We start from the raw sequence: 72089 nt of genomic DNA, 5'->3' as shown, positions 1-72089 counted from the left end.
TCACTATAGCTGCCCAATTTCCCTGCTTTTTGAAGTTTGATAGAAATAGCTGTGGCTATAGCTACGTTCTTAAACTGCAAGGTGTTTTTAGCTACTAGTGAATTATAATTTTTAGCTGCTTGTCATTAGCTGGATTTAATGTTCTTGTGATGAAAGGCCCATTTAGGAAGCACAATGAACATCAACTGGTATCAAAGAACCAGTTTGCATACAACAACTGTATGTAATGTTCACAAAAGCCCTTGGGAATGGCTCCTTATCCAGAATTTGGCAGAATTTAAGTGAGATTTTCTTATATCGTCTAGTGCTTGATATGAGAGAACAGTCCTGATGACAGCAGTTCAGTTGTTTATAAAATCAAAACCGTGTCTATTCAGAAATGAAGCCTTATTTGGCAAAGATTCTCAGCCAAATAAATAGTAGAATCCTTTTAATTTCCTGTCACCCGGTAGCAAAGGCAAGTCTTATTAGTAAGGATTCTGAAGTTCTTTTAAAGACTCAGCATGTGGCAATATTATTGTCTGCAGAAAATCACAGATCAAATGATAAAACAGATGGATCAAATCACACAAATCCCCCGTATCAACAAAATAAACTATTTTGGATTCTCTTACAAACACTGTTTCATCATAGAAGCCACTAAGATCTGTGTGACAGATTGAACAAAGCATCTTTTATTACTACATCAGATAGCTGTGTATTTGTTTCTTAAAGGGCTCATCAGTGTAGGGGCCAATATGAATGACAAATACTTTAGTTTATTTAACTGATGTTGTAAATTGTTAGAGCTTTCCAAAGGTTATTTAAATTAATGCATCCAAAATGAAAGATCTCACGGGCTGGATTCAGACTTACTCATGCATAGAATAAACTCATTGATATAAATGGGACTTCAGTTAGTAATGAACAACTTGAGTCCCACTCCCATTGATTTCAGTGGGTCTACTCTCACCATTACTAAGTCTCGATCAAACCTCACAGGGGTGGGGAATGAAGGCATCTGAAGATTATTCAATCATTTGCATTGGTGTGTTTTAAACATTCTACCCTCAGGAAATCCTGCAAAGGAATATCTGCAAGGTGCTGATGATTCTGGAGACTATTCATCTACTGAAATTTAAAAAAAACTGGGCAAAGTAATATACTAACTCAAGTATTTAAAATATGTAGATTGATTTAAATTCATATTATTTAATAGTTTGTAGTTGTATTCTTTAATACCTTAATAGTTATCAGCATAAAACATGATTAAAAACAAAACTTCATCACATAACTTTTAGCATCATATGTGAAGATGGAAGGTTTGCATCACATCCACAATCTCTCATGTACATATATATCTTAACACACCAATTTCACAATAAATTCTTTACAGAAATAGGGCAAAAAGTCAACTTAGCAAAGGGCCATATGCTTTTCAGCCTGTATCAGGACTTCTTCACTGTTAAAAAAAAGTTGCTGTGTAATAGCAGGCTCCTTTTAGGTCCTAGTTGTAGTTACTATAACTTATATGATATATTGTCTGGGCATCTGTCTTAATCTGGAAATCTAAAGCTAGTCAATAGATGTGTTCATTCCTTTTTATGAGCCTTTCCAATTCAATCATTCATTTGTATGCCAGCCAAACTTTGGATCCATTGGTGGACTATTCAGCTACACACCATCAGTTTGAGTAGAATAGTGGCCATTATGAGACTAAACATGTCTCTGTGGTTACATGCTGCAGGGGATGGTAGAAGTGAACAAGCTGTCTTAATGGGAAGCTTGTCTGCCATTTTTATATTATTTATATATTACGGGTACATTCATAAGGTGGAGAGGGAGGAAAACAAAATCAGAAGGTGGTTCAATTGCCCTATTCAGAGCCCTGCTGGGCTCAAACTGGCAAGATGGAAATAAAGGTGGAGAATTGTCTGTGAGCTTTTTTCTGTATTTCTGGGTTTTATCTATTTATAACCAGTGGTATAGTGGCAAATTCAGAATTGCAGGATCCCTTCATGATAGTCACACCACACCGTCTCACAGCCATGCCTCCTTTTCCACTTTCCCTCAACTTCCTGTTGTCTTGCGAGTCCATACTCTACTACAATAGACATCCCTAGGAGCCAGTCAGCATGAAAGGGGAGTCTGTGTGTTAGCTACTGAGAAGACTCTTCTCAGTGGCTGACTCACCTCCTTTCACTCTGATTGGCTTCAATCAGCATGAAAAGATAATGACTCTTCTCAGTGGCTAACACATGACCTTTTCATGCTGATTGGCTCATACATGTATGGGTGTAAGACCCCACATGACCACACCCTTGTTTATAACATTTGCCTTCTCATTATTTCCAATGGGGGGGGAAGGGGAGTCACAAAGCCCCAAATAGTATTTAAAGGACCACCTTTCCCTGTTCTTGCCATCATATGCTTTAAGATTGGCAGAGTGGGTGCTGTTTGTGGTTTCACCATTTAGGATAGCCTGTGGGACAGTGGTGTATGGCAGGACCATCCCTGTGGTGTTGACCTGCATAAGAAACTAGGTGATTAACGGAATCCTTATAGGGATCTAGAGCAAGCTTGGGTAAAGTTCTGTTTGTTGCTTCCAAAACACACTCTCTCCCCCACACCCACACCCCCTCCCCCTCCCAGAAGATTACTTTTTAAAAGTAATAAATTACAGTCACAATTACATGGCCCAAAAGTAGTAATTACCATTACAATTACAGTTGCTCTGAAAGTAACTGATTACTTTTTCCCACAAGTAATCACTACAATCACATTTCAGTTACTTAAAAAAACACACGCCTACAAGGTGCTGGCCTTGGCTGCTGCACATCTAAGTAGCCTAAAACATTTAAAATAAACACACACATACAGAGGTAGTAGAATAATTCTTTTTATCCATAAGATAGCAATGGTGGTCTCTCCACTGGTAAGGGAGGTGGGGAGGGAGGCAGAGGCCACTACTCAGATCTTTGGATGTCAAACCAAGTGCAACACCCTCCCCCCCCCCCATTCAGCCAGCAAGCATAATCTGTCTCAACCACCTCCCGGACCCTGCCCTGCCACCCACTAAGGGACACTCACCCAAGCAAACATTTTCCCCTGAGATGCAAAACAGTTAAAATACTGCAAATGCAGCACAGTAGCCAGAGAGGGTGGTGGAGGCCACCTTGTGTGCCAAGTGCAAACACAGTATACACACACGCTGTCATCTTTCACCTCCACAGTTCTTTATTTCCATTCTGCTGCTGCCTCCTTGCCCTCCTTTATCCATGTTCTTGCCCTCCGGCTCCTTTTTCCCTCCACTCCATTCTTCACCATCACTATCCCTTTTTTTAAACAATTTTCTCCGCTTCACCCCATCTCACTCTCCACCTCCTCCCTTGTCACCTCCTACCCACCCACAGAGCATGAGGGAAGAGCGACGCTACACAGAAGCCCAGTCTGAGGCACATGATTTTCATCCACAAATCAGAGGAGTAGAAGATTTCCCCTGCTTCCCCCCCCCCAAGTAATGCCGGGGAAATTACAATTACTCAATAAAAGCAATAAAAGTACTCCTAGTTCTATTACAATCAAAATGTGAAGGAATTACCCACTCATTCCTCAAAAAAGTAATGAATTTGTCTTGCCAATGTGGATTGCATTTTGACATTCTGAACACTTTATGCTTGCACTCAGCAGGTATTCAGATCAGGTTCTGCTTGCTATAATAGTAGTCAGCATGTGCCTTACCATCACTGATGCAAAGCAGAGCCTGATATAACAACTTGAGGTGCCAAATGTGTTCTGTGAAAGTTCTATTTGCTTTTGACAATTATATGGTGATGCTAATTCAAGAAAGACTATAAACAGAGAGAGCATATATTTAACCATATATTTTATTTTGAAATTTTGTGCATGCTCTGGAGTGATATTGCTGCATTAGCTATGTAACATTTAGCATTTTTACATAAACTGTAGCCCATGCTCTGTCCTGAGCTGAGCTGAGATGTCGAGGGGGAAGCATGAACAATAATGGAGACAAGGTCAGCAAATGCATGTGGTTTTGTGAGTCTGCTTTGAAATTTAGCCTGAAGTATATACAGTAGGGCCCCACCCATAGCTGGGTTATGTTCCAGACCTCCGCCTGAAAGCGAAACCTGCCGAAGAGTGGAACTCCATCAATAAAATGATGCCTGACTCCCAAAAAACACCATAAAAGTGGAACAAGTGACATATAAGTGGGGCCTTACTCTAACTGAAAGCCACCGTATTAGCGGAACACCAAAAAGCGGGACACTGAAAAGCAGGGCCCTACTGTACATCTTACCCAGTTAGACATTTTGCCAACCTGTAGAAGCAGTTTCACATTATGCTTGGCTGAAAATGTCCCCCTTCTCCATTTTCACTTAAAAATGGAGGCAAATTCAGTTAGGGATGCTTCTCAAGCCACTTTTGGGAGCACCAAGTTCTGCTGCCACCTCTTCTGCCAAACACACCGTGGCAAAAAGCAGAGGAGAACACCAGAACTATTTCTGGTAAGTTTCTTCTATATTCCTCTCCAAAGCACTATGATTGGAAGCAAAAAATGAAAAATGAAAAAGTACTGGGAAAATCATTGCCTGGTTGGAAGAAAGAGCTGTCAGTCACAAAACTAAAGTCCTTTATTCACTCACCCCCTGGCATTTCTTTTATATGGAGAGCTTGGGGAAAAATGTATCAGGTTTTGTTTCACAGACATGTTTGTGTTTCTATTTACCTCTGAATCTCCAAATCACTAACAAAAATTCAGGAAAACTCAGATTCACCTCAGGCTGCTTGGGAGGACCTCTGCTTCGTTCCAGACAACTTCTGAATTTCTCTGAACCAGCCCAATTCAGCTCTGGATTTATTTATTTATTTTATTTATTATACTTGTGTACTGCCCCATAGCCGAAGCTCTCTGGGCGGTTTACAGTAACTAAAAACAAATACAATTTAAAATACATCTTTTTAAAAAAACAATTTGAATTTAAAACAATATAAACACATGCTAAAATGCCTGGGAGAAGAGGAAAGTCTTGACCTGGCGCCGAAAAGATAACAGTGTTGGCGCCAGGTGCACCTCATCAGTAAGATCATTCCATAATTTGGGGGCCACCACTGAGAAGGCCCTCTCCCTTGTTGCCATTCTCCGAGGATTTGGAACACATCAGAAAAAATATCTGATCTGTAATATGTAGAGGAAATTCACATTTCCCCATTCTGTACTTCTGAATAATGTGTACAACCTTACACATTTTCCCAGCTTTTAGAGCACAAGTATCTTCAATTTGAGGAGATGCACAAGTTTCATTTTCAGGTATTACGGTGGGCATTTGTGATGGGGTGGAGATGGGATGGGATGAACCTTGGATTGATGGAGTTTTCTTGGATCCATTTTGGTATGGAGTCTAACCCTTGAGAAGTTCAACAGAAAGTAGAAGCATTTCAGCTTCCCAAAGTTCATGGGAACTCTCACTTTTCTAAACTTACCAAGAGGTGTGTTTGGCAGCAAGCTAATAGAAGGGTTCTAAATATTCATTGCTGAATCTCTTGAATGGGGGAAAAGGGTGTACCCCCCTTGAATGGAAATATAGAGTGTACATCACCCTTGCCACTTCCTTGTAAGCTGTGAAGAAGCTCTAGGGTAGGAGGAGGAGGAGCAGCTCCCTCACAGGATCAGAGGGTCTCAACTTCCAAATTGCTTTCCCTTTCTTAATGGAGTGAAGCTGATAGAGTTGGTCAAAGCAGAATGATAGTCAAACATCAGACAAAGGACTTAGAGCTCAACAGTCTCTCAAAAAAAGTTTAATTCCATTGCTCTGTCACTATTTTTAACAGTGTTATTCCTGACAATTTTCAGGCTGTCAGTAAAACACTTGCTAAACCAAAATAATTGTTGTGTATAGTTTTTATTTTTGAATCAAGTAGTGATGTTCTAATTAACAAATGGAAATATGCAGAACTGACACATGTTAATTACCATCCTGCGCATGCTATAGATAGTTTAACAGGCATTTACTATTTCAGTAACAAGCCTGCATTTCCAGTAAGACATCAGGAAAGGAGAAGGGAAGATAAATATCATAACATACCAACAAAAACAGTTTCAGATTTACACCACCAAGTTATAATAAGGGTCTTCCTTACACTGTTAGACATGCATGAAAAATGCTGGCAAGAAGAGGGGGCATATGACAGATGTGTAAGATTATGCATGGCATGGAAAGAAGATTTAGAACAGATAATAAAAAGTACTACTTCATATAGCACAGGGGTGGGAAACCTTCCACCCCCTCCGAAAGGGCCCAATCTGTACCACTCATAGGCTGTCCACCTGTCAAATCACCTGACATCACAATGGTGTCAGGTGAAGAGCCTCTCTGAAGGTACACTCCCAACACACCTTCAAAAAGACTTGCCCCAGGAGCAGAAAGTGCTTCTGTTGAAACTGCTGCCATAACAGAGAGTCCCCCCCCTTCATTTTAGCAGTCACTTCAGTGCAAAGCACTTCCTGCCCCTGTAGCAAGGCATTCGGATGGGCAGTGAGAGCATGCCTTGCTTCAGCAAAGGAACAATTGGGAGCTTACTTTAACATCATGACTGTTCCTTTCGAAGCCACGTTGTTACCTCCCCCATCCTCATGTCACATATGACTTCAGACGTGAGGCAGGTGGGTATTGTTTCTCAGGAATGCCAGGCCAGAGGATCCTTACCTGATATAAATGTAAATGGACTGCCTTCAAATCGATTCCGACTATGGCGACCCTACAAATAGGGTTTTCATGGTAAGCGGTATTCAGATGTGGTTTTACCATTGCCTCCCTCTGATGCTGAGAGGCAGTGACTGGCCCAAGGTCACCCAGTGAGCTTCATGGCTATATGGGGATTTGAACCCTGGTCTCCCAGGTCATAGTCCAGCACCTTAACCACTACACCACACTGGCTCTCACTTACCTGATATAGCATATAGTTAAATTATGGAATTCAACTACCACAAGATGTAGTAATGCCTATCAATTTATGTCATGTATAACATATCCAGACACTGTATAGTGTCATATGCAATATATTGAAAACAAACTATGACAGCTGAACGTCAAGAAGACTAAAGTAATGACAACAATATTTATGTAACTTTAAAGTTGACAATAAGGACATTGAACTTGTCAAATATTACCAATACCTTGGCACAGTCATTAACCAAAATGGAGACCATAGTCAAGAAATCAGAAAAAGGCTAGGACTGGGGAGGGCAACTATGGAACAACTAGAAAAGGTCCTCTAATACAAATATGTATCACTGAACACCAAAGTCAGGATCGTTCAGACCATGGTATTCCCAATCTCTATGTATGGATGTGAAAGTTGGACAGTGAAAAAAGTGGATAAGAGAAGAATCAGCTCATTTGAAATGTGGTGTTGAAGGAGAGTTTTACGGATACCATGGACTGCAAAAAAAGACAAATAATTGGGTATTAGAACAAATTACACCAGAACTATCACTAGAAGCTAAAATGATGAAACTGAGGTTATCATACTTTGGACACATCATGAGAAGACATGATATACTAGAAAAGACAATGCTGGGAAAAACAGAAGGGAGTAGAAAAAGAGGAAGGCCAAACAATAGATGGATTCACTCCATAAAGGAAGCCACAGACTTGAACTTACAAGATGTGGTTTACAACAGAAGCTATGGACCATGAGTCATAATCGACTTGAAGGCACATAACACACACACACATTTGGGCCAAATGTTAATACTGGTTGGTTATTTTTGCTGTTATTGGGATTATGTTTTTGTATTTTATTGTTGGTTCTTATTATGGATTATAATGGTATTATTTCAATTTACTGTATATTTCTTAAGATGTTTTCTATAACTTACTTTTGACTATTTGGATTTTGTTTTGTAACAGTGAATCATGTAACTCATGTTGTGAGCTGCCTTGAGCATAGATTGCTATGGAAAAGTGGCTTACAAATATTTATTTATTTATTTATTTAATTACATTTTTATACCGCCCATAGCCTGGGCTCTCAGGGCGGTGTACAACAGGGAAAGCATTTCATATATAATTTAAAATCTAGTCATCATAATCAACAATATAGATATACATCAGTAAAAAAGTTAAAAAACATAATTAAACTCATAAAGAAATGCAAGTTAATAGATAATTACAAAAAAGTGTGGCATACAAACTGAGTTTTTTTAAAAAAAAAAATACCAATACTAAAAATACTAAAATGCCTGGGGAAAGAGGAAGGTTTTCATCTGGCGCCGAAAAGATAGTAATGTGGGCACCAGGCGTACCTCGTCAGGAAGGGTGTTCCATAGTTCGGGGGCCACTACCGAGAAGGCCCTCTTTCTTGTAGTCGCCTTCCGGGCGTCTTTCTGAGTAGGCACCCGGAGGAGGGCCTTCGATGTTGAGCGCAGTGTACGGGTAGGTTCATATCGGGAGAGACGTTTCATCAGGTATTGCGGGCCCGTGCCATGCAAGGCTTTATAGGTTAAAATCTATTTATTGCAGATTGCAGAGAAGCTAAATGAATTCTTTGGATCTGTCTTCACAGTGGAAGATATAGGGCAGATCCCTGAACCTGAACTAACATTTGCAGGAAGGGATTCTGAGGAACTGAGACAAATAGTGGTAACGAGAGAGGAAGTTCTAAGCTTAATGGACAATATAAAAACTGACAAATCACCGGGCCCGGATGGCATCCACCCAAAAGTTCTCAAAGAACTCAAAGGTGAAATTGCTGATCTGCTAACTAAAATATGTAACTTGTCCCTTGGGTCCGTGCCTGAGGACTGGAAAGTGGTAAATGTAACGCCAATCTTCAAAAAGGGATCCAGAGGGGATCCCGGAAATTACAGGCCAGTTAGCTTAACTTCTGTCCCTGGAAAACTGGTAGAAAGTATTATTAAAGCTAGATTAACTAAGCACATAGAAGAATAAGCCTTGCTGAAGCAGAGGCAGCATGGCTTCTGCAAGGGAAAGTCCTGTCTCAGTAACCTATTAGAATTCTTTGAGAGTGTCAACAAGCATATAGATAGAGGTGATCCAGTGGACATAGTGTACTTAGACTTTCAAAAAGCGTTTGACAAGGTACCTCACCAAAGGCTTCTGAGGAAGCTTAGCAGTCATGGAATAAGAGGAGAGGTCCTCTTGTGGATAAGAAATTGGTTAAGAAGCAGAAAGCAGAGAGTAGATAAACGGACAGTTCTCCCAATGGAGGGCTGTAGAAAGTGGAGTCCCTCAAGGATCGGTATTGGGACCTGTACTTTTCAACTTGTTCATTAATGACCTAGAATTAGGAGTGAGCAGTGAAGTGGCCAAGTTTGCTGATGACACTAAATTGTTCAGGGTTGTTAAAACAAAAAGGGATTGCGAAGAGCTCCAAAAAGACCTCTCCAAACTGAGTGAATGGGCAGAAAAATGGCAAATGCAATTCAATATAAACAAGTGTAAAATTATGCATATTGGAGCAAAAAATCTGAATTTCACATATATGCTCATGGGGTCTGAACTGGCGGTGACCGACCAGGAGAGAGACCTCGGGGTTGTAGTGGACAGCACGATAAAAATGTCGACCCAGTGTGCGGCAGCTGTGAAAAAGGCAAATTCCATGGTAGCGATAATTAGGAAAGGTATTGAAAATAAAACAGCCGATATCATAATGCCGTTGTATAAATCTATGGTGCGGCCGCATTTGGAATACTGTGTACAGTTCTGGTCGCCTCATCTCAAAAGGATATTATAGAGTTGGAAAAGGTTCAGAAGAGGGCAACCAGAATGATCAAGGGGATGGAGCGACTCCCTTACGAGGAAAGGTTGCAGCATTTGGGGCTTTTTAGTTTAGAGAAAAGGCGGGTCAGAGGAGACATGATAGAAGTGTATAAAATTATGCATGGCATTGAGAAAGTGGATAGACAAAAGTTCTTCTCCCTCTCTCATAATACTAGAACTCGTGGACATTCAAAGAAGCTGAATGTTGGAAGATTCAGGACAGACAAAAGGAAGTACTTCTTTACTCAGCGCATAGTTAAACTATGGAATTTGCTCCCACAAGATGCAGTAATGGCCACCAGCTTGGACGGCTTTAAAAGAAGATTAGACAAATTCATGGAGGACAGGGCTATCAATGGCTACTAGCCATGATGGCTGTGCTCTGCCACCCTAGTCAGAGGCACCATGCTTCTGAAAACCAGTTGCCGGAAGCCTCAGGAGGGGAAAGTGTTCTTGCACTCGGGTCCTGCTTGCGGGCTTCCTCCAGGCACCTGGTTGGCCACTGTGAGAACAGGATGCTGGACTAGATGGGCCACTGGCCTGATCCAGCAGGCTCTTCTTATGTTCTTATGTTCTTAACCAACACCTTGAATCGGGCCCGGAAACATATAGGCAGCCAGTGCAGGTGGGCCAGAATCGGTGTTACATGTTCTGACCGCTTGGTCCCAGTTATCAATCTGGCCGCTGTATTCTGCACGAGCTGCAGTTTCCGAACCGTCTTCAAGGGCAGCCCCACGTAGAGTGCATTGCAGTAGTCCAATTTTGAGGTTACCAGAGCATGAACGACTGAAGCAAGATGTTTCCTGTCCAGATATGGGCGTAGCTGGGCCACCAGTCTAAGTTGGTAAAAAGCACTCCATGCCACCGAGGCCACCTGCGCCTCAAGTGACAAGGACGGGTCCAAAAGGACTCCCAAGCTGCGCACTTGCTCCTTCAGGGGGAGTGTAACCCCATCCAGAGCAGGTCGAACATCCATCATCTGGTCAGGGGATCCATTTACTAACAGCATCTCAGTCTTGTCTGGATTGAGCTTCAATTTGTTCGCTCTCATCCAGTCCATTATCGCGGCCAGGCATTGGTTTAGCACCTTGACGGCCTCACCTGAAGAAGATGAAAAGGAGAAGTAGAGCTGCGTATCATCAGCATACTGATGAAAACACACTCCAAAACTTCTAATGACAGCACCCAGTGGCTTCATATAGATGTTAAAGAGCATGGGGACAGAACTGATCCCTGTGGAACTCCATATTGGAGAGCCCAGGGTGTTGAGTAGTGCTCCCCAAGCACTACTTTCTGGAGACGACCTGCCAGATAGGAGCGGAACCACTGCCAAGCAGTACCTCCAACTCCCAAATCCTCAAGCCTCCCCAGAAGGATACCATGGTCGATGGTATCAAAAGCCGCTGAGAGGTCGAGGAGAATCAACAGGGTTATACTCCCTCTGTCTTTCTCCTGACACAAGTCATCATACAGGGCGACCAAGGCCATCTCCGTGCCAAAACCAGGCCTGAAACCCGATTGAAATGGATCCAGATAATCGGTCTCATCCAAGAGTGCCTGGAGCTGGGATGCAACCACCCTTTCCAGAACTTTGCCCAGGAATGGAATATTTGCTACCGGCCTGTAGTTATTAAGATTTTCAGGGTCCAGGGAGGATTTCTTCAAAAGTGGTCTCACCACCACCGCCTTAAGGCAGTTCGGGACCACTCCCTCATATAATGAAGCATTAATCACTTCCCTAGCCCAGCCGGCAGTGCCATCTCTGCTAGCTTTTATTAGCTAAGAGGGACAAGGATCTAACACATAAGTGGTTGCACGCACCTGTCCAAGCACCTTGGCAACGTCCTCAAGCTGTACCGATTGAAATTCATCCAAAGAAACATGACTAGACTGCTCCAGAGACCTCATTTGATTCAACTGCTATAATATTGGAATCTAAGTCCTGACGGATGCAAGAAATTTTGTCCTGGAAGTGCCTAGCAAATTCATCACAGTGTACTTTAGAAAATTCAATCGCGTCCCTAGGGCCAGAGTGTAATAGCCCCTTGACGGTTCGAAAGTGCTCCGCTGGACGGCAGATAGAAGATTGAATAGAGGCAATGAAATGTTGTTTCTTTGCTGCCTGCACTGCCCCAAAATACATCTTATTATAGGCACTCACCAGTGCAAAGTTGCATTCATCAGGAGTCCGTCTCCATCTGCACTCAAGCCTTCTCCTATGTTGTTTCATCACCCTCAGCTCTGGAGTATACCATGGAGCTGTGTGAGCTCTACAAAGGAGAGGGCGCACAGGAGCGATCATGTCAGCTGCCCAGGTCATTTCCGTATTCCACAGATCGACCAGGGTGTCAACAGGAGCGCCAGCCTTATCAGCTGGAAAACTCCCCAGAGCCTTTTGAAAACCATCAGGATCCAGCAGCCTCCGGGGGCTGACCATCTTAATAGGTCCTCCACCCTTGCAGAGGGGGGAAGTTGTTGTGAGTCTAAACTTCAACAAGCAGTGATCTGTCCATGACAAAGGAGCTGATGTAAGGCTCCCTATATACAGATCACTATCACCATGTCCAGTTGCGAAAATCAGGTCCAGAGTGTGTCCTGCCACATGGGTTGGGCTGGTGGTATATTGGGACAGCCCCATGGTTGTCATGGAGACCATGAAGTCCTGAGCTGCCCCAGATAAGACGGCCTCGGCATGAATGTTGACATCGCCCAGTACTAGTAGTCTAGGGGATCTCAACAAAACCTCTGAGACCACCTCCGTCAGCTCAGTCAGGGAGTCCATTAGGCAGCGGGGTGGGCGGTACACCAACAGAATCCCCAATTTGTCCCTCTGGCCCAACTCAAGGTGCAAACACTCAAGGCCAGTAATTACATGGACATGGTGCCTGAAGAGACGGATAGAACTCCTATAGACCACAGCAAACCCCCCTCCCCGGCCCTCAGATCTACCGTGATGCTGAACTGAGTATCCCGGTGGGCACAGCTGGGAGAGTCCAACTCAAATAAACTAGTACAATGATGTGTTCCCAATTCCACCTACTTTGGCCACACCCATTTTTGCTATGGCCTTGCCTATTGCTGGCATGCAGCCCCCAGAAGATTAGTCCACAATAAAATGTAGCTATTCAGTGGAAAAAATTGACCCCATCCCTGCTTTAAATGTCTATATACAAGCACCAGGTATCATAGTGGAAGAATAAATTGTCTGTTCTCTAATTTCCAAAGCAAAAGAAGGCTGAAAAAGATAATCTTGGATCATCTACTTCTTACTTTGGAGAACCTCCATATGAATTTGAATATATTTTTCATTAAAAAAAACCCTATTTAAACATTTATACCCTCACTGCCAAATCTCAATGAGGAGCCAGTTCCAAGCCAGCCATCTCCTTCACTGTCATATTTTTCATTTTTTATTCCTTTACTACAATGATATCTATCTTAATATTGTGGGGGTTTTTTCAATACAGACAGAATATTTTTCCCTGATAACACAGCGGGCTAATGGATTTTGCAAGGAAAATATGTATAAAATGTCAACAATAGATAAATACTGGAAACAATCAAAGAGACAGTCTCACCAGAGCCCCTGATATACATCTGTTAATATCTTGCACTGGATATGAAAGGCTGTTACTTTTAGGAAGTCAGGTTATATGTGTGTTCAGTTGACAACACCACCCTGGCAGTTGGGTTCTTGCTTTGAATAGGTTCAATTCTCCCCACCACCCCCACTGTAAATACAAAATCTGAATCTGAATAAGATATTTTTGCTTGGTTGCGGTATTAATCGCTCAGACTGAACATCATCGTTCTTTTGTGTGGCATGTCTGCCTTGGGATTAGGGCAAAGGAAGGACCTGAAATTGTTAGGATGGATGTTGTGTGTGTGTCTGTGTGTGTACAGGCACATATACCTTGCACTCAAATACAAATGTTGGTTTTAGGCTTCATCGAGCAAAATCTTCTGGATTCACACTGGTCGCTGTCATATTTCCATAGAATCACAAAACTGGAACAAACTCAGCTAGTGCTCTACTGAAACCACACCCTCTGTCCAAACCCCTTTTGAAAGTGGGGTTATTTTTCTGCCACTTTCATGAGAGGGGGTTCAATGGCATTATATTGGAGGGTGCAAGGATTTATCCTACTTGCTCCGTCTTTAAATTTAGTATGAAGTAGTCCAGTGGTGCACATTCCTGCTTTTACCTTTTTTTTTTTTTTTACTTTCACAATGACTTCTCAGTCTCCTGAATTATTTTAAAGATTATGCCTGGCTAGAATTAGTAAGCAAAGTATTGTAATTTTCTTTTTTTGTGCAGCCTGCTAACACTTACCTTTTTCACTTGGACCATTAAATAAACTTTTTAAATTAGAAAAAGCAGTTGATTAATGGTCTATGCTGGGATGGTCTTGCCCACATCTGACTGCTCTGCCTTACACAGAAGTTGAGGATCATCTGATTTTCTCACATGTTCAGTCTCAGTACCATAACAGCATTGGTGGGGATGAGTTTGCCTCACACACCGTTACTTGGGAGAAGACTCAAGTTGGTCTTTCCCAGGGGTAGAGGATCTGGTGATCTCATGGGCAGGAGTGCCCAATAAGAGTGGGTTATCAGGCCACTATTTAGGCCTGGTACACCTCTTCCCCTCCCTTTCTCTCATTGCAGTGTCCACCCTCCCTCTCTCTACAGTGTGGCTTTGGCTAGTCACCTTTCTGGGGTCTGAGTAGAAATGTGGGGGAAAACCCCTGATTGGCACTTCAGGACTCCTCTTTTTCACCTACTGCACGCTGTAGGGTTATTTGTTTATTGATGTGTCAGTTAATTCAGTCAGTTTGGCATGCAGTGCAGGCAGGTAAGGGAAATTAAGACCTTAGTTGGCAATCCTTTGGGAGAAGTGGGTTGACAGTGGGATCTACATGCTAGATCAGTTGGTAGGGACAGATGGAGAATATGTAAGGTTTCCTATATTGCAGTTTAGATAAATCATTTACCAGCAAGTGCTGAATGGCAATATTTACAATTTCAACACTGTTGGAATCAATCGGTGACCCGTCTGCTTTCAGTAGTGATGGAATCTTCTCTCTTTTTAAGTTCCATTTTTAAATGTGTCCCCCTGGTAGTCACTAATGATCCGATTCCTTTTTCCTCCTATATCTTTTCATTTTTCTGATCTTTTCCTATATATAGATATATTTGCTTTCCATAGAATTATCAATTTTATCATCACTATTTATGCACAAGTCTCCACTGGTATCGATCTTTATTCTGAACTCTGTAATTATTGCCTGTTTACATTCCTTTTCAAGTGCATTGCACAACAAATTAAGGCAGATAATCAAGTCAGTGTCTTCTCCCTGCTGCTTACAATCAACACCTCATTCCTGTTTGCTGCTGTCAATTACAATCAATACGTCATTGACATCAGTGAAAAGGAATACACATTTGAAGAGCTCACATAGAAAATAGATTGAAATAAATAGTGTGAGTGATATTTTTATCAAAGCAAATCTTTAAAAAAAGGAATTGGAAAAGAAGAAGAATGAATTGGAAACCAGGCGTGGAGAGTTGCTACTTCAAAATTCTCTTCAAAAAGATAGAGAATATCAGAAATAATAATTAATAATCCGATGGCAAATCCGATTATGCAGAAACAGAGACCATTGCTAGCTTAGAGCAGCCTTTCCCAACCAGTGTGCCTTCAGATGTTGTTGGACCACAAGTTCCATGTTTCCTGACCATTGGCAATGCTGGCTGAGGATGGGAGTTGTGGTCCAACAACATCTGGAGGCACACTGATTGGGAAAGGCTGGCTTAGAGTGTCTCAGCATCCCCTAAATTATTGGACAGAATAATTGGATCTCTACAGAAAACCAAACCTACAAGTGTTGTTTATAATAAAATTGAGATTGATTCAGGGAAAAAAATGATATTCTGGGTATATTGACCTTTCCACCACTATTCTGTCTCTTGAGTCTTTGCTCAGGGTCTGTTGGCAAAACATAGATGGTAGAAGCACTGCCCATTTACAAATAAAATGCAGGATGCCTCCTAGTTATTCTAGTAAGAAAGAAAGGCATGAGTGTTTGCCTGTCTGTTAAAAGGCCAATTGGGCTCTCCAAGGAAATGAGTTCTATGATTTGAGTGCCCAACCTGAAAAGGCTGCATTTCTTACCCCACCAACTGAACCTTCAGTGACAACAAAGCAAGGAAGAAAGCTCAAGAACAGAGCAGGGAAGCAGCCTCATGTGGAAAAGACAGTTCCTCAATTACCCTTGTCCAAAACAACTTAGCTTCACAGGTAATAATCAGAACTTTAGGAAATACACACTTTGGATTCAGTGAGGGAAGTTGGTTAGTCAAGGCCAGTCTTGACATAATTGCATGTATATACAAAAAGAAAGTTCCAAGATTCCAAGTCTTTGTCACACTTCACATTGTAGCATGATTTGAATAGGCCTGCTGGATCAGACCAAACACCCATCTAGTCCAGCTTCTTGTTCTTACAGTGGTCAACCAGATGCCCATGGGAAACTTATAAACAGAACCCGAGTGCAGCAACAATCTCCCCACATCTGATTCCTGCAAAAGGTATTCAGAGCCCTATTGCCTCCAACAGCATCACAGCTAGTAACCATTGAGAACCTTCCCTTAAAATAAAAAAAACCTCATTATTTTGAACTTTAGCTTTCATTTGTTCTGCCTGCCTGTACGGGGTGATATCCAACTAATTCATACTTAGGGTAGACCCATTGACATCTATAACTAAGTAACAAGCTCATTGGTTTCAATAGGTCTGCTCTTAGTGGGAATCGGATAGTGCTTATTTTGTTTTGTTCAATATTGTGGTTTTATTATGCTATTGGTTTCCATTGTGGTAAGCCACTTTTCGTAAGCCACTGGTTAAGGAATGGATACATTCCCGTTTAAATAAATGAATTTTTCAGATTTAAAAAAAAGTTATTTTTTGATATAGGGGAGGAAGAAGCTTAGATATGTTAAAGTGAGACCAAACTGTTTTAGGGAGCAATTGACATCCCACTGAATGGCATATCTCCCACATATTTTAATGTTTGTGGATGGCCCCATTAACCTTAGTACTGCCTTAGTGCTCAACTCTTAACCTTAGTACTCTTCTAATGGTTGTCTTCATTAACCTTAGCCCTCAACTCAGTTGTAATCCTTGGCTTAAGTAATCAGAAAACTGAAAGTGGACATATCTCCTCTGGCATCTAAAACACCCCCACAGTTTGTTAACTGAGGCAACAAGAGTAATGATATTTAAAATGAACTTTGAATGTTTGGTATGTGTCTTTTTCTTTTTCATTTTTTTAAAAAGCAGGGGCTAACTGCCTTGGGTAATAAACATACATCTGGCAAAGAAAAGGAAACAAGTGTTCTATTCTGAAATTGTTTCTCCCTTTTAGATCTTGCTTTGCAACCTATCTATGGCAAAGGCAGAGGAGGAGTATACAGAAACTGTGAATATCAATTCAAGATATCAAATATGCTGATATTTGTCCTCTAGTTTCTCAAAGGTTTTCTCCCACCAAAAAAAAGAGACTTCAATTTAGCTGCCATTTGCAGGGCACTTAACAATTTATTTAGAATTTTGCAAGTTTGGAGACTTGGGCTTACCTTATTGTTGTGATTAGTTAAAAGCAGCCTGTGTGTTGCCCTCAATTTCTCCAACACTCTGCAACCTCCACAGCTGCTCACACTTACTGATCAGAAAAATGTTCAATGGGAGGAGTTACCTCATGACATCTTCCCAACATCTTGAAGTGTTGGACGCCAGGGAAGCTGATGATGAAGAACCTGAGATTGGTGTCCTCACAAATTTTCTTTTTAAAGGAAATATTTCTTTTTAACTTTTTTTTAAATTGCACTGATTTCTTTAAAAGTAAAAAAAAAACCTTCACTAAAATCAGTCAGTCAGTCATCACAATCTGTGAGGAGCATAAGGGCATTAAGGGTTTTTCAGGAAGCCTAAGTACCCAGGAAGGCTGCAGAATGCATATCCTTGGAGATACGATTTGTAGAATTAAACAAAGGATTCACTAAACCCCTTCACAAGGTAAGCACATAACAAAACCTTATCCCTCTCATAACATGATATACATGTATAATGATATTAGAACTTTGAGCCATCAACTGAAACTGAATATTGGAAGATTCAGGGCAGACAAAAGAAAGTATTAATTCACCAAACACGTAGTTAAACTATTGAAGTTGCTCTCACAAAATGTAGTGAGGAACCACCAACATTTTCACACAGGGCCCATCTACTTCTCCTCCTGTCTCACACCCAGGGAGGGCCAGCCTTCTGCCAGTTACAGACGCTGACTCTGAAGGCATCTGGCAACTTTCTCCTATCATTCAGTTCATTGCACAGGCTCTCACCCTGTGCAGGAACTATACATGCACCACATACCCTCCCCACCACCAATCTCCTCTAGATTAGTTTAACAAGAAACAAATTAAAAAGAAAAGGTAATAGAAGCAGAGTAGCACCCTTGCCCTTGGGGTTGCCCCTTTGGTGGCAACCCCACTGGCGGCAAACCCACAGCCCATGGGCAGCTGGGCTTTTATGCCTCCTGCCCCAGCCAGCAGCTGATGCAAGAAGCTGCAAGATTGACTGCAGCCTCTCTCTGGAACCAGGGTAAGGCAGGGGGTCCCAGTCCTTGCAGCACTTTAGAAAAATGTTTAAAATAGATTCTATTATCATCTCTAGTTTCTTTTTTAGATGTTATGGCAAGAAACGGATGAAAATAAGAGAATGAAGTCCTGGTAACGTGTATATTCCCTCATTTACAACATTATATTGAGCCCTTCTATTTTTTTATTTTTTTTTAGTTTTCATTTATGATTTTCCAAACACATAACAAGGACTCAGTGCACACTCTGGATTCCAAAGCACTTGAAAAACAATAACAAGAAAATATTAACTCTCCCCCCTAAACAGTTTCATGTATTATATCAAATTTTTTTTTTATTTCATAAACGATAAAACCATAACTGGTCATGTAAGAACATAAGAAGACCCTGCTGGATCAGGCCAGTGGCTCATCTAGTCCAGCATCCTGCTCTTACAGTGGCCAACTGGATGCCCATGGGAAGCCCTCACACAGGACCTGAGTACAAAAGCTGTCTCCCCTTCTGTGGTTTCCAGCAACAGGTATTCAGAAACATATTGCCTCCGACTGTGGAGACAAAGTATAGCCTTTGATACCGTTATCCTCCATGAATTTGTCTAATCCTCTTTTAAAGCTGTCCAAGTTGGTGGCCATCACTGCCTCCTCTGGGAGAGAGTTCCATAGCTTAACTATATGCTGCATGAAGAAGTACTTTCTTTTGTCTGTCCTGAATCTTCCAGCATTCAGCTTCATTCACATCCATGAGTTCTAGTGTTATGAGAGTGGGAGAAAAACCTCTCTGTCTACTCTCTTTGTGCCATGCATAATTTTCTCCACTTCTATCATGTCACTTGCCTTTTCTCTAAACTAAAAAAGCCTCAAATGCTGCAACCTGTTCTCATAGGTGGTCACTCCACCCCCTTGATCATCTTGGTGATCATTCACTTTTTTGAACCTTTTCCAATTCTACAATATCCATTTTGAGGTGAGGTGACCAGAACTGTACACAGTATTCCAAATGCAGTTCCACCATACATTTGTATAAGGTATTATGCTATCAGCAGTTTTATTTTCAGTTCATTTCCTAATGATCCTTAGCATGGAATTTGACTTTTCAACAGCTGCCACACAAATCCTTTAAAGCAATTGTTCCAGAGTAAGATCATTTACAGTTTTGCGTTGGTAGGCTATTGTTTGGTGTGCTGCTACAAGCAGAAAAGCTATCAATTCCTTATGTTTCAAAGCTTTTTGTTTATCAGCAAAGAATGCTAATAATGCCAGCTTTGGGTCATATTCAGTTTTTTGCCTAGTCATTGTTTCTATCTCCCTGAAAAACTGCTCCCAAAATTGTTTGTCTTTGTCAGAGCTTCACCACATATGGAAAAATGTCCCTAGATGATCACATTCCCTCCAGCAGAGAGCTAATTTGTGAATTACTGTGGTGGCATTCTAATGGAGTGTAATATTATATGTGTACAATCTTAATATTGTTTTCCTTTATTTTTGCAGATAAATTCTGTTCCAATCATTCTCTTCTATTTGATAATTTAAGTTCTCTTCCTACGTGTGTTTTACAGTTTTTAGTCATCATACCATCCCATTCATCATTCTGTATATTGTGAATAATAATTTCTTAATTGTATAAGTCAAATTCAATATTAAATGTTCCAGGTGCTGAAGTGGTCTGGTATCTTGGTTAGATACTTTCAAATTAGCTGGAAAGTGTGTAATTTGGTGAATGGGTAACCAAATTTGTCTCTGGTGAATCCCAATTCACCCTCCCCTGTTCACCAGTAGCCTGTTCCCAGGGTCCCATTGCTACAGCAACTGCCCAGGCATCCCCACACTGCTGTGACATCCTTTTTACTTCTCTCTGACCAGAGCACAGCTCCTCTTGTGGCAATGGCCTCCTGCGGCCTAGTGGTAGTACAGGCTCGTGGTGGTATGCCCAGGCACTTGCTGTGGAAACAGGGCTTTGGGAGTGGGTTGTGAGGAGGCCTGGCAGAAAGGAGTCTGCAGGGCACTTCTTTGCTAGCACCTTCATTGCAGGGATACATAGCCTTGGTGTGTGTGCGTGTGTGCATGTGCGTGTATCAATGACACACATGCATTCAGTATGCCTCTGTCTTGGAATTGCTTTTTAATATATTTTTAAACCTTCTTTTTAAAAATGTTTTTAATGATACTTTGTTTTAGTATGTTTTTAATGTTTGTTGTGTTTTAATACAATTTGAAGTCTGTTTTTATGATGTTTTAAAGTGTCTTTAGTGCTTTTGTTTGCCGCCCTGAACTCCTACTGGGAGAAAGAGTGGGATATAAATCAAATAAATAAATACATAGTTACACATTTGTGTAACTGAAAAATATGGATGATCAATGTAATGTGAAAAATAGGGATGATCAAAACAATGCTCATTATTTTTAAAATATTGTTGCGCACCTCCCTAATCTCCGAGTGGTGAGATTTCAGGGGTCCCTGTGCTCCCCCAGGGTTTGGTTTCCTTTGGGAAGAAGGTCAGCGGAGACTGCGGTGTCTTTTTTTTTTTTTTAATAATTTTTATTCAAATTTTCATAAAGCATAGAAAACAAAATCATAAAACATTCAAAGACAAAAAACAAAACAAAACAAAAATGATTAAACAAAAAAATAAAATAAAATAAAATGTTGACTTCCCATTTGTCACATATCAAATCAGTTATAGGTCTACAATATATAACAATCCTGTCTCTTAAATCATATTATAAAATCACTTTCCTCCAGTAGTTATCTTAATTAATCATCAAATCTCATAAACATTACTTTATTCTTTCCACAAAAAGTCAAAGAGAGGTTTCAATTCTTTAAGAAATATATCTATCAATTTTTCTCCAAATAAACATGTCAATTAATCCATCTCGTTAATAATTATAATAATCTTATTGTCATAACCATAGTCCAAATAAAGATTTCGATTAATCCATCTCATCAGAATCTGTTAGGTCCAATAATTTCAATAGCCATTATTCCATTATCCCTATTAGTTCCATCTTCCATCTTCAATAGTCCTGTTAAGTCCAGTAATTTCAGTGTCCAATCTTCCATTATCAGTATTCCATAATAATCTTGCTGTTGTAGCCATAGTCATATAATAAGAGTCTGATGGGAATTTCCTCTATCCCAAATATTTTCTTGCCATCCATTCTGAATAAGTTGCTGAAATACTGTTGTAAAGTCATATCTGTGTTCTTCTTTTTTACAAAATGCACTGGCTCATCTCTTAAGAGTTTTTCCATTGTCACATGGCTGCAGTTAATTCCATAGATTTTCTCTATATCAAGCTCCATCACATCATTCCAGTCCAGAAGATTATCCAAGCCATTGATAACTTTATCTCTAATATCTTCATTAATTTCTTCAGAGATAACGTTAAATTCCAAACAGTAGATTTTATTTCTAAAATCCATAAACTCCAGATCTTTTTCCAATTCCACATTTGTTCCAATCTCCAGGGCTTGTATCTTCCCTTTATTTTTTCTTTTCTCATCTCTGATCTCATTCTCCTCTCTCACAGGGTCCCCTATTTCTTTAAGCTCCTGCGTCATTTTGCTCAGTTCAATTTTCAGCTCCTTACTACCCTGTCGCAGGGTTTGTTTCGTTATCTCAATCTCATCCATTATTTTCTGAAACATAATTACTTCCAGATTCTCAGCCACTTTCTTGATTGCCATTTTTAAAACCACGAAAACAAAGCAAAACAAAAATAAAGAAGAACCACTTCTTATTTCAGCAACAATTGGGTTAATATTCCAGGCTTGATGACATCACAGTATAAACAGAGCAACCTGCCTTATCTCTCTTGTGCAAGAATGCAAAACAAATTTAGTTCCCAGCATCAAAACAGTTAGTGGCGTTGTGAAGAAGCAGATTCGTCAAAATAAAATAGACCAAAAAAAGAATAGTCCCGGACAATATAATATTCCTCGGAATAGAAATCAGGAATAGAAATCCCTCTTCTGTTTATTATCTTTAGAATGCACTTCCAGGACAGCTTTTTGCGACAGAAACAGAGATAAGCTGTTAATTTCGTGAATAACAGAGAAGAGCTATATCTCACCCAGAAGTTGTCCAAAGCCGATCAATCTGACAAATCTCCTTTTGCTGCAACAATTTAAACCAAGTAAAAAAAATAATAGAAAGAAGGGTGCTTGCCTGTTAGTCCGTTCTCTCTTTGAAGAAAAGATAAACGTATCGCTTAAGCAGATAGAGCTTGTTCGGAAGTCCGTCCGGCATTGTTGGCTGGACCTTATCTCATAAATTAATGAAATCCAGTCCTCCCAACAAAAACAGGCTTTGAGGTTGATCTCTACGTTTCTCCCTGCCCGGGAGAAATTTCATCAGTCAAAAAAAAAAATGTTCTGACTGATTTATATCTGAATAAGCTTCTTTTGAGGCGGGAGCCCGTCCCAAAAGCAGGCACAAGCGAAGTCACCCTTCCCGGAAGTCGAGACTGCGGTGTCTTTATGAAATATGATTTATTTATTTACACACATTCCAACCTGAGCTTAGGATGGAGGGGTTCAAGGCATCAGCAGTCCAACATCCAGCTTTTCCATCTGGGTTGCAGGAGGCACCCTAAAGGCCGTGGTGCAGAGAGCCAGTCTCTCTGCCTGCCTTCCAGTTCCCAGCAATTCTCTAGACACACTCAAACTACAAGCCTCTGCTGGGCTCCAGCAGGGGGGGGGGGAAGCTTTCCTGAAGAGTTTCAATGACAAAAGGGTCTCCCTGGCCCATTCACTGTTGCTATGCAACTGATAGCCCCATTATCTTACCTGGCCACTCTATTTGATTAACAAAGGAGATTCATCTGGCTAGCAGAGCCAGCCCCCAGGCATAGGATTCCAAATCAGAGGCTGGAAAGGTGACCCACAGGAATCATCCATCCCAACCCCCATGCTCATAACACTACCCCCTTCTCTGAAAAAGGTCTGTCCCAGACCTGCAAACAAACAACAGAATAACAGCTTTTCCTACAAAGAAATAACAGGCACAGGTTAGTAAGACATTAAGATATACATCATTAAAAACATAGTCATATTACAGTCTCATTTCCACACAAGTTCAAAAACAGTCCATTCCCTTACAGCACATCTTCAACTAACTGCTCTCTCTTTAGGCTTCCTCTTCTTTCTTGGAGCCCCCAGTCACAGTTCTGCATCCAAACAGCTTACCCAGTCCTCATAACTTGGCAGTGGCCAAGATACTGTGTTCCCGACATGTTTAAGCATGCCCTCAACCACATGCACATTTTCCTTGCTCCCCCAAACAGTTGTACATACACCCACAATGCAACAATCACAGACTAGTAAATCTTAACATTAAAACCTTACTGCAAAAACCTATCAACATAATTCCTAAAAAATCATTTAACAGCTCATATCCCCACACTCATGCAAAAAAGCACAAATCAACAGCATTTCAAAAAGGCAATACCATCAGAAAAACTCCTACAGCAAATCAGTACACAGTCCCATAAGCACAACCCTCACCCCCAGACCATGCGGTTGCCAAAATGGTCCTTTGTCTTGGAGCTTCATGGAGTTCCCAGTCCAAGCTGATCCCTACTGCGGCCTGCAGGGGGTTGGGACTCCTCTCTAGGAACAGATTTGTTTCCTCATCAGCACATGGCAGGCTGTAGCCGTTTTCTTCCCACTCTCTGCCCTGGGAAAAGCCTTTAAACCAGTCCACTTCATCTGCCCCAAACTCCGAATCAAAGCTCTGCCACAAGTCTTTATCTGGGGGCATCTTCTTCAGAATTAGCTGGCCTAGCCCACCCAGGTTGGCAGAAATAAATCTTCTCAGTCCTCCCTCACAATCTCCAGTGTAAATCATGGGCCCAAACAGAGGCAGGTAACCCTCCCAGTGTCTCTTGCCCTCTAAACTCACAGGGCACTGGGTGCCTCTCACTGCTGCAATTTACCCAGGGACTGCACCCATCTTAGGAGCTGCATCCCACCCTATAATACCATTTGGGGCACCCAAGGGGCAAAGTCAATTAGGGATTTTATCTCACTCATCTCTCCAGGCGCTGGCAGCAACTCTTGCACACACAACTCCAGCTTTTCCTCCTGCACTTTCTCTTCCACAGCTGGCACACACGGGGCGAAGAAATCTATCAACAGCGGCTCTTCTCCAGCCTCTAGTTCACCTTTCTCCAAGGCTTTTGCTTCCTCCTGCACCACTTCTTCAACAGCAGGCACACAGGGAGCAGAGAAATCTATCAGCAGCATCTCTTCTCCAGCCTCTATTCTACTTTCTTCCAAGGCATCTTCCTCTTCATTTTCCAGCCTGTTCTCCTTCAACTCTTGGGGCTTCACTTCCAGCTTTCTGCTATCTTTCCCCCAGCAGGCTCCTGGACAATCAAAACTTCTTCCTCCTCCGCTACCGACTGCAACTCCTTACAGTCCAAACCCGCCAGCTGCCCATTCACTTTTTTGATCCCTGGAGCCACCCCCATCTGGGTGCTCTGCAGCTGGACTCCCGGGTCTTTCTTGACCCCTTGTAGCAGCTGATCAGGCAGGGCTCTCAACTCATCACACGGGGTCTCCTTTTCCCCTCCAAAGGTGCTTCCCAATATCTCCCTCATTTGTTGCCAGTGCTCCTGGTGGTCTCTTTGTCTTTGCTCCTGTTCTTCTTGGCGCTCACGTTGCCTTTGCTCCTGTTCTTCTTGGCGCTCTTGTTGCCTCTGCTGCTGGCCCTCCTGGCGCTCTTGTTGCCTTTGCTGCTGGTATATCAATTTTATCTGTTCCAGCAGGGTTGCTGTTATCCCCTCCATCTTGACTCAGGCACACCTTGCTCCCAATGCTTTCCCCAGGAAACTCAATCCCACTTCTGACACCAGTGTTGCGCGCCTCCCCAATCTCCAAGCGGTGAGATTTCAGGGGTCCCTGTGCTCCCCCAGGGTTTGGTTTCCTTTGGGAAGAAGGTCAGTGGAGACTGCAGTGTCTTTATGAAATATGGTTTATTTACACACATTCCAACCTGAGCTTCAGAATGGAGGGGTTCAATGCATCAGCAGTCCAATATCCAGCTTTTCCATCTGGGTTGCAGGAGGCACCCTAAAGGCTGTGGTGCAGAGAGCCAGTCTCTCTGCCTGCCTTCCAGTTCCCAGCAATTCTCTAGACACTACTAGCCTCTGCTGGGCTCCGGGGTGTGTGTGCTCTCCTGAAGAGTTTCAATGACAAAAGGGTCTCCCTGGCCCCATTCACCATTGCTAGGCAACTAATAGGCCCATTATCTTATCTGACCACTCTATTTGATTAACAAAGGAGATTCATCTGGCTAGCAGAGCCAGCCCCCAGGCATAGGATTCCAAATCAGAGGCTGGAAAGGGGACCCACCAGAATCAGAGGCTGGAAAGGGGACCCACCAGAAGGGACAGTCAGCACCAGTCCAGTCCCCCTTCATTGGGGAAGAAGAAGTTAAACAATAAGGGCAAGAGATGTAAATCGTATACAGAGCAAGAGTGAAAAGTCCTCCTCTCACTCTCAAGGTCATCCCCCACCCAACAAGAAGCACAAGCAACTTAGGCAGGCAAATATGGAGAATTTTGTGTGTGTGTGTGTGTGTAAGATGGGTCCACAATGGGTCCACAAGATGGAAATTTCCAAAGCTCACACCAGCCTGCTCCTGAAATCAAACCACTTTGCTTGCTGCTCTGCATGCAGTGCCATCTAGGATCACCTATGTAGGCTATGCTACTAAATGTGCTACTGAATCAGCCTCCACAAACAAAAGTACAGGGAGAAAAAGGAGACCCTTTTTAGTTGAATCGGACAGTCTACAAAGCACCTTGGACTAAGGCAGGCTGTTTTTCAAACCTCTGAATCAGGGTCTGAATCTTGTGGTCGATAAACACCCCTGGTATATATTTCTAAACCAGAGAGAGAGATGGACTGCCTTCAAGTCAATTCCGACTTATGGCGACCCTTTGAATAGGGTTTTCATGGTAAGCAGTATTCCTACCATTGCATCTCTAAACAAGAATATATAGAATATCAGCCTCAGTGATGAAAAAAAAAACACATGTGATCTGTATACACACTTAGAGTGCTTAGAGGACAAGGCTCCTGCACCTTTGATAGCTGAGTAGAAGATGAGATTTCAGTAGGTATAGCTTCAATAAAATTATATTGATAAACTGATTTTCCCTCTTCTCCACAACTATTAAAAGGTATATGACCCCTATCCTCTTTTACACCATCTTACACACATTTTGTTAAATCAATTTGAGCATTTCTAACACCGATTCAACTTTTAAAAAAGTGTTTTGATTCTACATTTTGTTCGCTTGTTTGCAAAAATCTCCTCTTGTGTTTCATATTTAAACATGCTTGTAAATTAGGTGAACTGAAGGAGAAAGGCAGCAATGCTCATCCTAATTTTACTCAGTTTGGATCAGCTGGGCAAAGCAAAGAGTCAGCCTTGAGCAGAATGTGGTACTCAGAGGTGCAAGGTTAACTGAGACAAACAGAGGCCAGTGCTAAAGGATATTTCATAAATGGAGTGAATTTCATTTTGACACAAAATATTTCTGACACAGGCTGTCATAAAATAGGTTTATGAGAGGAGAAAGTAAAGCAGTCAAACAGAGTTTGCCTGTTATAAACATTGAGTCCAGAAGACATTATATGAAGAATATGGAGAACCTGTTTTTCAGGACAGCTAAGGATTTAGTGAATTTTGGAAGGTCGCTTTTACTAGCAAATTTGGAACAACATTAGCTTTCTCATATCTCTCAGGGATTTGCCCCTGATATAAGGGAGGTATAATATAGAATCTTCCTAGAACAAGATTTATTTATTTTTAATGATAACTATAACCTTTATGAGATCATGCATTGCTAGCTGTCCAGATGACCTATTAAAAAGCTTCAAATTTAAATGAGGGCAACAGAGGTCCAGACTTCAGGCCCACAGAGGTGGTGGTTGGCCTGGATACACTGAAATAGCCCTTGAGAAAAGGGGTGTTCACATGTCACATTCAACAATAGTGCAGCCTTTGTACCCGTGTGCACAAATAGTTGTGGATCAGTAACTGGTTAAGAAATAGGAAGCAAAGAGTAGAAATACATATAGTTTTTCCCAGTGGAAGGATGTAGAAAGTGGAGTATTTTGACCTGTTTTGTTTTTGTTGTTTTGTTTCTTACTTGTTCATAAATGACATACCGTTAAGGGTGAGCAGTGAGGTGGCCAAATTTGCTGATGTACAATCCAACAAGTGTACATTCTTTAACATAAAACTTGTATATGCTTAGATACAGCCTATACTTGTGTTTGGTGTAAATGTATGAACAAGCCTAAAATTATCCTTTCATTAGCGCAAATGTACATGCACAGATATAGATGCCCAATGCTTTTTCCATCTAATCCACTGCATAGAGCCAAGCAGCTGTCTCAACATCTCCCACACATCAATACATTTGCTGTCCATAATATATTTGTCACTTGTACAATCAAAAGCATTTCGACAGAAAATAAGATGATTTGTCTTGCTGGATCAGACTGAGCTGAGAAATTGAATCTTCTCTTTACTTTGCCAGTTTGATCTATTTTGTCGCTTCTTTGTGAAAGTGCCAGGCCATTATGCTGGCTGAGGTGAGTGTGTGCAGAGTGGGGAGGGCTGTTTATCAAAGGGGTAGCTGGGGAGGAAGACTGGTTTTCCATGTGCTTTCTTTGGTCACATACAGCAACCAGGGAGCAGATAATCCTTGCCCTTCCTTCAGCATTTGTTTTATGTATAAGATTTGAATCTCACCTTTAGGGGTAGGTGGATCTTTTCATTTCGGTTTTGTTTGGTTTCTTAGTTTTCCAATCTTAAATTCAGTTCTTCACATTTCCACATCAGTTCCCTTTAAAAAAAAGTTTTCATGAAAATTCATCAGCATTTTAGCACTAATTTCTCAAAATATTCACATTTTCCTATATAATTTTGCCTAATCTACACACGTCTGCAAAGCAATTTTTCTCTAATATAATGCATTTTGCATGCTATTTTCACTAATATATGCATTTGTATTCACACTTTACCCTAGCATATGCATTTTTGTACACATTACATGACTGGAGGACTGTATTGCAAAATTCAGACAAGTGTGAATTCTGAAGGATGGCTGTGTTTTGGTTCACATATGGTTTTGGAAAGTTTTAATTAGGTCGGTTTGCTTTTAAATTAGAACTGAATTGAATTTGTTCCCCATCTCTACTCATCTTCATAGCACTGGTCTATGGGGAGGCAACTGTTCTGCCTCCTTCTTGTCAAACATATCATAGTAGCCCCGGTACTTCGCAGGTAGGGGAGCTGGTGCAGAAGGAGGTGGGGCAGCTACGGCCACTACTGCTGTAGCCTTGGCAGGCTGGCAGTGCCATTTGCAATAGTTCGACTGGAACACCAGAGATGCTTACCCCCCAGGAGATTGTAGGATCATGTTGTGTCAGCCAGGTCATTCACAGGACCACTGGGAAACATGGCAAGGTGGCAAGGTAGAAAGACAGCTGTTCAAGATGCCCAGGCAGCTCCACTTGCAGTCCTATGGTCACCTGCATGACTGCCCCCAAAGCTAGGGGCTGCCCATCTGTGGTCTCCATGGCTAAAGATATTTCAAGTGTAGCGATGGGAATGTTGTGTTGCTTTGCAAAGCCCAAGTCCATAAAGTTGCTGGATGCCCCCGAATTCACCACAGCATGTACTTGGATGTTCTGTCCTTAAGGTAGACCCATGTGGATTGGCAGTTGTAGAGCCGTCTTTGGCAGGGCAGGAGCATCATGAGGCTCTGGGCTTACAGTCAATCCCAGTTTATGGGCCTTTATGGGAGCTGGTATTTGTAGTTTTCCTGCCCTGGGCTTTCTCTGATTTGGAGGGGCAGGCCCTCATGAAGTGCCCCACTTTTCCACAGTATAGGCACAGCCCCTCTTGGGGACACCTCTCTTTCTCCTTCTCTGTCAGGTGTGGCCATTACCTTCCAATCTGCATGGGCTCCTCTCCCAAATGAGGTGAGATTCCCACACTGGGAGAGAAGCACATGCAGGGGAGAGGTATGGGAAGTAGCAGCTGAGCCAAGGAAGCCCTGTGCTCCAGGCAATGACCTTCAAGTCTGCTGTCTATCTGCAGGCACACTGGATGAGGTCCAATATGGAGTTGGGAGCTGCAGTTGACACCAGTTCACCCAGTATCTCATCATTTAGGCCCTTGTGGTATTGGTACATCTGAGCTGACTCATTCCAATCCACTTCCTGAACCAAAATTCAAAAAGTATTGGTGTAAGTCCTGACTAAGTTCTTGCCCTGACACTGGTTTCCCAATTGGCAAGTTAAGGTGGCCTTCCACTGAGGGTCTCGAAAGATTTCTGCCATGGCAGCAATAAAATTATCATACTGTCCCAACACAGAGTCATTCTGACGTAGCTGAGGGGTAGACAACTGGGCTGTCTCCCCTTCCAGTAGACTGATCACAAAGGCCATTTCCCATGAGTTGTTGGGTCAGCTGGAGTTGCAGGTTTTAGTTCTCCACTCAAAGAGTCTGGGTCTCATTTTGAAGTGTCTGTGTCTCAGTGCAGAGTTTCTGGATCTCAGCTAGCATGGTTTCTAAGGCACTCTGATAGCCCTCCTCCATCCCACCACTTGCTTCCATCTCACTCATGGGGTCATGGAGCAGAGGTGGTAGGGGCTGTGACAGTCCGAATCCACTGAAGTCAGACACGAACCTGGAGGTGTGCTTTTCTTTAGTAGATTTAACAGAAAGTTTCAATTCAGAGCACTCCATGAACCAGCTTACAGGTTGCACAGAATTCAGCATCTTTACTAGGAGTAACTAGAGTAACTAGACATGACTCAACTGCCCTAAGATGTTGTCACAGCAACTAATCATGCTTAAGTAAGGATGGGCCAGCACCCTACTTGTGTGAACTGAGTGTGTTGAGAAGGTGCACACACATGAGCGCTCCTCCTCGAAGGGGTCACGGGGGTGCATTGAGTTTGCTGGTGCAACAGCCAGCATGTATCAAGTGAGGGCAGCTGCCCTGCCTCAGCAAGATCCTCCCCATCAGGAGGCGGAGGCGGCTGTGCTTTGGTGACGATGAATCAAGTGTTGGAAGGGGGTCAACATTGGGCAATAGAGGCAACTGCCTGTCTGGGCTAAGCCTCCTCATTGGTAACTGGAGCTATAGGGACAGAGCTGTCACTGTCCATGGTGCAAGAGCTTTCAGAGTCTAGTGCACATGTAGGCCCATCACTGGAACCATCATCCCATTCAAAGTCCTCCTCCTCCTTGTTCTCACTTCTCCATCCCTTTTCTGCTGGGCTCATGACAGTTTGGTTTTTGCTAGTTGCCATTTCCAGGGGCCAAGTAGGACTTTTTGGGGGAATTCCTGATTGGCCCTTGGGACCGCTCATTTTTGCCTATTCCACACTGTAAAGTTATTTGATTTACTCTTTATGTATGCACTTATATGGTCTGTTGGTATTCAGTGCGGCTAGATAAGGGAATTTAAGAACTTTAATTGACAGTCACTCTGAGATATTATTGGGTTAGGGGCACTCTTAAGTCACCTTCCACAGCCTTCAGCTGAGGGGATCCTTAGGGCTGCCTTTTAGGTCTGCTGTGTGCACTTTGGTGAACGCCTAACAGCAGAGCCCAGGTGTACTGAGTTCACATACCCAAGGCTCACTTAGCAGAGAGGGAGAATTTTCTCCCAACCCTTGGTTGGGGAGCCATGGAATGTGGCTGTTTACACATCCAGGGGAGTAGAGCGATGTTTCCCTCATATATGGTAATTCAAAGCCACCTGCCTGTACTTACATGAATTGGTTATTGTTAGGCAGGTATTCTATTTGTTATATAAAAATAAATATGACCTTCCTCCACCATTCTGTCTCTTCTTCCAAGATGTGTTGGCTTTGCCCTTCTGCCCAGCTGTCCTGGCTAAGTCATCCTCCTTCCAGCCACTGAACATGTGCCAGAGTCACTAGTGGGACATCCACCAGGAGAAGTTAGCAGAAAGCCTGAAAAGGGGTGTTTCAAGGGTGTGGAGGGAGAAGGTCTGAGCTGGCCCAGAAAGCTTTGTTCCGCTTTTGTTGCATTATAGTGTAAGAGTGCCTCTCTGGACAGCAATAATGCAGTGACATTGGGGAAGCATCTCAGAAGAACTAATAGGTCACACCATACATGTAAAGCACTCTTATACCATTGTAATAATAATGACTTTCCCCAAAGTATTATGAGAATTGTAGTTGGTTAAGTGTGCTGGGAATTGTAGCTCTGTGAGGGGTCTCCTAAGAACTCTCAGCACCCTTAACAAACTAGAGTTCCCAGGATTCTTTGGAGGAAGCCATGCCCATTAAAGTGATGCTTTAAATGTAGGGTGTGGATATAACCATTCACACACACACACAAGGAGAGTCTGGATTTCAAAGGCCATCAGTCCAAGCTGTTGTGGATGCTGGAAAAACACAACATACAACCACTCTGGGTTGGCATGGGAGGAAGGGTGCGATATAAATTTAATAAAATAAATAAATGCCTACATAAATAATATTTGTACTGTTTGCTGCAAAGGAAAATGGCAGTGATTTATTAGGAACAATCAGGCCCAGCTCCAGTGGGCAGCCAGGTAGGGCATGGGTCTGAGAGTCCCTGGAGTTCAGAAGGTCCCTGGGAGGGTGGAACTCCCACTCTACAATAGTGTCACACATCAACCCCTTACCCCAAGTCACATATCATGCCCTGTGACCTCACACTGGTGCAGATCATGAAGCTCCACCTTCCCAGACAACACCCTCCCCCTGATGTAGTCGGTGCAGGCTTAAATAGAAAAAAAAAAGATGGACAGACAGAAACACAAACAACTTTCCAAAATATATAGTAGATTTCCTGAAATCCACTATTATGACAATAGGCATGTGAACCACTTTAAGAATCCACAATACATGTAGACTGAACTAGCAATGCTTATTAAATTAAATGGTTGATCCTATCCACACGTTGGATCCTATATATATTTATCTGGGAGTAAGTCTGATTGAACTCAGTGGGATTTACTTCTAAGGAGACATGCATAGGCTTGCACTGTTTTCAGACATGGGAGTGACTTCTAGGAGCACTCTTATGTGCAAGTTGCTCTGCAGGAGCACAGGGTTAACTAGCAGCATCCCTTCTCCATTATCTTAATTTATTCTCCCACTACCCTATGCAAGATGTGGTTTATTGAGTTACTCATAATGAGAAAAACAATGTGCGTAAAGCAGATGCTAAACGTAACGAGCCACCCCTGGATGGCAGAGCTAAAGGAAAATTATTGTCTTAATTTAACATGGTTCTTTTAAAGGTGCCATGGTATTAAAATTGGATCTTTTATTAAAAGTGGATCTTTTATTAATAAATTCTGCAGCACATGAAGATAACAAAACCACTTTCCCCCACTAAAAGCTACCTCCTCTTGGGGACAGGAAGAGCAGGAGGGGTTCCCCCCCAGTAGAAATCTAAGGGAGAGACTTTTTCAGGGCTTCAAAGCAAGTCAGCTAAGCTCTTTTTCGATAATATACAGCATGGGATGGAGGAAAATGTACTGGAGCTGGATTAACCCTACTGAATATTTTCTATCTGCAAACTTTCATTCTGGAAACGAAGCTGGTGATATCCAGGAGCATGGGAAATGGATTTCTTCAGTAGTTAAAGCAGCCTATTTTGAGCCATTAGGATAAAATGTGTGACTATTCTGGCAGATAGAACTTTCGAGAGAAATAAAACTCTCCTCTGCTCCGGAGGGTGAAGCTTTGTCTTCCTTCACAGGGCCAAACTAGACATGACATTAAATGCACGATTGCATTTAATGAGTCTTCTTTCTTCTTTCTGTATAGAAATGATTCAGTCTTTGGGTGAGGGATTGCGGAGAGAGAAGGTGACACTCCCCTTCCCCAAATTTCCTATGAAAATCACATCCTAAGAAGCTGTTATTCACCCTGGAAGAGACAATTCAATTGGTTTCCAATGCAAGCTTCAGGTGAACAGCAACTTCTGCTTTCCTGTTAAAAAGAGCGCAAGAGGCCATAACTCAGTGGCAGAGTGTGTACTTTGCATGCAGAAGGTCACAGGTTCAATGCCCAGCATATCCAGGCAGGGCTGCAAGATAATGCCATCTGAAATCCTGGAGAACTGCTGCAAATCAGTGTAGGCAATAGCAATCTAAATGGATCATGCTCAGTTTAAGGCAGATTATTTTGTTCTGGAGGCTGATCTCAGTTTGGACCATGGTAAAGGAAAGTGGTTTTATTTTATTTTATTTATTTATTTTATTTTATTACATTTCTAGACCGCCCTATAGCAATAAGCTCCCAGGGCGGTGAACAGCATATTAAAACAGATTAAAATACAAGCGGATGTAAATACAATACCGTACACAATAAAACATAATTAAAATTCCAAATTTAAATTCAATTTTAAAATTTTTAAAATTTTTAAAATGCCTGGGCAAAGAGGTAGGTCTTTACCTGGCGCCGAAAAGATAACAGAGAAGGCGCCAGGCGTATCTCATCAGGGAGGGCGTTCCATAGTTCGGGGGCCACCACCGAGAAGGCCCTAGCTCTAGTTGTCGTTCTCCGTGCCTCCTTATGCGTTGGGACACGGAGAAGGGCCTTCGACGTCGAGCGCAGTGACCGGGTAGGTACATAGCGGGAGAGGCGTTCCGCCAGGTATTGTGGTCCGATGCCGTTAAGGGCTTTATAAAAATCCCCACATGTCATGGTCTTCAGGTCCCCTGGTTACTCTTTATAACAACACACACACAAACACTTACTTTAGTTTGGTGTCAGCACTAGGGTTGAAACTAAATAGGTCCACTGATATTCATGAACCAAAACTAAGAAGGTATTAATCTGAAGTTTGAGCTATTTGTTATGGTAGCCACAGAATTTATGTCTGTCCTTCCCTTCTCTCTCCCTTTAATGTCTATGATGGGCCATTTAGGGGCAGATATTATCACACTGTAACTATTCCTTATTTGCTCCACTCCTGGGTGGTGCTTCAGGTGTATATGAGTGAGCAACATGCAATGAGGCTTGTGCTAGATGTTTGTCTTTTGGTTTTTTGTATCCGTTCTGGTATGATGCCTAATGCCAGACTAAATGAACTGGCAAAGGAGAACTGACACATCTTTCTCACATACTTGAGAATTAATTTTCTTTATCACCACTACAATTCCTACTTTGCAGATTTTCAATTTGAATGCAGCATGTTTCTTCAGCAGAATAGCACTTTCCTAATTTTTTTGCATGGTCTAGACTCTAAACCAGTGCTTTTCAACCTTGGATCCCCACATGTTGTCAGACTACAACTCCCATCAACCCCAGCCAGTTTAGCCAAGGATTAAGAGAGTTGTGGTCCAACAACTTCTGGGGATCCAAGGCTGAAGAACAGTAGTCTAGATGACAGCAACATATCCATGGCAGACATGGGCAAAGTTGCTGAGAAGCTGTTCCAAGTTCCCTTCTATACCCGAGACAATATTTTCTTCATTTCTGAACCTATGATAAGTAATATTTTCTAATATCCATTGCTTTTTTATGATAGTACTCACCAGTACGGAGTAGCAACACCTCTTTTTTTGTTGCCCATAGCGGCTATTTTGTGCTGGCACCCATTGCACTTTTATCAAGGTATGAGTACCAGCGCCTCATTTTTTTTAACCAAAAAAAGCACTGCCAATATCCATCTTTTTATCATTCACTTTGTATCAATTCTATCAATTCACATGTTAAGTTAACGTTCTGGACAAGATCACCTTATGCCCATATGCTTTCAGCTACTGCTCAGAGGACATCAGACACAATCATTTACTACGGTCACATATTTGCCTTTCCCCAACGTCTAGCACAGAATACATATGGAGAACTTACAGAAGTCATTCTTGGATCTGAGGTGTCATGAAAAAAACAGACAAAACCAAAATAATGCTATACTACAGAAAAGTGTGTGTGTGCATGTGCGCATGTGTGGTGGGGGTTAATGTCAGAACACTTTTTGTGGTATCCTACAGTTTTCAGATATATTTCTCCTGATCTATCTGTTCTGGAAAAAGTTCTCACACATGCCTAGCTTATCATTGCTTATTAAAAAATACTCTTACCTGAAACAACTGTTCAGCAGAAGTAGTGTATGAGCCACCAAATACACTCACAAGTTATATAAGAAGCTCTGGTGACAACTATAGCCCCTCTCTATAGGCCTAATAGTATTAGCCACATTTTCAAGGACTCATTCATCTACCCAACCTCTAACATTGCATTTTCATCACCTTCCAGCAGAGTCCTTCAGTAATAAATATAGGACTGAAAACAGTTCAGTTCGTGGAAGAGAACAAATGGATTTAAATCAGACATTTTAAAGCACAACCCAGAGAAGCCAGTGGGAAAACATTTATCCCTAAAAAGGTATTGAATATCTCTCCTCACAGTCACCATCAAAAAAGATGCTCTGGGGTTGATACAACATGTGATTGCTGAATTACACTTCATTAGGACATCTGATTATTGCATCTTTTGGCTTGAATAAAGATTATAGATAGTTAGCTCAATAGAAACAGTAATGATTCCACAAATAATCAACTTGCAACCACCCATTGTAAATTGGATCGACTATTTATATCACATGGCTTATTGACTTCATTTGTTAGGACCATGCATTGCATTTTTTTTTAATCAGGGGCTGTTCCTTTATCTTTTAACTAGTATAACTGATCTCCTAAACCCACTCAATCCAGACCCATCTTTGTATATGCACTGTATACAATAATACTACATAACATACATGCAATTATCAAGACCCTTTATTGAAAGTTTATGCAAGTGATGAAATATGCACTTGCATAAGAAAGTCAAATAAATTGGTAAGGCTTTAAGATGCCACAGGATTCTGTTTCTTTTCGTTTCAGTATTTGGTCTTTCAAGTAGCTACTATATCAATAATGTGCAAAAAGTAAAATGAATGACTCAAAATGTGCATAAAATGCCAGTATAATACCCAAAAGAAGCACAGTATTTCCAAGTGAAGTAAATAAATTACTAAACTGCTAAACATTTCAGCATTTATGCTGTAAGTATCCTTTTTCTGAATCTCCACCCTAAAAAAGAAAAGAAAAGACAGGTTTTGGAAGGGAAAACTCATTTTTGTGTCATTTAATACAAGCATACTTATAATAGAAATTAATAAAATCTAGTTCACAGCTCTCACAAGATTCAAGTTCTCACATATCCCGCTCCACTTGCCCGCGCGCAGCCTGGACAGGCGGAGTGTAGTTGCGGCTAGGGGGCGATGCCGCAGCTGCCATCTTTGAGATGGGCAGCATCGTGCATCGCATCCATATGTGTCTGCGATGCATGGTATGGAGGGATGGAGCGCCAAGGGCTTATTTAAGCCCATGCCACCCCTTCTATCCTCCTCTTGGCATGTGACAGCTTAGTGAGGAGGATGAGTGGTGTGGGACGAAGAGCAGCAGTGGCCATTTTGTTACTACATGGACATTGCCATTTTGGGGTGTGTTAGGAGTAATGGTGGTCAGAAGAAGGCCATGTCTGTGGGCTGTTGGCCTGGTTCTGCCCCCCATGACAGCTGGGGGTGGGCAACAGTATAGGAGACGTTTGAGCCATGGAAGCGGCTGGGTGTCAGGGCGGCCATTCTCTGGCCCTGTGGAGTCTGGAGGGCACTACATTGGCTACCCCTACACCAAAACAAAACCGTAAGGTATCTGTGCATGGGGAACTGAAGGCACTCTAACTGCCATATCTAATCTCTGCCAGGCTGTTGCGGGCATCCTTTTATAGCTATTTTATAAAAGTATATTCGTCTCATTGAGAACAATGTGAGAGAAAGACTTCCTGAACTGGTGTAAATTTCTCCTTGGTTTAGTATATTTTGGGAAGTTGACACTCCTTTGAATCCAAGCTCCTTCCCAGTTCTTTCTCAACACACCTCAAAATTGCTCTGGTATACCCTTTTGGCCCTACAAATGTCAGAGTCTTTACATCAGAAGGGCCAGGATGTTGGAGGCTGCTGTGGTATCAGGGAAGGGGGATCCAGGATCACAGATGGAGCTCCATGTATGGCTCCTGGGATGCCTTTTCTGGGGCCATAGAGCTGGAATCTAAATCATTTAAAACAATATAAACAACATTTAAGCCAAAATTAAAAGCAAAGAGAGTGAAGCAATTAAAACTTAAATATTCTAGTTAAACAAATTTGCAAGCCAGACAAAAGAAAAAGTATTTTTACTGCCTATTTACAATCAAAGATGGGGCTAGTCTAACTTCCTTAACTCATAGGGAAGGCCCTGTCTTGAGTTCCTATCAGGGATGGAAATATGTGCCAATTTTGGCTCTCTTGGTTTCTCCTTTTTCCGGTCTTAAATTCAGTTCTCCATATTTCTGCAGCTATTCGTGATTTTTTTTAAAAAAATCTTCATGACAATTGTTCAGGATTTTAGTGCAAATTTGTCCTAATAAACACATTTTTGTAGGCTGTTTTGATTCTCGTCATATAATGCATTTATGTATAATATTTTCACTCATATTTTCATTTTTATGCACATTTTCTCCTAACATATGCATTTTTGTAAAATGTCGTTTGTTTGGCAAACTGCATTGCAAAACATGAATTAAAGAGGATAGATGTGTTTCGGTTCTCATATTGTTTCGGAAAGTGTGAATTTGATAGATTTGGTTGGAAATGTGAACTGAATTGAATTTCTGCCCGCTCTGCGCCCGGGACTTACCAGACTGTGGGGAGAGTTTTGTGGCCGCAGCTGAGGCACGAGCCGCCATCTTGCGGGTGTGTGGCTGAGGGTATTTAAACCTGTGTCGCCGACTTCCCGGCCTCCTTTGAATTTCACAGCAGTGGCGAGCCTTGACCCTCACAGTGGCAAACATCGATCCTTGGCTTCTCTCCCTGGATTTTGGAGGGACTCTGTGGTGGCAAAGAGGAGACACGCAGCAGAAGGCTGAAGCTAGGCAGCCTTCTAGCTTGATTTTCTGTTTCCTTTGTTTTAGTGGGTGGGAGGCAACCATGCAGTGCCTGCCTTGCACGGTGGGGCTCTTCCCTGCTCTCTCCTCCAGTTCTTTCCAGCCCAGGAGTGCTAGGGGAGGGCTGTTCCAGTCGCAGTGGGGCCTTTGAGGATGACTTTGAGTCCCCCTGCCTTACGGTGGGCACACTAACCCACATGCGGGTGGCTGGCCTTTCCCCCCACTGCAGCGAGCACGCTAACGTGCCATCTCCAGGTGATGGGCCTTTTACTCCCCCACTACTGGGCCGCTGGGTGGCCTGGGAGGGCTAGGCAAGCCACGGCAAGGCTGGTAGGGCCAGCTTGCAGGCGAGGCTAGCACTCAGTGCTTACATTGACCTGGGCTCCTTAGGTTGCAGTAGTGCCGGTACCCCCCCTCTACCCTTCCTTCAAGCTAGCTTTGGTGTGTTCCCACCTCTCTCTTCTGAAAAGCATAGACATTTGGGTGGGCGGATGGCCTCTGCTCACTTCAAATAGCTAAACATGCCCCCCCAAAAAGGACAAGGCGGGCCGAAAGGAAGGCCCCCAAGGCAAGGGGTGGGCGCCCATGTCCTGTGGCTTTAGATGGGGGGGAAGGAGGATAGGCCACCATGGGCAGCCATCCTGGCCAGGTTGGAAGTGCTAGAGCATGGTTCACACCAGCAGGATGCACCTCAGGCTCAACTTGCGCCAGGGAGAGCAAAGGAGCCACCAGTTAAGCGATCTCGTGGGAAAATGCAGAGCACAGTGAACAAGGTTAACAAGGCTGCTATTGATGCCATCCTAGCTCGGCTGGACACGCTTGAGGCCAGGCCCAGCAGGGCCGATGTGAGGATGACCAGCGCAGAAAGAGGAACAGGTCCAACTTTGCAGGCCTCCCAGGGGCCCACACTGAACAGCTTACTGGGTGAGTCCCCTTTTGCAGCACACCAACAGGATAAGCCGCAGTGGAGCTGGCCCCCATGGGGTTTCCCTTACTGGCCCTTTTCTCCACCAGCTGGGACAGAGGTGTACAGGCAATCAAGGATTTCCATGGGGGGCAGGGATAGTATGCCACAGCAACAGCTAAGGGAGGCCTGTGAGCAGGTGTGGCAGTCCCCTGCAGGGATGTCAATGGAGGAGGGGCTCTGAGCTCCTCATCTGCCACCCCTTCTTGCAGAGGCTGCTTGCCCTCTTGGTTCTGTTAGAGATGGGGCTATACTTTTGGGGAGACCTCAGCCCCAGTAGGCTTTCACCTACTACCTGCCACCAAAGAAAAAATATGGAAGTACGTGGATCTATTCTCACTTTTATACAGGGAACCAGTCAAAAAGGACAAGAGTGATGATGTGGAACCAGATAAACCCAAGCAGCAAAGCATAGAGCGCAATTGGGCTAACCGGTGGCCAGCATTCCTAACATACATGGAGATAGTGATGCAGAAACACCCACAGAGGGGCTCAGTAGTTGTTAAATACCTTGATATCATATATCGAGGTTATTCTGAGTTCCAGGGCATTGCCTGGCTCGCCTATGATGAGGTGTTCCATATGAGAGCGGTTTTTGATACTTCTCTCCCCTGGGACAAAAAGGAGGCTGACCTGTGGCTGTAGTTTATGTTACACTCCAAGCCTGTGGCCAGCAACAGGACAAACAATGGCCACCTTTCAGCTCGGTAGGTGGTAGCAGCTCCTCCCCACGGGCTGGCGGGACAGGGGGTTCAACCCCGCCTGCTTTGCTGGGAGTTCAGCTCCTGCAGCTCCTGCAGTTGAAGCCTCTGCAGATTTAGACACGAGTGTGTGATATGCGGGGGCCTTACACTTGCATGAGCTGCCTCAGGGGCCAGCCCTTCAGGGGTGGGAGCAGGGATGCCTCTGGCCCAAGAAAGCCAGGAGCTGCAGGCACAGCTCAAGGAAAAAGGCCCCAGCCTGGTTAAGCTCACAAAGTTCCAACACTTGCTCAGTCTTTACCCCCTAGTCCAAGATGCACAGTTTTTGCTAGAAGTCTTCACAATGGGTTTTCGGATCCCCTACTTGGGTCCCAGGCGGGCCTTTATGTCCTACAATATTAAGTCGGTGGTAGGTATGGAATTGGTTGTGGGGGGGAAATAGACAAATAAATTAAAGGAGGCCGAGTGTTGGGCCCCTTTCCGGTGCCACCCATCCCCTCCCTCAGAGTTTCCCCACTGGGCCTCGTTCCCAAGAAGGCATCAGGTGAATTTCACCTCATACACCACCTGTCCTTCCCTTGGGGTGAGCCTGTCAATGACTTCATCCCGCCAGACCTGTGTTCTGTCTGCTACACATCATTTGACTGTGCGGTGAGGATGGTCAGGGACTGCAGGATTGGTGCCCCTATGGGAAAATGTGACACCAAGTCAGCCTTCCATTTCTTCCCTGTTCACCCATGGGACCTTGAACTGTTGGGCTTTACTTTTGCAGGCAAATATTATGTGGATAGGGCATTGCCTATGGACTGCTTGATTTCGTGTTCAGTTTTCAAGAGCTTCAGCTCCTTCCTTGAGTGGGCAGTCAGGAGACGGGTGGGCCTGCAATCAGTGATGCACTATTTGCATGACTTCCTGTTTGCAGGCCCTGCAGACTCTGGTGCCTATAAGGCCTTTATGAGCCATTTTGGGGTGCTGGAAGAGGAACTTGGGGTCCCCCTCACAGCCAAGAAAACCGAGGGCCCATCCACCATTCTCACTTTTCTGGGCTTCGAGATTGATACCGTGGCCCAGTGTTGTAGGCTCCCTCAGGACAAGCTGGTGGCCCTTAGGAGGAAAATCTTTGAAGTCGTTGGGTCTAGGAAGGTGACATTGTCCACTCTTCAGTAACCGGCAGGCCATATGAACTTCGCATGTAGGGTGGTAGCACCTGGGTGCGCATTCCTGCGGCACGTATATGATACCATGTCTGGCTTATCACAACCCCAACACCACACGTGGGTTACAGCTGCTCTTAGAGCTGACCTGGCAGTGTGGTCTACCTTTTTCTGGGAATTCAATGGGGTCTCCCTATGGAGGAGGGATCACCTGTTGGAGGCTGAGCTACAGATGCACTCTGCTGCCTCAGGTTCCTGTGGTTTTGGGGTTATTTTCCATGCCATATGGTGCCACGGCAGCTGACCACAGGACTGGACACAGGCTGGGTTAACCCGGGACCTTACGTTCCCGGAGTTCTTTCCCATTGTTGTAGCCATGCACCTCTGCCTGACAAGTTGTGTAATTCCGCTGTCCACTTTTGATGCGACAACCTCCCTACGGTGCATGTCATCAACACCCTGTCTTCTAGAAACCCCAACGTTATGTGCCTGGTGTGAGCATTCATGCTCCAGTGTCTTTGGTATAATATTGTGTTCCTGGCACACCATGTGTCAGGTAGCGATAACAGCATTGCCGATGCTCTATCACGGAACCAGATGAAGAGGTTTTGCCAGCTGGCACTGTGGGCAATGGCTCAACTGGACATGCCCCCCCAGCGCTATGGGAAATTGGAGGAACAAAGCCGAAAGGGCCAGAAGCCTGTCCGTGGCACCCAGCACCATGGGCAGCTACCAGGGAGCAGGTAGGGAGCTGCCAAATTTTAGGGAGGCCAGAGGCTATGCCCAGGTGTGGCCCATCCGCGTGGAGCATCTTATGGAGTTCTGTGCGGAGGGCAAACTGAGGGCCCTCTCAGTTAGGGCCATCAGAGGTAAGCTCTCAGGTCTCTCCTGGCAAAGGCACGGGGCTTTCAGGACTACCCTGGCGACTTTAGAGTCTGCCATATGCTAGAGGGTTGGTCCTGTGAGTGCCATGCCCCCCCAAATGCCTGCCTCCCCCTTTCCCCACAACCAGGGACAGTGGAAGGACTTCTGTTCTCACTTTTGAGGCACTGCTATATCATGAGGCTGTCCGCACCCTATTTTGGGGAGCCTTTAGAATCTGGGAGGTGGTGGCGGGGTCTAAGAAGATAACTCCATTCAGGCCCTTATGCTTTCAGACCTCAGCTGGAAGGCGGAGCGTGCCCTCCTGCGACTCAGATGGTCCAAGACTGACCAAATCGTAAGGGATGCCTGATTATGTTAGCCTTCTGTCAGCAGGAGGAGCTCTGCCTCGTAGCAGTCTTGCAGCAGGGCTGGATTATGCATTAGGTTTAGTAGGCTGAAGCCTAGGGGCCCGGAGCTCTTGGGGGCCCATGCATAAGCTAAAAAAAATTATCGCTGGACCAGAGCTTCCGAACCGCCTGCCATCCCCCCACTTCACTTACCTTTTTCTCCGCTGTTTTTTGCAGTTTGCCATCAATCAAGATGGTGGTCGAGGTTTCCCTAAGGGGCTAAAGCCTCTGCCACCATCTTGGTTGATGGCACGCATGCATGCTACACTTGCGCATTTCTGTCATCAACCAAGATGACGGCAGAGGCTTCAGCCCCTTAGGGAAACCTCGGCCGCCATCTTGATTGATGGCAAACCTGTGCACACAGTGCGTGCAGCTGCAAAAAAGCAGAAAGCTAGGGAAAAGGGCCCCCCAAACACCAATCAGCCTAGGGGCCCTCCTCAGCTTAATCCAGCCCTGCCTTGCAGCACTTCATGACGGTTTGGGGGCTGCAGTCGGGGTACCTATTCATACTTAGGGATGCTCAGCCCCTCACCAAGTATCATTTTCGGACAGTGGCGAAGGCCGCGCTGCGCAACTTAGGTGTGGACCCTCGTAAGTTTGGGACACACTCCTTCCAGATAGGCACGGCCTCCACCACTGCCCATCTGGGATTTTCAAAGGAAAGGCAGATGGCATTCGGACACATACAAAACTTATATTAGACCACTGGCAGAGACACAGAAGGTCAGCTGCGAATTGTTACCCTTCCTCCTAATGTTGGTTGTTGTTTTGACAAGCTGCTGGAAAGGAATGGAGCAGGCATGTATCCTCCTCTGTGACCACAGCATGGTTTTCTGGGCAGGCCGTAGAGCGGCAAAGTCTAGCTTTGGTACGCAGCTGGAGCTTAGTCAATGGGCCTCAGTTCAATGGCTAGGCCACCATGAGATGGGATGGGATGGGCTCCTCCCTGCACTGTTTCAGCTGGTTGTGGAGTGGGCGGTGCCCCAGTTTCTTGTCATCTACCTGGGGGACAATGACTTGGGTCTGTTGAAGGGCAAGGCCCTAATCGACCTAGTGACCTCCGGGCCATTGCACGTCATTGGCTGGGGGTGCACTTGGTATGCTCTGACATCCTGCCATGCAGGAAATGGAATTGCACTGGTGACTCATGGGGTGGACAGGGCCTGCAAAAAGGTGAACAGGGAAATCCAGAAGGCTCTGGAGGACTCTGGGGGTTCTGTCATTTACCACCCAGAGATAAGGCACGATAGGTTGGAACTGTTTCAGCCATCTGATGGACATGGACAATGATATCCTCCTGATGGACCTGCAGAGGGGCCTACACAAGATTCTTATTGGGTGTGGGGTGAAGGGAGACTAATCAGAGGCTTGTCCCCCTTCTGTGGCAAAGAAGTGCAGGAAAAGGTTAAAAGGGAAGGGCAGCTAGGTGACACCTTTAGGCACCTTTGGGGGTGATAGGCAGTCTGGAGGCCTGCAGCTCAGGCTATACAGCCCAGGGGCAGAATATGGGCCACCTTTGGGGCCAACGTGCCTCATCCTCTCGGAGTTCAGGGCTCCAAGAGGCGGTGATGGAGGTTGGACCCCCTACACATCTTCAGGGTGTGGCCTGAGCTGGGGTAGAGGGCAGGCCCTGGCTCAGACAGGGTTTGGTTGCCCTATAGCTGCAAGCAGGCTTTGACTGGCTCATCAGCATACTCCCGCACTTAATTTCCCCTCTGCAGGTTCATTATTCTAATTGGATTGTGTTTAATAAAGTGGCCCATGATTTAAGCCAAGGAATGGTGTCGGTGTCTTATTTCAGCAGTAGGCCGTAACACTCATCCCTAGTTTCCACCAACCAAACCTTTTTAGATGGGGTAAAAATTAGGTACCCCAAAGTAACTTATGGTCAGACATGTATGGGAAAAGGCAATCTTTCATATATCCTGATCTTAAATATTAGAACTAATGAAATCCAGAATATAATTTATCAACTGTCAACTGTGCTAGCGCTTTTAGTGTCAGAATTTTATATGGTTGGAGGGGAGGTTCTTTTTGAGGGAAAATGTTATTTAGGGGTCACCAACCTCTTTGGGCCCATGGGTCCATGTGCAAACATGGGAAACTGTTATGGGCACCACACACTAGCAATGGGCTCCGTTTCTGCTGTAATCCGAGTTGCCATCAAATTAATTAATATTTCTGATATTCTCTATCTTTGCAGAGAGAATGTTGAAGTAGCAACTCTCTGCACCTCGTTTCTGTTTCATTCCTCTTTTTTTCTGATTCATTTTTTTAAATAAATCATTTTGAAATCATCATTAATGTGAGTGATACTTTTATCAATCTACTTTCTATCTGAGCTCTTCAAATATGTATTCCCTTTCACTGATGTCAGTGAGGTATTGATTGTAACTGAGAGACAGAAAGCGGGGGAATGAGGTGTTGATTGTAAGCAGCAGGGGGGAAGACACTGACTTGAATATCTGTCCTAATCTGCTCTGCAGTGCACTTGAAAAGAATGTAAACAGGCAATCATTACAGAGTTCAGAATAAAGATCAATACCAGTGGGGACTCATGAATAAATAGCAATTATAATATTGATAATTCCTGCAAAGCAAAAAATCAAAAATCAAAAACCAGAGACTGGAAAAATGAAGATATCAGAGGAAAAAGGAATTGGATCATTAATTACCACTAGGGGGCAACACTTAAAATTATATGTAAAAAAGGAGAGGATTTCATCCCTACCACACACACACCACAACCAAGCACACACCACAGCATATTTTATTGTTAAGAATATAATGTTTCTTTCATGAATCAGCATCCCCCAAGAGCATCTGTCATGAACCACCCTGTTCAGATCTTGTAAGTTCAGGTCTGTGGCTTCCTTTATGGAATCAATCCATCTCTTGTTTGGCCTTCCTCTTTTTCTACTCCCTTCTGTTTTTCCCAGCATTATTGTCTTTTCTAATGAATCATGTCTTCTCATGATGTGTCCAAAGTATGATAACCTCAATTTCATCATTTTAGCTTCTAGTGATAGTTCTGGTTTAATTTGGGCTAACACCCAATTATTTGTCTTTTTCGCAGTCCATGGTATGCGCAAAGCTCTCCTGCAACACCACATTTCAAATGAGTTGATTTTTCTCTTACCCACTTTTTTCACTGTCCAACTTTCACATCCATACATAGAGATCAGGAATACCATGGTCTGAATGATCCTGACTTTAGTGTTCAGTGATACATCTTTGCATTTGAGGGATTGGCTCTTAAAATGATTGAAACACAATCTTTTCTGGTAGGTGCAGGTGGAGGTGCAGAGGAATATGTGTGCTATCTTAAACTCTACATGAGAATGTTAGGATTGTACTCTTACTTCCAAGTAAGCATAGATAGGGTTGAGCTACATGAAGTACTTGTTTGAAGATCCTGACATTTCTGAAATAATAGTGTTCTGATACATTTTCTGAAAAAATGTTCTCTCTAAAATTAATTCTGAACTATTGGAGAATTCAGGTCTGTTTCAGAATTTTGGAGAAATGGCCATCCCAATCTCACTGCCCACAAGCAGAATACAGAATTTTGAGCTGATCCAGATTTCTTATCATTTAATAGTATTTTATTTCTGTTGGAAGAAGCAAAATTGTTTCTGTTGTTGTGCCTCTCTGGATTTTTGATCTTCCACTGTTAAATTCAGAACTAGGTTCCTTTGTCTTCCTTTGTCATTTTTCTTTTTTGCAATGTTCCTATATGTCTCTAGCATGCAATTTAGCTTTGTTGAGATGAACAATGTCTGGGCTCTTAAAAGTCAATGGTTCTGTCTGTAATTTTAGATTTATCCCAGTGAAGTGTCCATCTATCATTTTCTAAAGCAGCTTCCGGTATGTATTTAGAATATGGGATTGGATTATGTACAAATGTACAATTTAATCCAATTTGGTGATGTAACTTTTTTTGCTATGTTGTTATGTCTACTGAGGCAAAATGGATATGAAAAGCTTTGGGCATCCTGCAATTACGTAATTGATTCTGAAACTTGATTACATCTTCAATATTTGTCATTGATGTACACTGTTTTGTTTCATCACTGTTTTTGAAAGCCATTTAAGTAGCATTATTTCATTATTCATTAATAATTATGATGATGGCGACAATGATGATGTGTCCAATGGCAGTGAAATCAGATGGCAGGTTGCAAACCAATCTCATGCAAAATCATTCTGCCCAATTTCAGGTATTTCCCCCACAGTTCAGGTCCCCTGCATTCACTGAAGAGGCTTTTCAGGGGAACAGGAGACTGAAGAGGGAAAGGTCAAGATTGGCCTGCACAACAGTTACATAGAACCAGAGCTTGGAAAAGTTACTTTTTTAAACTACAACTCCCATCAGTCCCAGCGAGCATGGCCACTGGATTGGGCTGATGGGAGTTGTAGTTCAAAAAAGTAACTTTTCCAAGCTCTGCTAGAACCCATTATTATTGTTTTCCTTTCCTGTTTGTATATAAAGACAGGTAATGTAAGGGCTGAAATATAGCACATATTTATTCCCCACTGATTTCTAGAGACATTAAGCATACTTAATAGTACTTTGAATTCAGCTATAATTTATTTACATTTTTATTCCTCTAGAGATTTTGTTCTACATTGCTCAAAACTAGTGGCTCAGGTTAGGTTACAAAACATCTAATACATGTAAAATAGCCAAATTCAAATTTGTAGAACAGGTAAGATTGGTTAATGTTACTCTCCTCACCCCATAAACATTAGGTATTACCATCAAATGCTTGTCATGCTATTCATGTGCAGTTCCCATTCATTTTGAATGTGGCTTCTGCAAAAGAACTTTCCATGGATAGAATCATAGAGTCTACAAGCCATCAAGTCGAGTCCCCTGTTCAATGCTCCTACTGGGAGAAAGGGCGGGATAAAAATCTAATAATTAAGTAAATAAATAAATTCAGGAATCCAAATTAAAGCATACCTGACAGGTGGCTATCCAGCTGCCTACACACCAGTTCCTATAAGCATACTGGAGGGCAATCCCTTTTTAGGATTGCTCCAGACCACACACAGAAAGGGAGCAGCAGCAGCAGCAGTATGAACACAGTAAATGCTCATTTTTGAAGCAATCAGATCCTTTCCTTTCCTGGGTAGTAACATGGGTCAGTGAAAATAACTCCAAGTCCAGGAGTAATTTTAATACCACTGAGTTTGTTCCATGCTCTAACTACTGAGTCACTGGCTTCAGTGGAGAAATCTGATCTTATTGTTGTTTTAATCTGCACATTAATCAAGCAGACCAACTCCCAAGCAGACCAATAATTTGGCATATAACCTGCGTATGGATCAATCACTGGCTAGTAGTAGCAAGGAATATTTACTAGGTCAGGCAGTCAAGTTTTTGATAGGCAATATCACTAAAAAGAGAGGAACAAAAACAGTTCCAGAATCTCACTAAAAAGAGATCCAACAACCACTGAATAATGTGGAAAGTAATCAGTCTCCACTATTAGGGCCAGCGCCAGGCATAAGGAGGCGTTTGCGCACCAACAACATTCCATGCAGCCAGTGCTGGCTTAAATAGGCCTGGCTGCCCCTGACTCCCGCATCGTCATATCATTGCACTAGTGAGCTGTGTGCACACACCTTTGCACATGATGACATAGCAACGTGGGGGACAACCAGGCCTATTTAAGCCTGCATTGGCTGCATCGGGAGGGTGTTGTCTAGGAGGGTGGAGCTCTGTGATCCGCACCAGTATCGGGTCACGGGCCACAATTTGCAGCCTGGGATAAGGAGTTGAGGTGCTCTGCAAATCACTCCCTGAAACCTAATGCCAGAGCTTGGAAAAGTTACTTTTTTGAACTACAACTCCCATCAGCCCAATCCAGTGGCCATGCTGGCTGGGGCTGATGGGAGTTGTAGTTCAAAAAAGTAACTTTTCCAAGCTCTGCGTGGAAGCTCCACCCCCCAGGGGTCCTTCTGAATCCCAGGGTCCCTCAGGTCCATGCCCTGCTCAGAAGAGGGAGGTTCTCAGAAGTGAATAGCATCAACCCAAACAAAATCTAAAGGTTTCCAGAAACTTTCAATGCATGCTGTTGTGGATTTGAAATTTTGGAACTCTTACAGGCACAATGGGGAAGGCACTGGGATTCTTTTCCTCCTGGTTTCTCTCATCTCCCTCCTCCCCATTTTTTTGACCAAGTGTGTGATGGTCAGTTCTGTGTTGCAAGGGGAGGAAGGAGGGAGGAGGACTTTGTAAACAAAACAAACACACTTGTGGACTCAATTATGCTCACATGATCACAGAAGGAAGGGTGGTGAGGGTGGGGGAAGAGGCAGTGGCAGGCAAAGAGCAAAGTAAACAAAAAGAAGGAACATGTCTACAAGTATGGATGGGGGAAAGTTTAATCCAAATATGAAGTAAGTGCCAAGTGGTCAGGTTTGGACTACCAGGAGACAATATGAATAAGGAACCATGGATTTGTAGCAATTTTACTCGGCACTATGGATGAGCCCTTAACTTAGCTTGTTATAGTCCAGCAGCCTCCTCTGCCTATGAGTTTATTCTCTGCCCAAGACTGTTGTCATGGCTTCCAACCCTTTTCAGAAATCTTTGCACTCTGAGAAAAAAACATCATATCTCCAAAATATAGTTCAGCAGGTTTTTATTGCACTGAATGCAGTTAAAACCATTAATTTTAGTGGGGAAGCCATGGAGTATTAAAAAATGATACTGAGGTCAGTGATATGGAAAGGAAGGACTCCTTCTGGGAGGAAGGGCAGGATATAATTTTAATAAATAAATTATCCACACAAGCTCCAGATAGCGTGCATTATTGTATACCAAAGTTAATCTTCTGAAAGCATGAATAGTTTCCACTTCGCTAGAGCACTCAGAATCAGGGAAATAATTTGTATTCCCTGAGTCATAGAAGGTCACTGTTACAGAAGGGAAAACATCCAGATTTTCATATTCTGGTTCAGGGCCTTACATAGAATCTCATCCATCTGTTGCAGTAATAGCACTGGTAATTTTTAGACATTTATTTATTTTGCCACATAACTCTTAAACGTTCAGTTCAGTGTGAAACCTTAAAAGAGGTTGCTGCGTATGTTTGATTTGTTTGGTTTGTTTTGTCGCGATGTCACTGGAAGATTGTGAGGGAGGTTGTGTGGGAAGAAATATAATGATGGGCCAAAGAGCACATTATATTTTCATGAAGTAGTAAGATAAACAACTGTGTGTGTGTGTCTGTGTGTCTGTTATCTGCTGCTTGCAATAACCCCATATACTTTTGTGCCTTTGAATAGCAGTCATGTTTTGTGTTCTGAGTTCAGTTTTTCTTAAAAAAAAAAATTCATTGGAATAGAGTCACAAATAAAATCCACAATATTTTTTGTTTTTGTTCTGAGCAGGAAATCAGAATTTTGAGTTGACAGTTTTTAATCCGCTACTCCTGCAGCACTGCATTAATTTGAGAGGTAATCCTAGCTGGATGGGGAGAAAACTAAATCGTTTCTCATTTACACCATCCCCTTTCAACATGACACTGGAATAAAGCTTTCAAAGCATGAAACACTTTTCTGACAAATGCTACATAAGAAAGAGATACACACAATAGGGTGCACCCAACAAAGTCATAATCAGAGTACACCGATTGAAATCAATAGACTTGTTAGTCATTCTATTAAATATGGCTTAGTTTATTACAATCCATTTATGCAGTATTTTTTTATTTATATATGTTAGAAATTTCTGAACCACCCTTTATCCAAAACAATAATGTTTGACTATTATTGGTTTGATTTGTTAGTTGGTAACCGAAGGTCTCCAAGTGACATACAACAGTGTTAAAAACAAATACATAATTCCATAAAAAATGCAGAACAATAAAACAACCCCCATACAGCCACAGAAAGCTTTAGCAGTCCACTAATAACAGTATCATTCTGTTAAAAGCCTGGGGAAAAGATAAGTCTTTACCTGGTGCTGAAAAGATTTCAATGAAAATACCAGGTGGATCTCACTGAGGACCACATTCCTCAGATGGGGTACCACAACTGAAAAGTCCCTCTTCCTTGTCACCAGTCTCTGAGCTTCCTCCAGAGGGGGAACTTGGAAAAGAGCTGCAGAGGAAAATCTGAGCATCTGGGAGAAGTATTCCAGAAGATACTGGAGTCCTGAGCATTAAAGAGCATTATAGGTTAAAACCAGCACTTTGAATTGGGCTGAAAAGCATACAGGCAGGCAGTATAATTGGCAGACAATTGGTGTAATATGATCTGTAATGATCTGAACGGCAGTCACAGTTTGTGTTCTGAGTTTCTGTGGGGTCACATGGGTGAATGATAATGATGATGATAACAAATATAATAAAAAGCAAATCGTAGTGCATCGTAAAATAAATAAAAAATAAAAGACAACAGATAAAAGCTAAAAAGCAGACCAACCATAAATTAAGATGCCTTGGCAAACTAGAATGACTTAGCTATGTGGAAAAGACTGAAATTTCTATACTAGTAAAGCTTATCTAGGTGAGGTATGTGATGTTCCTATATTAATGTATATATGGTAAGTGTTGTTGTTTTAGAAGATACATGGTAAGTGGAGTGAAAGAGGGGGAGTGAATGGGCAGTAGAATGCGGGATGATTGGCTGAGTGTTTAAAATGGCTGAATGTATAAAAGGAAGAGTGAGAGTGGAATCTGGGGGGGGAGAAGAGAAAGAGTGGATTGCTTGGTGGGGTTTGAGAGAGTTGTTTGCCAGGAGAGCGTGAAGAAGGAGGGAGGTGGAGTTCGGATTAGTATTGAGTAAAACCATATGCTTATGTGCCTTAAGAAGAAATCTTGTTAATCTTGTTAGCTTTGTTATCTGTAATAAATACTTAATTTGGTTTACCAAAGGCCTGATCCTTGGCTGGGGTTTCACAGACCAGAAGGGAGGGTAAGGTAATGACCAAGGCTGAAGGGGAACTGTAACAAATGGTGGCAGGGGTGAAGAGAATAACAATGCAGTATTCAGAGTCTCTGGGAATACTAGTATTAGGATGTTACTGGTGGTTGCCTAGCAGGGGGATCTGTTGAGATCTGTGCTAGAGCGGGGAGAGAAACCATAAGAGAGAGCGGTCCGGACTGGTGGAGTCCCTGGTGGTGCCTAGTGACAGGCAGTAACCACGAGCAGGTAGGAACCTGACAGGGAGAGCCAGGGAAGGACGCGTCACAAGGTATTTCAAAGTCAAAGTGTGACCACAGAAAAGGCCCTCTCCTTCATGCAAATGGAAACATAACTCACATTAGCAAAAAGGCTGCACACTTAGAATGGCCATCTTATTGCACAGGCAGGAGGATACATTCCTTGGGTTGCAAGGCATTTAGGGCTTTAAAAGGCAAAGTGCAGAACCTTGGGCTTGGAAGCGAATTGGCAGCTAGTGTACTACTTTAAGAATTGGTGTGATATGGCTTCACCTAACCACACCAGACACAATTCTTGTAGCTGAATTCAATAGTAATTAAAGTGTACATGTCCTGTTCAAGGCCATTCAGACTACTGTAATGATTACAGTAGTCTAACTGGAAGATTACCAGATCATGAATCACTATAGCTAAACTATCCTTATCCAGGAATGGTTATTGCTGGTGAACTGCCTGAACTGATAAAGGGAAAATTTATATTGTTTTCATATATACAATTGTTTTATATATGTTTTTATTGTATTGTGAAATAGCTTCAAGATGACTCATAGAAAGTGACTCATAAATAATAGCAGTAGTAGTAGGAGTATTCCATACCATTGAAGAGATTTGAGTCTACAGTGACAGAACTGGAATTCGTAATACCACTGCACTGCACAGCTGCTCTTTCAAGGGGCGTGCAACCCTGTCCAATTTCCCAGACTTGAGAACCACCTTTCCACTGCACCTCTTTCAGCTTGCCTTTTCAACCTTTTTAATTCTAAAGAAGAAAAGTTAAAATCACTAAAGCCCCTTTTACATTTTAGTTGCATGAAGGGCTCTTCTATGTGATTACCAGGAAGTGTAGCTGTGTCATTGGTCCTAACCTCTGGCCATCTGTAATGTGGGCATCTGTAATGAAAAACCTACACAAGAACAGTTTTCCTGATTCAGACATCCACTCTTCTTATGTATATAAAAAATATTTACACATCAACAGCTAAATATGGAATATGAGCCAACAGTGTGATGTGGCTGCAAAAAAGGCAAATGCTATTTTAGGCTGCATTAACAGAAGTATAGTTTCAAAATCACATGAAATATTAGTTCCCCTCTATTCAGCACTGGTTAGGCCTATCTTGAGTACTGCATCCAGTTCTGGTCTCCGAATTTCAAGAAGGATGCAGACAAACTGGAACAGGTTCAGAGGAGGGCATCAAGGATGAACAGGGGACTGGAAACCAAGCCCTATGAGGAGAGACTGAAAGAACTGGGCATGTTTAGCCTGGAAAAGAGAAGACTGAGGGGAGATATGGTAGCTCTCTTCAAGTACATGAAAGGTTGTCACACAGAGGAGGGCCGGGATCTTTTCTCAATCGTCCCAGAGTGCAGGACACAGAATAATGGGCTAAAGCTGCGGGAGGCCAGATTTTGACTGAACATCAGGAATAACTTCCTAACCGTTAAAGCCATATGACAATGGAACCAATTACGTAGAGACCAGGCCTACTCATGGGACAGAGACTGCCTTGATCGCCCTGCTTGATGACCTATGCCGGGTATCAGACAGGGGGAGTGCATCCCTGTTGGTGCTGCTGTACGTCTTGGCGGCCTTCGATACGATCGACCATGATATCTTTCTGGACCATCTAGCTGGGATGGGATTGGGAGGCACTGTTTTACGGTGGGTCCTGTCCTACCTGATGGACAGAACCCAGAAAGTGGTGCTGGGAGACTACTGCTCGACCCCCTGGCCGTTGGCCTGTAGGGTACCGCAAGGTTCCATTCTGTCTCCCATGCTTTTTAACATTTATATGAAACTGCTGGGAGAGGTCATCAGGAGATTTGGAGTACAATGTCATCAATATGCTGATGACACTCAGCTCTATCTCTCCCTACCACTTGATTGCAGGGAGGGAGTGCTCATCCTAAACCGTTGCCTGGAGGCTGTGAAGGGCTGGATGTGGGCTCACAAACTGAAACTTAATCCAGATGGAAGTACTGCTGGTCAAGAGAAAAACTGCATCAGGGATGGGGTTGCAACCTGTTCTGGATGGGGTTGCACTCCCCTGGAAGGAGCAGGTCCGCAGTTTGGGAGTCCTCCTGGATCCTGCCCTGCTGCTTGAATATCAGGTGGCTGTGGTAGCCAGGAGTGCTTTTGGCCAACTCAAACTGGTCTACCAGCTGCTTCCGTTACTGGAGGCAGTTGACTTGGTCACAATGACACATGCATTGGTGACATCGAGGCTTGATTACTGTAACACACTCTATGTGGGGCTGCCTTTGAAAATGGTATGGAAATTGCAGTTGGTTCAAAATGCAGCAGCCAGAATGTTAACTGGAGCACGGTGCAGGGAGCATATCACCCCTGTGGTTTATCAAGTCCACTGGCTCCCAATTTGTTTCCGGACCCAATTCAAAGTGCTGGTTCTGACCTTTAAAGCCCTAAATGGCCTTGGACCAATATACCTGAGGGACCCCTTATGCCCATATGTACCTGCCTGGGATTTAAGATCATCTGCCTCTGGTCTCCTCTGCGTGCCTGGAATAAAAGATGTTAGACTGACAGGCACATGGGAGAGAGCTTTTTCAGCTGTAGCCCCCAAGCTTTGGAATGCCCTGCCCCAAGAAGTCAGCTCTGCTCCCTCCCTGATGGTTTTCCAGAGACTTCTGAAAACAATCTTGTTCCGGAGAGCCTTTGGGAGGAACTGACGGTAGAGCCTGACACTGATTTTATGCCTTCTACATTAAATTTTACCTTTGTAGTCCCTTTAGTACCACTCCCTATATATATGTACAATATATATATTGTATTTTAATTTATTTTAATGTTTTTGTGATTTTACTGCTTACAATTTCATTATGTATGTGTTTTATTTTATTTTTGTAAGCCGCCACGAGTACCCTATTAAAGGGTAGAAGGGAGGGACAGAAATATTTTAAAATAAATAAAATAAATAAATAGAGAGGTAGTGGGCTCTCCAACACTGGATGCATTCAAGAGGCAGCTGGACAGCCATCTGTTGGGAATGCTTTGATTTGGATTCCTGCATTTATTATTTATTTATTTAATTAATTAATTAATTTGTATCCCACCCTTCCTTCCAGCAGGAGCCCAGGGCAGCAAACAAGGCACTAAAAACACTTTAAAACATCGTGAAAACAAATCTTAAAATACATTAAGACAAAACAGCGTTAAAAACATTTTAAAAACTTTTTTAGAAAGGGTTAAAAACATTATTAAAAAACATATTAAGCAATTCTGACACAGACGCAGACTGGGATAGCTCTCAGCTTAAAAGGCTTGCTGAAAAAGAAAAGTCTTCAAAAGCCGCCAAAAAGATAGCAGAGATGGTGTCTGGCTAATATTCAGGGCAGGGGGTTGAGCAGGGGGTTGGACTTGATGGCCTTATAGGCCCCTTCCAACTCTACTATTCTATGATTCTATGGTTCAGTGGATCTCTTTTGCCAGGAGCTCCAAAATCCGGGTGGCACATCCAGAAAAACCCTATATTAACTCACCATATTTCTGAGACAGATAAAACATTGAACAAGCTCTCCCATTCTGATCTGAGCAGGCTAAGTGGCATTCCTGAGTATACAGACCTTTAAACTGGCTGTTCATGCTTCTTAAATGGCTCTTTAAGACTTGAAAAGTTATGACCAGCATTTGAATTGGATTCAGAGAAATAATCAGATACATTGTAAAACAAAATGAACAATCTAAGTCACTGTTGCATGATGCAGTTTTATTTCTGCTTCTTTTATCTTAAAATATAGCCAAAGTTCACACAGAAGCCTGTGAATAAGACTTCATGTGGTGATAAGCCTCGGGGAGACTGCAGCTGTCCCAATTGCTGCTACTACCTACTGAGAGATCCTTTTCAACCCTCTCCTAGCACTGATGCCACAACCAACCAACCACATCTTTACTCACCATTCCTCTCAGAGCACCTGGCAAATTGCAGTTTTTGGAACTGCTACAATCACTGAGAGGCTTCTCATTGAGTCATCTAAATGGGCTCCTGTGTGAACCAGGGCAAGTTGTGGTAAAGAGAGCTGAATAGAATTGGCCAAGAGAAAATGATTGTCAATGTACATTGAAACCTAACACACATGGACATTTGTTCAGATTTTTCTCAATAAGAAAGCAGAACTGATGTATGGTAGTCATGTTAGGAAACTATTGGCCCAAACAGCAGGTCAAAATGATGAACTCAAAGTTGGCTTGGTTTATGTATTCTTTTCTTCATTCCTTGGCTCTCAGTTGTGGCTTCCTGCCATCATTGCTAATGGATTCAGCAAAATGTCACAATATATGACAGTTAATTTATGGTGGGTGATGAAACATTCTATCCATGGGATTTACTCTCCCGAAGTCAGTGTACTCCTTGGTTGATTTACATTTGTGAAGGCTGCATGCTAGACAAATGGGGCTTGTGAAAATGATTCAGAGGACGGAAAAGAAATACACAATGAATAAAATAAATGACAGACATCTCATAAAATTACTTCTTAGAAATAATCACCAGAGTAAAAAACAGGGAGGGAAATACCAACTTTTTATCTCTTAGACAATATGCACTTCTTCAGCTTCTACAAACTCCCTTTCTGAAGTCATCATTAATCTTACCAAAACATCAGGTACTTCAAACCAGATCTGAATATGGAAAAAAATATCAGTTTGCCCATCTACATAAGAACATAAGAAGAGCCTGCTGAATCAGGCCAGTGGCCCATCTAGTCCAGCATCCTGTTCTCACAGTGGCCAACCAGGTGCCTGGGGGAAGCCCACAAGCAGGACCCAAGTGCAAGAACACTCTCCCCTCCTGAGGCTTCTGGCAACTGGTTTTCAGAAGCATGCTGCCTCTGACTAGGGTGGCAGAGCACAGCCATCACGGCTAGTAGCCATTGATAGCCCTGTCCTCCATGAATTTGTCTAATCTTCTTTTAAAGCCATCCAAGCTGGTGGCCATTACTGCGTCTTGTGGGAGCAAATTCCATAGTTTAACTATGCACTGAATAAAGAAGTACTTCCTTTTGTCTGTCCTGAATCTTCCAACATTCAGCTTCTTTGAATGTCCACGAGTTCTAGTATTATGAGAGAGGAGAAGAACTTTTCTCTATCCACTTTCTCAATGCCATGCATAATTTTATACACTTCTATCATGTCTCCTCAGACCCGCCTTTTCTCTAAACTAAAAAGCCCCAAATGCTGCAACCTTTCCTCGTAAGGGAGTTGCTCCATCCCCTTGATCATTCTGGTTGCCCTCTTCTGAACCTTTTCCAACTCTATAATATCCTTTTTGAGATATTAGAAGTAAAGATGATTCAGTCTATGTTCTTGCCTTTACTTTTTACTCATATTAACATATATAAGCTATGCACAACAATATATATGGTTTCAAACCATGGCTGCTTTCAGACATGGGGCTTATTGTGTTAGTTTAACGGATTAAAATGGTAGCACTTCTGTCCTGGTTTCTAAAATTCCTTTCACACTGCAATACCTGTTGCATTAAGGAACAACAGCTTTTTCAGCTGATATACCATCTGTCACACGGCTGCAGTGAATGTCTTGTTTTCATTCCTCATCCATTATACACATGCATACTCTTCCCCACTGTATGGGAGGTATGAGATTTTGTTCCATCGCCATGCAACCCTTATATATATATACCAGTACAATTTTCATCAGGCAAAAAAATAATAATGTGTGCCTAAAGGGTGGGAACGCACTGCATGCTGGGATGCCTGTCATCTGAATCACTGCAGCTAGCAAAAAACTTCCACAATTTTCTGGGTTCCCAAGCTTGAAAAAGGATTATTTCTAGTATTATTTATCATGAAAATTAGTGCTAAACTTGCACTATATTTACTAGAATTCCAGAACTAGCTTGTACATTGTGTGAAAGATCAAATATAATGTGCAAATTACCAGATAAGAAATCGTCAGAATAATGGAATAAAGTGCAGTGTGAAAGCAGCCCAAGTTCAGACCAATGTTATTTGCCACCTCTTACATAACCCCACACCTGGAATTAAGACTCGAATCTTTAGCATTTGGTTAAAAGTTATATTTGCACTAATCAGACCAAACAAGTGTGGGCAGGCATGTATTATCTGTCCAGACCTCTGGGAGCAAAACCATCCAGAGGAACTCCATCACCCTCTCAGGTGTGTGGCCTGACCTGGGCCAACCACCTCTGCTGTTCAGCATTCTGCAGCTGGCATATGCCAGGTCTCAAGAGCACAAAATCAAGCTGTCCCCCAAGCCAGTCAACAATAGAAGGAGGTTAGTGATGTACCCTTCACCCACTGTGCAACAGCCTGATTGAACACAACCGATCAGAAGCCAACTTAATTAAGAGCATTGTAGAGTAGGCAAAAAAGGATGCCCTAAAATTCCTACTCAGTCCCAGATAGTAACTGCAAAGACCTAGGGTGCTTTCACACTGCACTTTATTCCGTTATTCTGACAATTTCTTACCTGGTAATTTGTGCATTATATTTGAGCTTTCACACAACATACCGGGTAGCTCCAGAATTCTGGTGGAATGTAGTGCAAGTACAGCGCTAATTTCCGCAATAAATGATACCAGAAATAATCTGTTAGCAAGGCTGGGAACCCGGAAGATCGCGGGAGTGTTTCGCTAGCTGCTGCCGCTCACATGACAAGCATCCCAGCATGCAGTGTATTCCCGCCCTTTAGTTGTGCAGGTTGTTGTCGTTGTTGTTTTGCCTGACGAATGTTGTACCACTATTCCGGTATCAGCGCAGATAGCAGCAGCATTTAATGCACACACCCATCTTGATACAACTAAAACAATTTAAAAAGTCAGATCCAAAAGGGAGAGGCCTTGCATGGCGACGGGACAATATCTTAGACCTCCTATACAGTGGGGAACAGTGTGCATGGATGAGGGACGAAAACAAGCCATGTGAAAGACCGTTGTGCAAAATGCTGGTATATTGGATGAAAAAGCTGATGTTCCTTAATGCAAGAGGTACTGCAGTGTGAAAGGGATTTTAAAAATTGGGACAGAAGCGCTACCTTTTTCATCTGTTAAACTAGCACTATTAGCCCCATGTGTGAAAGCACCCCTACACTGCTCAAAGTGTGGGAGGGCAGGATGATGAAAGAGGTGAAGAGGAAGTGTTTGGGGGAGAGGCCTCCTTTATATAGGAAGCTTGCTACCCCAAGCCTACTGGCTTACAAGGTCATTTCTCAGTAGAGTTCAGGGTGGCATTTTGGACTCACAACAACCTTGAGAAGTGAGTTAGGTCCAAGGCTACCCAGTGAACAGGTAAAGTGGAATTTGAACCTGATTGTCCCACATTTAAACTGATTGTTCCACATTTAAACTTGTGCCAATATCCTACACTGATGGGTACATGGTCCGGCCTTTTGGGCATGGGAATGGGTTTGACGGTATCCTATAATGTGTAAACAGAGCAGGTCTCTCCTACTCTGCTTGCCATCTATTTCAATACTAGTACATGTTTCCATTGCCATTTATCATGCACATGGGGTTGCACACAACTGTTCCCATGGAATGAGGTATGTATTTCAGTACCATTGTGCTGCAATAGAGGCTATTAACAGAGAAGGCATGGACTCGTTATTGTTATTATTATTATTTTTAATCATTTCCTTTATGAATTGTTTGCCATGAAATATGAGATCAATGATTCACACTGATTTTATTCTATTGAATTTACAGGGCACATCCAGCAAAAAGTACCCTTAAATTCTATGGAAGTTAGGGTTCAAGACACGGAATAATGGTTCAAGTTACAGGAAGCCAGATTTCGACTAAGCATGAGGAAAAACTTCCCAACTGTTAGAGTGGTATGACAATGGAACCAATTACCTAGGAAGTGCTGGGCTCTCCAACACTAGAGGCACTCAAGAGGCAGCTGGACAGCCACCTGCTTAGTATGCTTTAATTTGGATTCCTGTATTGAGCAGGGGGGTTGGACTTGATGATGTTATGGGCCTGTTACATCTCTGCTGTTCTATGATTCTATGGAAGACAATGTAATGTATGAATATAACTGATGCTTTCTTGGCTTCACACTGCTTCCTATGATGGTCTCTAATCTTCCCTTATGGCCAACATCCAAGGCTTGGGTTGTTGCAAAATCAGTGTAGTACCAGTGTTCTCACACGGGCATGTCAAAAGTACCACTCTCACCCTGGGACTGGGACATGTAGCCCTCAGCTCTATGAGTTCAGCACATCAGCTCATATGACTGAGCTTAAATCAGCATAAGTTATATTATAAGTTATTCTATAAGTTAAATCAGCATAAGTTATGATATATATATATATATATAATATATATATATATACACACCAAGAGGTCAATCCCTTTTCCTTGTAGCAACTTTAAACCTTTTTGTGAACTTTCCTTTTCTGCCCCCCCAAAATATGTAAGGGCTATAAGATCCCCATCTCAAGTCACAGAGAATTCATCTCCCTTTAAAATAATGCATTAACTTACCTAGACCCTTGCCTGAAAGGTTTTACACTGTGATTTCCCTAAAATTAAGAGAACCATTAAGTTTGTGAGTTAGATAAGACAACCTAGAGCTTTCTGGGCATTAAGTACAACTGAGTTAAGAATGAAGCCTTGTAGAAGTGCTGCAAGACCTGCAATGTGCGAAGATCTAGGAAAGGAAGCCATGCCAGCCTAAGACATTTTGCTCTCTGAAACAGAGCAGCAATGACACCCCCACTAGGGCCAATGCTTTAAAAAGTCTTGCTGCACCATTTAGATGCCAATTTCTCCCTTTATACACACGTGCGTACGCACACACACACACCCCAGTGCTGTCTGAAGCATATCACTTCACCTCTGCTGCATGGCAGGGTAACTCTGAAATAAAGTGTACTGTACTGTGCCTGAAATACAGTGTACTCTATTTTTTCTGCAGTAGCCTTAGAATAAATGCTCCTAAATATTGCTGTCATGCTTCCTGACAAGATGATTTATTGACTCTGGGTCTCAAGCTTTGGGCTGCTGTGGGTATCTAACACACCTCGTATTTATTTCTTTTTAAAAAATGGTGAACAGGCTATTCCTACATAGCAAGACCACTCTCCTGTACTGCATGGACATGGGATATCATAAGTCATATTCAGTCATTCAAAAATATGCAACAATAAAACATGTAAGAGGAGTGTGGCTCTGAGCCCCTGAGCCCTTCATAGGCTCATCTCTAATGCTCAGGGCTCCAGCTCACAGAGACTGCATGTGTTTAGCAGGCTGCCCTAATGCAGAAATTTCTTCAACCCATGTGAAACCTCAGTGAGAGGCTGGCAACAGCAGAAGTGGGGTGCGGCCCCTCCCTCTTGCAATGATCATTGCTTGTTTTTGATTGTTTGAATAGGGCTATAATCATATTTATTTATTTTTCTTTCCTTCTATGCGATTCCCATTTTATTCTCACAACAATGGCCCTGGCCTCCTACTGGGAGGAAGGGCAGGATATAAATATAATAAATAAATAAATAAATAATAACATAAACAACTGCATGAGGAAGGGTAGGCTGAGGGAAGGTGACTGAACTTGCATTACCCACTAAGCTACAGGGATGAGAAGGGATTTGAACCTGGGCTTCTTCCCTGTCCAAGTCAAATGCTCAATCACATGTAGGGATGTGATCCACTGGTTGGTGCCGGTTTGATTGCATTTCATCAAACTGACAGGCAGATGTGTTTTATGTTTGTTGTGTTTTCAATGTCCTTTGCTTTCACTGTTCCATTTTTTTCTCCTTTAAAATAATATTGTTAACATTGTTTTCCTTTTGGAAAGGAAAGTGGCTTTCCCAGTGCCCAGTGCCCACCCAGTCCCCCCTTCTCCTCTTTCTCTTCATCCAAAATTGTACTGGATTCCTGCCCCCAGCCCTGGGAGAAAGCAAAAGATCATCTTGTCTGTTACCATTACAGAATGCAAGAGATTGCCTGGTCATTTTCACAGTTAACAAAGGAAAAAAACAGACTGGTAAGTTTCACAATTAGCAAATGAAAAAGCAGGCTGGTCATCTTAATGTTAGCAAATAAAAGACATAGGCTGCAAAGCAAAGAACAGGCTGAGCAAAGCAAAGATGCAGGCTGCAAAGCAAAGAGCAGGTTAGCCATTTTAAAGTTAGCAAAGCAAAGGCACTGGGTCAGTTTTGTATTAGCAAAGAAATGTTTGATGAAGTTTTTTAAAAAACAAAAATCTGGTGTTAGGAAAAGCCATTGAAACTCGCAACATTCAGGATTGGTCTGTAAAGATAGCGAACATGTGGACTAGCAGGAAGTCTGATTAGATTTAAGTGAAATTCCCACCCATTCCTAATCATGACATTGTCTCTTCAAATAGTGTAACATACTTGCAAATAGTGATTAATAAAGCCTTTTCATGCATAGAATACTTTATAGCCTTGAGCCACAGACACATTTGAACATGCATATATTCTTTACAATCAATGGGTTGTATTCACTGTAGTCCGAAGGTAAATGTTCCATCAACACAAGGATTTCTTATGCAGTGGAATGTTCTCCCCCTTTCCTCCCTGTACATGCTGAGTATTCCCCCAACTCTCTGCAGCAGATTTGGGGATGACACAGGGCATGCGTTGGGAAATGAGAAGGGGGAAGTCTGACTGCACTAGTAGTAATCCTTGCACTCACACAATTATTTAGTTGAATACTGCAAAATAGCTTGACGTACACTTATTCATCATCAAAGAAGATCCATTTTTTTCCAGGTGAAGAACAGAAGGTTCTGTTTATATATACAAATGCTACCTGGGATAAATATAATTATGAAATAGTGTCTGTGTTTCACTAAAGCTGAAATCCTTGGAGAAAACCAGCAGTTTGGTTTATGCATCAGCATGTTTTGTAAATGTGTTTAGAAGCAAATTTAGTGGATGTGCTTCTCAATAAGCTGTAGTTTGGCAAGCTTTTTTTTCTGATGAGAATTGCATGTCCAACATAAATTAGTATTACTGCGGGTGTACATTCATGGCTCATTAGCTGTTGCTCTTTTTGTTATTAAGCTTCATTTATAGAACTAGTGGTAACACCTTCTTTTTGATGGTATCCTTAAAATACAACCCTTAAAACTTTGCATTTAGCAGCCACACCTGTCTTTGTGTACAAAATGACCAGGCTGTGTTTTATGAAGTTTAAAGTTGGGAATTTCATTTTGCTCTTGTGTAAAAAACATTTTAAAAATCCAGTTTACATAGCCTGCCCAATTTCTTTCTTGCCACCAAGTGGATGAACATCCTGTAAGATCACTAAAAATATGTTGTGGTTCTTATCAGAAAATGGTTTATTCAGTAGCATTAAACTCAATCCTCATTTAATCCTGATTTAGATGGTGGCAAAGTGACTCAGGATAGTATCTCAATTTAACAAAAGTTATTGTCCCAAAGAGATGTCCCAATGGACAGATCAAAGAACTAAAACAATCCACTTCCATCCATGAAAAACATTTTCCCCTTCTCTTCCACTTTCTAAGCAGGCTTTCAAAAGACTTTCTTTCAAATGACTGCATCTGGGTGTCACACAGAGAGGAGATATTTTTAGTCAGCTATCACCAAAAGATATCAGTTTACATCAGTCCCTTTCTTAGTTCTGAAAAAAGAAATGTTTCTTTGGATTTCATTAAGAGATACTTTAGATATTGAGTCTACATATAGACAGTCAACATTTTTAAGTACTCGTGATAAACATTCTGTATTAAGGACATGAATCCCAAGATTCCTTGGTTGTGTCCTGGTGACCACTTTATAAAGGAAACTTTCATTTTCTGTTGCTAACTATGCAAACAACCAAATTGTATCTAGTTTCACTTCCAGACAACCTGTTTATTGAGCATTCACCTTATTTGTTTGCAGGGAGATTAGATGATGTTGGTTATTTAATCAATTTTCATTCTGATTTGTTCATGGGGAGATTAGATGGTGTGTCAAAGCAAGTGTTATCCCACACTTTCCAGACCATTTTCCAATCGCTTATCACAGAAAGGTCTGATCCTTTGGAGAAGTAGGTTTGTTTCACAAGACCTCCAAATCAACTTTATTTGTGCAAACTGAATTTGCTGATATACGACTGAATCCCATCTGAAAAATGGTTAAATCCTGGAAGCATGCTAAGTTTGATTTTCTGGTTAAGTAAATGGAAATGAAAGCTGGTTCAAATGATTTGGGGGCATGTGACACAATTCCAAGTGACAGTCGCGTATCGGAATGAGAAGCTACTTTTTTATGAGGAATCTGACATCAAAATCTCTCAGAACATAGAGGATCTTCTCCATGCATTCTCAACACGCAACTTTTCACATGCTTTGATCTTTCCATGGGGGAAATTTCAAACAAGCTGTTTCCCACATGCAACTTGATTATGCAGCTATCAAGCAATGAATATCCATTTGTGAACTCAATTGATGAACATCCAAAAGCTGGTCTTGAGAGACATCATTTAAAATATGTCCTTGAATAGGGGGAAAAGTGATTATGTTGACTGGATAGGAAGTATTTTCATCATCCCAAATATAATCCACTGTTGATTGTTGTCCAACCACATTCTGTATATTTTACAGATCAGAAACATGGAAGAAATTTGGTACTAGATGCAGAGGAAGCACCACAGGTTGGGCTAAAATAGTTCAAATCAAAGGTTTCATCCCTCCCTTGCCTGCCAAATAATGGAGATTCAGTGGCTGAAATGGCACTGAAATTGAGGAGGTGGGGAAAATATCCTATTTTTAAAAATGATTATTGCTTTGTTACCTGCCATGCATTTTTTAAACAATATTTAAAAACCATTCTCTTTGTCTCTTTCTTGCAGAGCGAGAGAGCGAGAGAGAGAGAGCACTTTCATCCTGGCTGCTACAATTGGCCATTTCTCCTCCCAGAAGATAAAGGCGCTGGTGCCATGTCTTGCATTTTTATTCATATAAAAGATGTGTGTAATGTTTTCACTTCATAGTCATAATCTGTCATTATTCTACACATCTTACAATTCCAGCTTTCTTTCTTTTGTGTACATAGTTTGCAGCTTAGCTTGCTTGTCTTTATTTTACATACTGGTAAAAGCCTTTATAAAGTGTTCACAAGGATACTACATTCTGTGTAATGTAATTTAGTTGAAGCCCAAGTGCTCACTGCCAGGAGCTCTTCATTAAAAGAAGTACATCCAAATTGTGTGTTTCTTTTTCTTTCTTTCTTTTTTTAAAAAAGAGTCTCTAGTGAAGGAAAACTTTAAACATTAAGTCAAAGATGGGGAAGGCAAATATTTTCCAAAGCTGACAATTTTCTCTTTGCAAAGACAAGGCTGCATTTGCTTCAGCCAGTTGAAATGGCCACACACAACACGAGAAGCCAAAAAGCATTGCAGACCTAAAATAAGATTAATAGACTGCATAAATATGTCAAATATCAAGATGGCAATGTAAAACTTGAGAAGTTATTCTCTCTTCTCCCACCCCATCCCAATTTATTTACATCAGTCATAATGTTGGGATATGGGACAAATCACAACAAATGCAGAAATGTATCTCTGTCTGAAAAGAAAATTATTCCAAGGGCACATGCTAATCTTAGCAGCCTCTAAACCAAGGTGGGTGAGCTGGAGTGCTTTGTTTTGAAGGAGAACAATATGGTGGGCATAGCAGAAACTAGGTATGGAAAGAACAAGTGGGATATGGTTATCGATCTCTGGATGCATGCTCTATACGCAGAATAGGGAACGACTTACTGAGAGCAGTGTCACTCTGCCCATCAAAGAGGACACTGAGTGAAGCAATGACTCCATCTGTACTGTACATTTAAAGCAGTAGCATATCACTTTAAAGAGCTATGGCTCCCCCCAAATAATCCTGGGAAATGTAGTTTGTTAAGGGTTCTTGGGAGTTGTTAATAGACCCCTGTTCCCCTCACAGAGCTACAATTCCCAGAGTTCTCTTGGAAGAGTGTTTGTTTGTTAAGCCACTCTGGGAATGGAACTGTAGTATTCCTCCATTGAATTGCCATACCAAAAGTAATTTAATATCAGGGACCTACTATTGCCTCCCTAACCAAAATGCTCAGGGTGATCTTGAAACAGAAAATGAATGACGGAGGCATCCAAAGGAGAAAGTGTTTCAGTAATAGGTTAATTCTCTTGATTGGTTCTTGCAAAACTACTATATGGTTATAAACTAATATAACCTGTCCCTTATCCAGATCTGTTTCTCGTAAACTTAATCATTTTACACTTGCAGTAGTATCAGGCTCCTCTCTCAAAGGCTTACATGCCAGCTGCACTGTCTGCACTGATCATGTGACCATAAAACTTTGGAAGGTCACATGGTCAATATAGGAAGTAGCTTCCTTTGCTCTCATATATGCATTTCTTTGCACCTTTAGAATTGCAATCCTTCCCTACCCAGTTCATCTCAGCATACAGACTTTCCCAAGAATACCCAATTAATTTAAACTTGATGAAGGACTTGAATGTAGATTTCCTCAATCAGACACTTTTTGGTTTCATCTCAAGTCTTCTTTTTATAAAACTGAAGTCAATAAAAATAGAGAAAATGTACACTAAACGTTATATGTATAATTTGTATACATATAAAATGCTCAGTTTTCAATTTTGACATTCAAAATTCTGTTTCCAACATTTTCATATTTGAGTTTTATATTCTGAGACAGGGTTGAGGAACCAGATGTTATTAGACTCCAACTTCCATCATCAGTGACCATGCAGTTTGGGGCAGATGGGAGGAAGAGCCCCATAACATCTGAAGGGTCACAGATTTCCCTACCCCTATTCTGAATGGTTAATGTATGTAGGTGGTTCATTTTGTGTTTTGGTATGAGTCAAAAAGTGGGACCATGACTCATCTCTGGAAGCCCTGACTGGTAGAATGGCTACGATCTCATGCTGTGTGTCTTTTGGGGTTGCTCAATTAGACATTCCTTATCCCTGTTGGTGCAGAAATCATGTCTCAGGCTTTCTAATTTATTTGATAAACACAGCTCTTGGCATTCCACTGATGTTATCAGTTATCAACACACACAGCAACTGAGGGGTTTTATACAGAAACAATTATTTCAGGAGGATATCAATGTCTCCCTAACTGTGGAAAGACTGTAAATAGAATCTGGCTGCAGCAACTGTTGTGTATAAAATTAGCATAGATTAAAATTCACATCCAAACATAGGGATGGTATGTTTATTTATTACACAGGGCTTTTTGTGTATTTGCAATATGTTAAATGAAAAGAACAGAATATTTGAAGGACCTGGCAGCCATTCCTTTCCTTTTTTGTACTTTGCAAACAAACTGTTTAAGATGCATGAGCAATCTGAACATTTACCAAAGCACTGAAGCATTTTATGAAAGTAAAATATCTACAGCTATTAACGACTACAGGCCTTGTTTTCAGAATGAGCTCCTTGGACAAAGGATATAAAACAAGATCAGGGAGACTTGGAAATAAGTATATAGGACTAGAAGAAAATAAAATAAAATAAAGGAGACAAAAAAGGCTGTGCTAATGCCATCTGATGATCCAAGACACCAATATGTCTCTGACAGTGACTAGTCCAATGCTCAAGGGAAGTTTGCAAGAGGATAAATATTCTCCCCAGTATCTGCAAGCAGAGGTCCATTGCTGCTGATTCAGATGATTCTATTTCTAGGTATCAAATTAACAGTTCATTTCATAGAATCATACAATCATAGAGTTGGAAAGGGCTTCTAAGACTATTGAGTCCAATCCCCTGCTCAATGCAGGAATCCAAATTAAAGCATACCCAACAGATGGCTGTCCAGCTGCCTCTTGAATGCCTCCAGTGTTGGAGAGCCAACCACCTCTCTAGGTAATTGGTTCCATTGTTGTACTGCTCTAACAATTAGGAAGTTATTCCTGATGTTCACTCAAAATCTGGCTTCCTGCAACTTGAGCCCATTATTCCATGTCCTGTACTCTGGGACAATTGAGAAGAGATCCTGGCCTTCCTCCCTGTGGCAACCTTTCAAGTACTAGAAGAGTGCTATCATATCTCTCCTCAGTCTTCTTTTCTCTAGGCTAAACATCCCCAGTTCTTTCAGTCACTCCTCACAGGGCTTTGTTTCTAGTCCCCTGATCATCCTCATTGCCTTTCCCTGAACTTGTTCCAGTTTGTCTGCATCCTTCTTAAAGTGCAGTGTCCAGAAATGGATGTAGTACTCAAGATGAGGCCTAACCAATGTCAGATAGAGGGGAACCAATATTTCAAGCGATTTGGAAACTATACTTCTATTAACGCAGCCTAAAATAGCATTTGCCTTTTTTGCAACCACATCACACTGTTGGCTCATATTCAGCTTGTGATCAACAGCAATCTCAAGATCCATCTCACATGTAGTATTGCTGAGGCAAGTATCCCCCTTCTTATACCTGTGCATTTGGTTTATTTTCCCTAGGTGTAGAACTTTGCACTTATTCCTGTTAAATTTCATGCTGTTGTTTTCAGCCCAATGCTCCAGCCTATCAAGATCACTGTGAATTTTGTTTCTGTCTTCCACAGTATTAGCTATACCTCCCAATTTTGTATCATCTGCAAATTTGATTAGCATACCCTGCACCTCCTCATCCATGTCATTAATAAAAATGTTGAACAGCACTGGGCCCAAAACAGAGCCCAGTGGTACCCTGCTTGCTACCTCTCCACTAGGGTTGCCAGGTTCAGTCCCTGAGACTGATCCTGTATCTTTAGGAGAAAAGAAAGTCAGCCAAGTGCAGGTGTTCTTGCAACTCTGTAATGGGAAAAACCACAAGGTGGAATTCTCCCTCCCCCCTCCCCAACTGTTAAAGATACAGAAGACCTCTTGGAGACCGGGCCTGGCAACCAAGAGATCTTTTGTATCTTTAAAAGTTGGGGAGGGGGGAGGGAGAATTCCACCTTGTGGTTTTTCCCATTACAGGGTTGCAAGAACACCTGCACTTGGCTGACTTTCTCTTCTCCTAAAGATACAGGATCAGTCTCAGGCCAAGAACCTGGCAACCCTACTCTCCACAGTTTGAGAAGGAACCATTGATAAGCACTCTTTGAGTACAATTCTGGAGCCAACTGTGGATCCACCTGATAGTTGTTCCATCCAGCACACATTTAACTATCTTTCTATCAGAATATCATGGGACACTTTGTCAAAAGCTTTGCTGAAATTTATTTATTTATTTAATTAATTTAAGTTGAGATCTATTATGTCCACAGCATTCCCACAGTCTACCAGGTAAGTTACCCGATCAAACAATGAGATAAGATTAGTCTGGCAGGATTTGTTCTTGATAAATCCATGCTTGCTTCTAGTAATCACTGTATTGTTTTCAAGGTGCTTCCAGATTGACTAATTTATAATCTGCTCCAGAATTTTCCCAGGTATTGATGTCAGGCTGAGTTTTCTGTAGTTCCCAGGTTCCACCTTTTTCTCTTTTTGAAGACAGGGACAACATTAGCCCTCCTCCAGTCATCTGCCACTTCACCCACCCTCCATGATTTCACAAAGATAATAGACAGTGGTTCTGAGAGTTCTTCAGCCAGTTCCGTCAATACTCTAGGATGCAGTTTATCGGGCCCTGCTGATTTGAACTCGTTCAAAGTGATTAGGTATTCCTTGACCATTTGTCTATCAATCTCAAGCTCCAATCCTGCCCCTTCTACTTCATGTTTCCCGGGAGGGTCACAGATCCTTTTTTGGGAGAAGACTGAGCCAAAGTAGGAATTGAGCACTGCTGGCTTTTCTTTGTCATCTGTTATCATTTTGCCATTCTCATTGAGTAACTGTACTTGATATATATATTTTCAACATATAGCACAACTCTGCCTACCTCTCTATTCCTTCTGTTCTTTTTGAACAAGTTATATCCTTCAGTTGCTGTATTCCAGTCATGGGAGTCATCCCTCCAAGTTTCAGTTATACCTATCAAGTTGTATTTACTCTCCTGTATGAAGAGTTCAAGTTCATCCTATTTGTTTCCCATACTCTGGGCATTAGTATACAGACATCCAAGACTATGTAATTTAAGGCTTGGCTTCCTTCCTACATTTTTATCAAGGCTATTACTAGGCCCCATTAGAGCCATTCTCTCAGTTCCTCTTATTGTGCACAAGCCTTTGTTAGTCATTACCTAATAGTTTACGTCTCCCTCCCCCTTAGGATTCAGTTTCAAGCTCTCCTGATGAAGTTCTCCATGCTGTGGCCAAACACATTCTTCCCAGTCCTTCTGAGGTGCAACCCATCACTTGACAGCAGTCCATTTTCCAGGAAACACAGCCCATGGTCCCAGAATCCAAATCTTTCACATTGGCACCAATTTAGTAGCTAGTCATTCACCTGGAGCATTTTTCTTTCCCTTTCCACTTCTCTTCTCAGTACCTGAAGAATGGATGAGAAAACTATGTGGGCCTCCAAGTACATGAGTTTCCTTTCCAGAGCTTCTTTGTAGCTCTGCTTGGCAGTATCATTTGTTCCCAATGGACGAGAAGAAAGGATATCTGTCAGTGGGTTTTAATTAGGGTTGCCAGGTCAGAAGCATTCCAAAACCTGAGATTTCAGTGGTGGGCCCTAGTGATGTCATGGGGCGGGCCTGAGTGATGTCACAGGGGCGGACCCGAGTGATGTCACAGGGGCGGACCCGAGTGATGTCACAGGGGCGGACCCGAGTGATGTCACAGGGGCGGACCCGAGTGATGTCACAGGGGCGGACCCGAGTGATGTCACAGGGGCGGACCCGAGTGATGTCACAGGGGCGGACCCGAGTGATGTCACAGGGGCGGACCCGAGTGATGTCACAGGGGCGGACCCGAGTGATGTCACAGGGGCGGACCCGAGTGATGTCACAGGGGCGGACCCGAGTGATGTCACAGGGGCGGACCCGAGTGATGTCACAGGGGCGGACCCGAGTGATGTCACAGGGGCGGACCCGAGTGATGTCACAGGGGCGGACCCGAGTGATGTCACAGGGGCGGACCCGAGTGATGTCACAGGGGCGGACCCGAGTGATGTCACAGGGGCGGACCCGAGTGATGTCACAGGGGCGGACCCGAGTGATGTCATTAATTATGATACATTAAGCATCAATCACAGTTGCTTGGAGCATATAATTAAAAAAAATAATCTGACTGGAAATTAAGATAGCTAAAACTTAGCTTGGGTAGAGAACATTTAATCTAGCCTACCTGCTTTCAGCAAGAAGGGTTAAGTGCCTTCAGGCCAGGCCAGTCATCAGAAGGTCACTGCAGGGACAAAGGAGCTTAGTGTTGTAGAGATGTTAGATGGGAGCTTTGGGGAGTAAAGATGGATGCTCCTGAAGGCTGCAATTCTAAACACACTTACTAAGGTATTAAGCCCCATAGAACTCAACAGGACTGACTTCTAAGTAGATATAGTTTGGATTGTGCTGTTGGTAAAGCTTGACTAGGGATCCTCTGCAAAGACATCCATATCCCAGCAGGGTTGGCAACCCCCTGCCTGGAATGCCCTGCCCTTATCTTTTAATGTGGCTGCTCCAAACTTCTTTACAGGTTTGACCCTTCACTTCAGAAAGAGGTCTGAGAAATGAGTAAGAGTAAGAAGATTCTCTACCCTTTCTGTCTATCCTGTGGGCTGCAATAAACTCACGTTGACAGCCAACCCAATTCCAGTGAGTAATAATTGACAGACAGACAACACACATGGTTTGGTCTACATTTATAGGCAGTAGCTTGGGAACAACAATTGCAGCCACACTTCCATATATGTGAATTCTCTTTTACCACTATTGGGAAATAAACAAACTGCCATGCAACCAACAAGGTGTATCATCAATGGGTTTTAGGGGGTTGAGCTCAGCGCATGGAACCACTGCTGTTGCTTCTATGGATGTAAGTTAAAGGTAAATGAAATGCAAACGGAAAATGAAAAACAAAAGACAGTGATGCTTTCCTAAACACAATATCATACCGACCACAACAAGATTTCAGAGCAGAGGTATCATGTGCTGATAGGATCTCACTCATATCAGAAATCGTGCTGCAGCATTCTGCATTGACAGGTTGCCAGGATATTTTAGTTTTGGTTTTCGGTTATGAATCCTGACTGGTTGTGGGATGCTGAGTTGTCTGCCTTACTCATAAGAATCTTGTTGTGGTTGGTATGGTATTGCATTGAAATCTGCGTTGGTTGCTGATTTGCTACCAGGCCAAGTTCAAGGGGTGCTTTCCATGTTATGGGTGCCACATAGTACTTGTTCTGCTCTTGTAAGAAATCAGTCCTGTAAAGTGGCAGCACCTACACTTTGGAACTCCTTGCCTATTGACATTAGGCAGATGCATCTTTTCAGCACCTGCTAAAATCATTTTTG

At 42.6% G+C, this 72089-nt stretch overlaps 1 long non-coding RNA gene across 2 annotated transcripts; it reads left to right on the top strand.

Moving 5' to 3' along the window:
• The first annotated feature begins 17501 nt into the window (after nt 1–17501).
• Nucleotides 17502–64861, top strand: LOC133378332 (uncharacterized). 2 transcript variants are annotated; one of them, XR_009760960.1, is made up of 4 exons: nt 59446–59561; nt 61666–61720; nt 64316–64460; nt 64564–64861. It is a non-coding gene; the product is annotated as an uncharacterized LOC133378332 (long non-coding RNA). The 2 variants fall into 2 exon arrangements; XR_009760961.1 differs by lacking the exons at nt 59446–59561; nt 61666–61720 and adding an exon at nt 17502–17859.
• The last annotated feature ends 7228 nt before the right edge of the window (nt 64862–72089 follow it).

Source organism: Rhineura floridana, chromosome 2, assembly GCF_030035675.1.
Source record: "Rhineura floridana isolate rRhiFlo1 chromosome 2, rRhiFlo1.hap2, whole genome shotgun sequence".
Classification (NCBI taxonomy): domain Eukaryota; kingdom Metazoa; phylum Chordata; class Lepidosauria; order Squamata; family Rhineuridae; genus Rhineura; species Rhineura floridana.
Note: the sequence above shows the minus strand (reverse complement) of the source record. Positions and strands in the feature narration are given on the sequence as shown.